This window comes from Dendropsophus ebraccatus, chromosome 6 (genome assembly GCF_027789765.1).
Source record: "Dendropsophus ebraccatus isolate aDenEbr1 chromosome 6, aDenEbr1.pat, whole genome shotgun sequence".
Taxonomy (NCBI): Eukaryota; Metazoa; Chordata; class Amphibia; order Anura; family Hylidae; genus Dendropsophus; species Dendropsophus ebraccatus.
This window is the reverse complement of record NC_091459.1, coordinates 123,632,975-123,705,063: the sequence shown is the minus strand read 5'-3', so window position 1 is coordinate 123,705,063 and position 72,089 is coordinate 123,632,975. Positions and strand designations below refer to the sequence as shown.

The 72,089-nt window shown below is 44.4% G+C and overlaps 2 protein-coding genes across 4 annotated transcripts; one reads left to right on the top strand and one right to left on the bottom strand.

Annotated features, from left to right (window-relative positions):
- Positions 1 to 23,069: 23,069 nt before the first annotated feature.
- MRPL19 (mitochondrial ribosomal protein L19) lies at positions 23,070 to 32,259 on the top strand. Its single transcript, XM_069974003.1, has 6 exons — positions 23,070 to 23,220; positions 26,190 to 26,298; positions 27,994 to 28,112; positions 28,876 to 29,010; positions 30,204 to 30,382; positions 31,950 to 32,259. Exons 1-6 carry the CDS (start codon positions 23,175 to 23,177, stop codon positions 32,190 to 32,192), a joined length of 831 nt encoding a protein of 276 aa, XP_069830104.1. The 5' UTR covers positions 23,070 to 23,174; the 3' UTR covers positions 32,193 to 32,259.
- A 2,263-nt stretch (positions 32,260 to 34,522) lies between these two features.
- GCFC2 (GC-rich sequence DNA-binding factor 2) lies at positions 34,523 to 53,995 on the bottom strand. Of its 3 annotated transcripts, none has more exons than XM_069975825.1 (18): positions 53,705 to 53,995; positions 52,113 to 52,220; positions 51,864 to 51,983; positions 49,593 to 49,802; positions 49,331 to 49,428; positions 48,957 to 49,075; positions 47,849 to 48,032; positions 43,700 to 43,823; positions 43,536 to 43,608; positions 41,545 to 41,657; positions 41,142 to 41,341; positions 40,876 to 41,026; positions 40,151 to 40,257; positions 39,919 to 39,995; positions 39,312 to 39,378; positions 36,029 to 36,175; positions 35,788 to 35,912; positions 34,523 to 35,672 (listed from the first exon to the last, which is right to left on the bottom strand). In XM_069975825.1, the coding sequence occupies exons 1-18, from the start codon at positions 53,952 to 53,954 to the stop codon at positions 35,564 to 35,566; spliced, it is 2,382 nt and encodes a 793-aa protein (XP_069831926.1). In that variant the 5' UTR covers positions 53,955 to 53,995; the 3' UTR covers positions 34,523 to 35,563. The 3 variants fall into 3 exon arrangements, with proteins under 3 accessions (XP_069831926.1, XP_069831928.1, XP_069831927.1); XM_069975827.1 differs by lacking the exon at positions 53,705 to 53,995 and adding an exon at positions 53,208 to 53,287; XM_069975826.1 differs by lacking the exon at positions 53,705 to 53,995 and adding an exon at positions 53,180 to 53,216.
- Positions 53,996 to 72,089: the final 18,094 nt, after the last annotated feature.

The window sequence follows — 72,089 nt, the reverse complement described above, 5'->3', positions numbered from 1 at the left end:
GGGGCCAGGTTGGGTGGACAGCCCGGGGCCCAGGGTACATTTAATCCGCCACTGAAAAAGGACCATAAATTTGGAAGTGGTGTATTCTGTCCAGTATGAGTGTTCTCTGCTGCCACCTCTGTCCTTGTCAGGAACTGTCCAGAGCTGCAGCAGAAAACCTTCTCCAGACTGGAAATACACCACTTCCTGCAGGACATAGAAGGGGGGGGGGGGGGGGGTACAACCTGCAGCCCTTCAAGTGTAGCAAAACTACAATTCCCATTATGTCCAATAGAGTGGTTGCCAAGGCACGATGAGGTTCGTTTAGGAACAGCTGGGAGGGCTACAGGTTGCCCACCTCTGACATCGGGAAATAAGCCACTCCGGTAAATGTACATGTTTGCCCAGTCACAGCTTCTAGCATCTTACACACATCCATTGTGTATGCCGCCTTAAGATGTCACATTTCCTCAGCTTGTGGTATACAGATAACATACTGACACATACAAGATTAATGTGTGACATGAGCAAACATGTTAGGAAGGTTGCAGGCGGTTAACTAATAAACCAACATCCCCGATCCATCACCGATGTGTGACAGGCGAGGAGCTGCCCAAGATCCAGACTGGAATTCACTTCCCTGCCATGTTCTGCAAGATTACACTGGGATACTGAGTATATAAAAACTGCAATACACAAGTCTATAGGTGCAAAAAATAAAAAAATAATATATATAAATTATATAATATATATATATTTACACACATCCCCATTTACGATATTTGTTGGCAGATAAAGAGAAAGTCTATGGGATTAAAGGGGTACTCCAGCAAGATTTTTTTTTTCTCAAGTCAGCTGTTGTCAGAAGGTTATCCAGATTAGCAAATTACTTCCATATTAAGAAAAAAAATAAATCTCCAGTCTTCCAGTACTTAGCTGCTGTATGTCCTGCAGGAATGGTGTATTCTCTCCAGTCTTGACAGTGCTCTGTGCGGCCACCTCTGTCCACGTCAGGAACTGTCAAGAGCAGTATCAAATCTCGAATAAAGCCTCTTCTGCTCTGGACAGAGGTGGCAGCAAAGCGCAGAGTGTCAGACTGGAAAGAATAGATCACTTTCTGTAGGACATCAGCAGCTGATAAGTACTGGAAGACTTGTGATAGTTATATATTTGTGATAGTTATATATTTGTAAGTTATATGTTTGTAAATTCTAACAGACACCAGTTGATTTGAAATTGAGTACTTACAACTCCTACTGGTCAGTCCATTTTGGTAGGACAAACCCAGACCCCCTTTTTGTTTTGAGGGACGTTTGGGTTTACCAGTTTGTTTAGCGCACGCTGGCAAGTTAGGTTAACCCTAAAGCTGCCCAAACCCATTACTTCTGGAGACAGCCAGTGTATGGGACCTCCAGATTCTCCTCGGATGGCAGATGTTGGAAAATGTAGGATTTCCTTTTGCGCTCCAGTGGTGAAGTCACCACTTGGGGTGAACATGAGTACATGTGTATGGTGGGAATAGGCCAACTGTTGCACAAACATTTGTATATTCCGACAGCCATCTAAACTATACGGCCATCTTAGCCCATACCTTATACATACAAGTATCTGCTGGTCAATATAATGCCATAAGCAGAACTATACCTAGACACCCTCATGGGTTTTCTGAAACTAGCAAGAAAATGGGATTAAAAAAAAAAAAAAAAAAAAACACACACACACACACACACACACACACACACACACACACACACACCACAAGTGTGACTGATCTCAGACCGCCATCGCACCAGACCTTTTTGAAGTGTCCAAACAAGTTGGCTTAGAGGGGAATGTGGGCGCTTGTCTTTGCCTCAATAGAGGTGGGATGCAGGTTCCCTTTGATGGGAGAAAACAAAGACCCTTAATCAAGAGGACCATCTTGGAGGTACATACCATCCAGTGGCGAGTGCAAGGGTCTTAGAGCGATTTCGTTTGCACCAAGAAACCATTGTAAATAGGCATTTTTTTGGCGACGTTCTCAAAACATTCACCATAATACACAGAACGTTAGTCGCGTGTTACGATTGTCATTATGATTGTTTACAGACTAGTGTATATGAATGTTCATAATTACTAACTGTACTTACACCGAAAGATTAGCGATTTTATGGTCCGCTCAAAAGATGCGATCAACAAATTTTTCTTAGTCATTCAATCATTGCCTGCTTAGGGCCAGTTCACACAGTAAAACTACCGGAATTCCAAATCCCGCCAGCCAGTGGGATGCTCCAGCGGAGAGGTGATTAGAGGTCCCGCGCGAGCCTCCCAGACTGCCTGTAGGATACGGAGGCTGGCGAGATTCTGCGGCAGAGAACGCCGCCAGTTTTACGCACAGAAAGATCACTTAAATTTGAATGATATTTATGCACAATCTTTCCATGTAATAGGGCTCTAAGAGTTGAAAAAAAAAATACAATTCCCATCATGCATGGACAGCCAAAGTTTATGGGAATCAGATTTGCAGCAGCTGGAGGGCCAATGGTTTTCACTAGCGCCCAAGATTAAACAGGAAACCATCTTAGATTTCCCAGTCACTTACTGGTAATATATTTTAACAGGTAATATATTTTAACAGATCAAGGACTTTCATTGTGTCTTTATGATCAGTAATAACCAAGTTTAAGCGATTAGAATATTGATCATATCGAAGAGCAATTGGCCCATTTATGGCCAGCCCTACAGACTATAGGCCCCATTACAAGTATTGATCATAGTTTAAAGATTCGCTATAACGATCGCTTGTGAAAACTAGCGACTTTGTAGCAAACGATTCAGAGACTACTACATTCACAGATCACGTTATGAACACTCTTAAAGGGAACCTGTCACCCCCCGTGCCGGGGTGACAGGCTCCCGACCCCCCGTTAGAGCCCCATATACTTACCTAATCCAGCTTCTGGATCCGGTCGGGTGACGAAGATCTCAGCCGTTGCAGCCCGGCGCGCGCTGAGAGACAGAGTCCAACGCTCATAGAGAATGACGGAGCGCTGGACTCTCCTGTCATTCTCTATGGGTGTTCGGCACGCGCTGATCTCTCAGCGCGCGCCGGGCTGCAGCGGCTGAGATCTGTCACCCGACCGGATCCAGAAGCGGGACCGGCGAGATTAGGTAAGTATATGGGGCTCTAACGGGGGGTCGGGAGCCTGTCACCCCGGCACAGGGGGGGGTGACAGGTTCCCTTTAAGTTGTTTTATGGTCGCCAATTGTTACTCAGGACAACCCACACCATGTTTTATCGGCAAATGACTTATTACACAAGCAGATATGCGAACAACCAGCAAACCACCAACGATCATTTTGGTCTTTCAACAGGTTGAAAAATTACAATTTTTCGTTTGTTGTTTCATCATTGGGTGTTATTACATGGACAGATATTTAAAAATTGCTATATCAAAAAATAACGGCTCCATGTAATAGGGCCTTGTGCCTCTCCCCTACATTCACTAGTCTCCCTTTCCCCCTGCAGCCACTGTCTATAATAGACCTCCGTCCTCTCATTACCAAGCCCATTACCACATCCCACCTCGACATTAAAGTCTATTTAAGCTTCATTCAGGAGGTGTTCGCATATAGATGTCCTCGATAAGCCTGTGAATGGACTTGTCAAACTAATTGCCTTCATAAAAGGTCTGAAAGGAGTTTACCTACAAGGGAAAGGTCCCCACTCCCAGAGCGGTCCCTATCAGCTCAGATAAACAGAAAACCAATTAGCACCCGAGGGGACAATGAACGTCGCCTATTAGGACACAGAATGGGTCCACACCGCATGAGGCGAGGAAATAACTGGGCTGGAGGCTGTTTGAAGCTCCCTGGCTATTTAACTAGTATTACTAAAGGCCAAGCGGGGAAATCGGAAACTCTTTACATTTGTATATAGATCTGAAATTCTTAGTCATCCAATGGTCCAGATATCCTGCAGTCCTACTCAGACGGGTCTTGTTCTCTTAGGGTTTATCAATGAAGAGAACACACAGGCTGTTCTCTTCCAGAAACAGCACCACCCTTGACCTCAGGTTGGGTCCAGGATTACAACTCTGCTCTATTCACTTCAATAGAACTTAGCTAGAATACCACATGCAAATGGACGACAAGACTGGTGCCGTTTCTTTAGAGTTGTTCAGCAATGAACTGAGGGTGTGTGGTGCGTAGAGATGATCAAACAGCGCTGATCAGGTTTGTACGAACCCCAACCATCGGTATTTGACTCCTGCAGTCTTCCCGTTCCGTGGGGAAGGTGGAGACAGCCCGAGTCCCACCTGGAAAACAGGAATAAAACCTATGGCCCAGGCTGGATTTCTGTTTTCCAGGCGGGACTCGTGCCGTCTCCACCTTCCCCATGGAACGGGAAGACTGCGGAAGTCAAATACTGATGGTTCGACTTTGTACAAACCTGAACATTAGCGCTGTTCGATCATCTCTACTGGTGTTGGCTGAATAATCCTCTGGCTGACAGGTCTCTCCCATCCTCTGAAACTATAATCGTTAATTTTCGTTTCTAGCCTTTTTTTTAAACAATTGGTCTGTGTAATAGGCATTGATGCTGGCTAATTGGGCGATCACATCTTTTGTCCAACCAACAGTCAGCTTTGTCGCCCAAGGAAGTGGTATAGTAGAAGTATATCACTTAGGCACCCCTTAAAAAGGTGTTATCGGGGGGGGGGGGGGGGGGAGAATCTCTAAATCTCTATATAAACTTTTCTGGTGTCCAAAAGTTATATAGATTTGTAATTTGCTTCTAATTAAAAATCCTAAGTCTTCCCATACTTAGCTGCTGTATGTCCTGGTGGAAAGGTTTTCTGTCAGACTAGAAAGTAGGGGGGGGCAAAAAAAAAAAAAAAAAAAAAACACACACTTTCTGCAGAACACAGCTGATATGTATGGAAGATTTGAGCTTTTTTAATAAGGAAATTACAAATCTATAAAACCAATTAAGATTTTTTAAACACAGCAAAATAGAGGTACCAAAATGCCAAGTCACCCTATTTTTATCTATGATACAAGACACTGGTTCCAGCCAATGCTTTGCCATGGTACAACCTCTGAATGGGTTTTGCAAAACATATCCTTTGTAGAGGGTATCTGCAGACCTACTTCAGTTGTCTCCATTTAGGAACCCTAACTAATATAGCTCGTGCCTACATCGCCAAGTTCCACATATTAAGGTCTGCTATGGTGGTGGTGGTGGGGGGGGGGTTGGGGAACTGTAGCACCAGGATGCTATAGCCCTCCAAAATCTGTAAGGTGCTGCAGAAGAAGGAGTTTGCACTATGTAAAATCACTAAAAATAGATGGCGCTTTTGCCATAGTTATGTAGCAGGGAACATGAGGACCACAAAATCTAAAGTCTTCTCTCCTATACCCCAGGAGGAGGCAGGGTGTCATTTCCTCTAGAGTGGGTGAGGGTCCATTCACCATGGCAGGACTGTTTACAGACCGCCTGGTTAGGGCGTATTCTCCGGCTTCTTTCAAGAGTCTCACTGTGTGGATATGTTCTCCTGTCTCACAGATCAAAGGCGACCCCTGACAGCACAGCCCACAGTTCACTGGTCATCTGCATGGCATCCAGAACAATGCAGGTCATCCAGTCTTGTGATACATTGTAGCAGCTCCCATCCAGAATCCTAAACATTCCATACAACAAGAGCAGAGCACAACATCCCGCTACGCAACCTTACCAAGGATCAAAGAACCATTCCTGACATTCTGAACAATCAAAAATAAGTCAATTTAATGGGGATGTCCATAGGAGAGGATGTTTGACTCTTCTTAGGGGGGGGCAGGAGATCTCTACATTCATTAGGCTTATTTAAGTTAACCCTAGAAGACCATTAAAACTAATCCTAAGCCTGTGCACACTTTTTGCCTACAGAACATGTGAATGAGGCCTATGAAATGTCCGCAATGCTTGGGCCCAGTCCCTGAAGTATACTTATCTGTGTGCCAATTGTAGGTCTGTACTAGGACCTGTGGCGTGGATCACGGTCTGACGCGTGAACGGGACTAGTCAAAAATGTATGGGTCTATAGCGCTGCCTGCAAATGTCTACAGAAGTGATGAGACCTTAGGCTGGGTTCAGGGTTTACATTTTATATACATATTTCCTAGCAGCCTCCTCCACCTTGTAGCACCATAGACAGGTCAGAGTAAGGACTGCAGGCTGTATAGATGCATAACCCCTTGCTAGTGATCAGACCCTCCCTGTAGACCCCCGGGGTGCTCTCCTTACCCACAGCCAACATCCTCCAATCCTTTACAAATCCTGGATCCTAAGCCCTTAGGCTTTATAGAATAGCTAGTGATGGAGACCCATGTCCCTCATACAAATGCAGCATCACATATAAAGGCCTAGTCAGTGGGGTCATTGTGTGGAGCAGGTTGTTGTGATGCCTGGGAACTGCTAATTCCCTCACAAACAACCTCCTTTATTGGGAGGGGGGTGGGGGAGAATAATAAGCCTGGTCTGCTACGAGGGTCTTCGCTGGGAAATTAGGCGCTAGGATATAACCCACTGTAAGAGGACACCTTGGATTTCTACCTCAGATCCACAATGGATTTTAGTAAAATAAAGATTTGTAAGCGGTGGAGTGCTGTATTGCAAGTAGACTCCATTCACTTTAATGGTGCTGCAATGCCACACAACCTGAAGACAGGGGGTGGCCATAATTTTTTTTTTTCCCTAATACTCTTTGAAAAGTCAGTAGAATTTTTAGTTTTGCAAACCATCTTGTCAGTTACATCCTTATAAGAGTGGTCCCCCAGCTTTCAAGACGCTTAAATGGCAGATACCATCCACAATACAAGCCGCGAGAAGACTGTGCTAAGCGATATCCTCTCCTGGCCAGGAGTCACGCGACGAGTCAGGCTCCTAATGCAAGTCTACAGAGCCCAACTAGTCACTGACTGGACGGGAAGCGGACCACACTGCAATGCCTCTGTATAGGTAGTAGGGAAAGTCACTTGGGTGGTGCAACCATCTTCAACAAGTATGCAAAAAACAGATGTCCAAAACGCACAAAACAGCCGCTACCTGTAAATGTGTTTCCAGTGTCCTTGTCTGCACAGCGACATGCTGGTTGAATGCTGCACATTACCAAATAAAGGGGCACTCTGAAGAGTTGAGTGTCCTCCATTGTGTCAATGGAAATTTTCGGACAGGTACACTAACTATCTCCTGGGCCAGTCCACTGCCATCTTCTCTACCTCCAAGAGTACACCTTCTGCAAGGGGGGGGGGGGGGATGCTACACTACCCCTGTGCCAGACCATCGCCAGGAATCAGACAGATGCAGCCCATCTGGCATTTACTAGAAATCCCAGATGGCCAGTCCAGCCCTGGTCAGGTAGAAATTGAAGCTTGATATATTGTCCTAGCCCATCACGTGCCATAGTTACCTATATAACCTGGGCAGTGCTCACAGTGCAGTTTTGCATTACAAAGTATACACTACAGCAGCGCTTCGCAAACTTTCTACTGGAGCCTCACCCAACAGACCAAGGCAATGCCTGGGCCTCACCAGACTGACCAAGAGGGTGCCTGGGCCTCACCATCTGTGGTGGAAATCCATTTAAAAGCTGAATATAATGCTAGGACTACCTTTCACCCGTCTTGCAAGCTCTAGATAATAAAGCAAGCATAAAATAAAGTTGCTAAAATAGAGATTTTTGCAAATAGCAAAAGGACTGTGCAGATCAGTTACTTTTGTGAAAACTGGCTCCCCGGCTGGGCCTCACTAACAACTAGGGGGCGCCTCACTGATGAGGCCAGCCTCAGTTTGAGAAGCACTGCACTAGAGTGTCTCCCCTTTAAGGCTACATGGATAAGACTGACAGTCTAGGGATTTGTCTGGCCCCAAGAGAATGACACCAGACTAATCATTTAGATACACTGTAATCCACTTCAGAGGATGTATAAATGTAGAGAAATGAGGGGGTTTCGCAATAAACTGTCTGGTGACATCACTACAGTAACCATGTGCCTGCCAGAAAATAGTAAACCTACTTACATAATGCTGCGTTTACACGAAACGATAATTGGCCCGATCGTACGATTAACAAATGTCGGAGTAACGTTTTTTCTTCATAACGATCAGTGTTTAGACGGAACGATACATCGTACGGAAAGTTCATTTTCCGATCGCTTAAGCCTATCTCACACATGGTTAAATCTGCGAACGACTGTTTACACGGAACGATCTGCGAATTTTTTGCGAACGACGATTTGAGAACATGTTGGAAGGTCAAAATGAACGATTTCTCGTTTGTCGTTCGATGTTTGCTGCGTTTACACGTTCGATTATCGTTTGAATTCAATTGTTATCACGCAAATTTGCACGATAAATCGTTACGTATAAACGCAGCATTAGGGATTAGAACTTACAGTAATAATGAAGCGAATCGCTTCATTCTCTGCCATCTGCTGCCTTATAACTAATGCTCATCCCCGGGTGCCTGGAAAAGCTGGATCCAGTTCTGGGAAACTTCTCCCAGTTTCCCAGGACCCAGAGTGGCACTGAATTAAGAGGCAGCAGGCTGATAAGCAGATTGCAGAGATAACCAGGCGATTCACTTCATTATTACTGTAAATTTGCTTATGTCTGCCAGTCAGGACAGAGCCCCCTGCTGCCTACATACATCAATTGTATCTGGTCATTGTATCCCATCATCTAATGCAGTCACTGCCCAGTTATATGCTAAGAGGCGGATGGTCCTGGGACTGGTGGCCAGTATGTCATCTGAGGTCATGACCGGAGGAGCATCAATAGCTCCACAATACTGACAGCTCAGGCAGGGGGTCCATTGCTGGCCATGCCATATGCCAGGGAGGAAGAAAGGCTTATGATCTGGTCCCTGGTTAGGCCTGGGGTAAACTACAACTCTCAGCATGCAGTGACAGCCAGAGGCATGATGGGAGTTGTTCACAACAGCTGAAGACACATTGGGGGAAACCAATGCAGATTGAGCAGAAAACTTAGCGGGAAACTGCTCGAACAGGAAAGAACACTTCCCAGATCTCCTTTCTTTCAAGTGATTGAGAAAAGTGGAAACAGACATAACTCAGAATTGTGATCAGTACATCATGGTACTGGCCCAAAGTCTATCAACTACTTTGTACCCCAAGCAGAATGAGGAGGGCTCAGAAGAAGTCACTGGGAACTGTAATTCTATCTATTCTGAAGGAGCTGCTGATGGACATTTCCTCGCCCAGCATCTCAACTTTAAGGATAGTCATACAGTACTTTTCTACAATTGAAAACCCTTCCCGTACATCCGAGTTGGTGACTGGCTTGAGTTTCTACACCAAGTCTGCCCCATGTTAATTCACACTTAAGAGCCCGATTCCATGGGATGATTATCGTTAACAATTTTGCAAACAAACGATCCAAACGACCTGAAATTGTTTACCCATTTACATGAAACGGTAATAGTTACTTATGATCGTTCTGCGGTAGTCTTGTAGTCACTATTGTGTTAGTCACTACTGCGAACAACGTCCTATTCAATGTGAATGGGCAGCGATAATAGGTCCAGGTCTTAAACTATCAACGATCTCTCGTTTGGTTGTTAACTGTTATTCAATTAAACGGTTAAACGGTTATCGCTTAGATTCGAACGACTTTATAACCGTCCCGTGGAATAGGGCCCTTAGGCTGTGCATTTCAAGACTTTCAACAAAATGAGCCTTAAAAGTTTCCTTTACGGGACAATTTCCATAGTGTAATGCTGCGATAATTCGCCCAATCGATCGTTTAACAATTTTGAAGCAAAGATTTGGTTTCTATATCAGAGTTTAGACAAAAAACAAAAATTAAAAAAATTTGTTAGAAAATTCATAAGAAAAATAGTTATTGCGATCGTTTGAAGATCACTTTAGCTCATCACACACATAGGCAAATCAGTGAAAGACTTTACACGAAGCAATCTGCGAATTTTTAGCAAACGACCATTTGAGAACACGTTGAAAGAATAAAGTGAACGATTTATCATTCGTCGCTTGATCGTTTGCCGTGTTTACACAAGCCGATTATCACTCAAATGCGATAGTTATCGTGAAAATGCGACCGATAATTGTTCCGTGTAAAGGTGTAGGTGCAAGAGATGAGACGGTTATGTCAAACTGCACAGTTTTCTGCAAGTAAAGTGTTCCATTCAATAGAAGTAAAACAAAGTTGTGCGCACAGAGCAGAGAGGGGGGAGAAGATTCCTGGGAGGAATCCCTGCACATTCCCATTAGTTTCTCCTACCTGAAAACTCTGATGAAGTCGCCACCAGGTCACCGAAAGCTACAAAATAAAATATTCCCAATACACCGATGTGAGCAGCAGCGCTAAACCCCATCCTGAGACGTCCCAACATCCAGCAGATCCTTAGAGAGATCCTTTCCTCCTGGAAGAGCGTGCCATGCTCCGGGCAGAGGAACACTCAATATCCTCCCTGCACAGGCAATGAATGGATGAGACAGGGAGAAGGCTGAAACTGTAGCAGGCTCCCATCTACCTGTGGACACCGACACTCCCCTGGGTCCTAGCTCCTGCCGCCTGGAATTTGCAGGGGATGCATCACAGTAGTGTATTAGAGTTTGCAAGAGGTTTGGCATGAGGATCCATCATGGCAAAGATATGGTGTAAAGATAGGAAGGGACAACGAATTGCATCTTGCAAAACATTTTCCATAAGTGATTAACAGTTTGTGCATAACTGAGGTGGTTGAATGGGAGACTGAAAAGGGATTTAAATCCAGTGACCCGGCCGCATGACTGATAAGGCTCATTAAAAGGGGAACTCAGGCAAAAATTTCTTGCAAGTCAACTGGTGTCAGAAAGTTACAGAATTGTAATTTACTTACATTTTAAAATTTTCAGTCTTCCAATACAGCTGCTGTTATGTCCTGCAGGAAGTGGTGTATTCTTTCCAGTCTGACACTGCTCTGCTGCCACCTCTGAGCAGGAAAGGTTTTCTATGGGGATTTGCTACTGCTCTGGACAGTTCCCGACATGCAAGCGCCTGTGGAGCCTCAAAGTCTTAAAACACAGGACTAGCCAGATATCCCTCCGGGAAGGACCCAGCCAAGGGGTGGCTCCTGTAAGGAAACCACCATATTAAGTGGCCCTATAAGTCAATGTAATGACAAGGGGTCCTTCCCGGAGGGATATCTGGCTAGTCCTGTGTTTTGTGACTCTTCGATGAGGCTCCATGGGCTCTTTTACATGTTCGAGTTTCCCAGGGGGCAACGTGCCTAGGATTTCACTGCATTGAGCACTTTCACTAGCAGCCAGCAGTGTTATCGTTTGGCTGTTCTCCCTGAGATCAGTGATCTGTTTCTCTTCTAGTTCCTGACAGAGAGACGTGGCAGCAGAGGGCACCGTGTCAGACTGAAAAGAATATACCACTTCCTACATGACACAGCAGCTGATAAGTACTGGAGATTTCGTTAAAATAGAAGTTATAAACCTATATAAAACTTTCTAACCAGTTCATTTAAAAGTTTCTTCAGAGTTCCACTTAATTCCAGCACTGATCTGAGCGCAGCACTTGTTTGCAGATGGCCTTAGGCCATGTTCACACAGTGTTTAATTTGTGCCAATTTTGAAGTAATGGTGGCAAGAACACTATTTTACCACAATATTGTTTATTTAGCTTTACTGTGCAATGTGTGAACATAGCTGCAGGCCAGCCAATAGAGGCCCCATTATATGGGTTGAGCATCAGCTGAAGATCCTGCATAATGGGACAACGTTGGCTCAATCCTGCCCTACAATGAGAGATCTAATGCCGAGCGACTCAAGTCATGCTCATCTCTACCAAGCTAAATATGCAATTCTTCATCATTATTAGTATTTCTATTGTATTTAGAGGGTGAAATCAAACTTGTTGATAATTATAACATGACTATCACCAGTCTGTTTGATGACTCCTGTGACCCGGGCTGCTCATGCGGCAGCAGGTGTGGGGATGTCCAGGCTGCGACTTGTATAGACGAGTTGTATATACACAGAGGTCAAAGGTCATCATGTCATACCCATTTAGGAAGATATATAAGTGAACTATGAGCAAACAATCACTCCTCCTGCCAGTATATCAGACTATAGGTGCAGGTCGGAGTTCTAGCAGACCGAAAGATCTATCAAGACCATTACAGGACGGGTTGTGACACCTTTGGGGAAATCAAACATGGTGTAAAGTGAAACTGGCTCAGTTGCCCCTAGCATCAGATTCCACCTTTCATCCCATACACTCTAGAAAATGAAGGGTGGAATCTGATTGGTTGCTAGGGGCAACTGAGCCAATGTTGCCAATGTGTAGAGCCATTGTAGATGTATTAGGGTTAATGCTACAGATGTGGCCCTTTCTAAACTGGATGAAAGCTTAGGGCTTTACCATTAGGGAATTCAGAGTTGCTGGACCCCATTCGATTAGATGGATCAGAACATCTTCAGGAGCATATATTATATAGACGACCCATTAATATCTATAAAACTGCAATACTTAAGTCTTCCTTGTGGTGGCGCTGCAGGGAAACTAAATACTTTAGCTTCAGGTTCCTACACTAAGTTTTCCAAAAATCATATTGTGATCAATCAAGGTTTGAAAGATGAGCAACAAGTCCAACTTAGACATGTTTTGACTAACACAAACTGCTCATGTACACCATAGACAATAGTGCTATACCATTACTATATTGCTTGGGTGGGGTTATACAATGGATCATGAACCAATCACTGGATAAAGTTACAGAACAGGTCCACAACACATGGCAGATCTGACCAGGGGTCTTTAACACCATGGCTAGCATTTACTGCAGAATAGTAAGAGTTAATTGCATAGATACAGCAGGTGTGTGGGGTGGGGGTTAGACACTTAGCTGGTTCCCTACGCTCCTCCGTGACATGGACAGTCTATGGTACGTTTGTACATGAATAGTTGACTTGAGCCCCTTCCCCCATTTAACCTCACTCAGAGGGGGGGGGGGGGGGGGTCCAACTGGAGTGTACACACACCCGTTATGAAGACAAGAAAATAATAAGGGGCTTGATAATATATGAACAATGGCATCTAGTGGCTTCATGTGGTCTCTTTCCCAGTGTTGATGTGGAGCATCTATGGTTGTCCACTTGACAGTCACAGGTGATCTCAGGTCTTGCTGACCCTCTAGTGTTAAAGCAGGGGTGGGGAACCTTTTCCCATGTCGAGGGCCAGTCGGGCACTAATAAAATTATTTGAGGGCTGCATACTGTATGCAGCAGTTAGTATCGTGGGTTTGCAGCACCCGAGACAAGGCAAAGTATTATTCCCCTAGTGCCCCTGCTATTGTAGTTAACCCTCTGATGCCACTTGAACCTGATGTGAATCCTTACTTATGTCCCTGGTAGCCTAGTTAACCCCCAAGTCATACCCCTTGTAGTCTAGTTAACCCCCCCCCCCCCCCCCAGTCATGTCCCTGGTAGCCTAGTTAGCCCCCAGTGCCTGTCCCAAATAAAATTCCACTCACCTTTCCTCCGCTCCTATGCTGCCCAAGTCCTCTCCTCTCCCCTCTAGCCCATGCCTGTCTTCTCCTGCAAGCAGCGCGCGATGAAAGGATGTCACTGTGCGCGGCCCGCAGGAGAAAGAAGACGTGCGCCGTTCTGGTGGGGGCCGGCAAAGACAGCATCCTCCTATGTCTGGCAGCCATTAAAGACACAGGAGGATGTGTATGTAGGCTCCTGTCCTACCGGAGCGGCGCACATCACAGTGGGGGCGCAGTGGAAGGTCCAGGGGCCAAATGCAGCCCAAAAGGTTCCCCACCCCTGCGTGAAAGTGTGGGAGAACCTGATGGAAAGTGTTCCAAGGTTCAGAAACAACGGTAGTTGTATATTTATTGTAACGGAGGTAACTAGTAGCAACAGTCTCTCCGGATGCAACCGGGAATAAGGCAGACTTGAATAAAGCAGAATAATGGGTGATGCTGCAATAGGCTGTGAGAGTAGCGTGCTGAATGATGGGAGTAGTAGTGAAACTGAAGATGAGATGCTGGGTGGAATGAGACTTGAATGAAATACTTGCTGTTGATGATTAGAGAAGATGATGATGAGAGGAACTGAAGAAGCGACACCCAGATGAGAATCTTGAGACTTGAGACAGGAACACAGCCAGTGGACTGGAGCAGCAGAGCACGCGCAGGCCTCTCTTAGCAGGGAGAGAGGACAAACACACAACCTATTCCCTATGGGGCAGGAGATAGACTCACACTTGTCTCCTGAAGGTGGAGAACAAGACTGGGGTAGAACAGGAAGTCACATGGTAACCCCAGCCAAAAGCTCGATGACCATTGGAGTTACCATGGAAGCAGGGCACATCCAGCCATTGCATCACCACACCATTAGGCATATACAGAGAAATATACATGAGAAGTACCATACTTGAGAACACTAGGAGGCGACATAATAACCATTAGGCACCGATACCTGAATATACATGCAATAAATGAATGAAATAGCAGACCTGAATACAGCAGGGGTGACAATACATGCAGTTTGCAGTGGACCATAGCTTTCCAGAACAGAACTGGTTATAATAAAAGTATGAGCATAAGGAGGGCTGTTCTGGGACACTGCACCTGTAATATAGATGTCAGCCATAGTAATAGAGAGGGGTCACACAGTGATATAGGGAAGTCACACATAGTGACAGAGGGGTCACAGTGGTGTGGAGGCACGCCATAGCGCACACACACAGCCTGCTGCAGCCATAACACACACACAGCTGCAGCCATACAACACTGAAGAAAACCACCACATTGAGGCCAAAGGTTACTGCTACACTAATTATGGCTTCTCCTCCTCATTACACAATCATCCAGAACGAACAGCACAGATCTGCCCCCACACAATTGACTCTTCCAGCTCAGAAACAAACTGCCAAATAGTGACCGACAACTTTTCCTCGACCCCCCCTTATGTAATAGGGCCAGTATCCCATTACTGACATATTCCCCAACCCCCTTATGTAATAGGGCCAGTGTCCTATTAGAATGTTGCTCATAATATATTGATGAGCAAAACTTATACCAAAACTCAATTCTAAGTTGTTCTAAAAATTTTTTTAAAGCTGTAGTCTGTAAATTTTTTCCCCGACTCCAGCCAAAACTAGCTCCGACTCCACAGCCCTGCTCGTACCCCAAACAGACGTCACATGGTCATCAGGTTGCCATTCTACATCTTGTCTATAGGGGCCTCATTATACACCAGCATTGCCGATAAGGTGAAGAGGTTGTTCTTACATCCTTGGGGGCAATAGCAAATAACTATTCTGGGACATACAGCACATTTTCTCACTTTCAAATGTTGCATTGTGGTCCAGGAGCTCTGCACTAGCCCAAGACTCAACACTAGTCAAGGTAACAGCTTGGGGACCTTTTAGTGCCCCATTACACAGATTTATCTGACAGATCATTGAAGCCAAAGCCAGGAGCAGACTAAACCGGACAGCTCATAAGGGAAAGACCGAGATTTCTCCTCAAATACATTCCTGCCAGATTTGTGTGTAAAAGGCCCTTAGACAGCCCAATATGGGTCAGGAAGCAAACAAGCAGCAGCCTTTACATGGCTCAACTTATTGAGCCGCAGGAACGATCTGTCTCACATCCTACATATCCCCCGCTTGGCCAACAAGGGGCATTTCCCCGCTCCTTGACACCACTTTTACAAGGGCCGATTAAGCGGTAATCAGACCATGTAAGAGGGCCCTTAGAGGTCACCCGCCTAAACCCCAGACCGGGGGGAGATGCACCGCTCCTCAGCCTCACGTCTCCTTTGATAGTAATTCACCTTCATGTAATTATAGGGTTGTCTTATTTTAATGCAGAAAATGAGCTCAGCTCGAAGTTTATGGGAACCGCAGGTTACTGGTAAATAGTCATTACTATAAAACCGCAGAGACCCATCTGCAGACACAATACCAGGGGTTCAGCCTCTTAACCCTTTCAGTGCCAACAAAGAAAGTCTGAATGTTATGAATAAAAGGTAATCTACAAGTTTTACATTTAGCAGTTCAAGAACTTCTGTCTATGTAACAGTATGTGCGAAGTCAGAGTAAGGGGGAGACTATGTGCACGTCTCCACATCATCCATATGCATATTATATTTACACAGATCTTGTACATCTTTCTGCTCTAAAATGACTTCAATTCAGTGGACAGTATCACCCTAACAATCTTTTGGGGTTTCTCATGCTACAGGGCTGCATTATCCACATTTATCTCTTTCCATGCAAAGAAGCTAAAGATGCTATCACAATTATTAGATCTTGTACTGGAAAATGTTGCCCGCTTCCAGCCCTTGACAGTAAGCCCATGAGCAGATAGAGAGTGTTTCATTTCCCTACAGCACCCCCACAGGAGAAATGAAATACTACACACCTTGTTAATTCAAATTAACAGGTTGCGTCAGGTCCTCCACTCCTGCCAATAGATTGTGTCTGAATAAAGGATTTCCTTAACACAGCTGGTTAAGGTGAGAAATTATGTACACTGCATCACCCCTGTTAGGATATGTGATGGATAAGAGAGGGGGGGGGGGGGGGGGGGAGGATATATATTTCTTTTACATATAATCATCAGTTCAGTGTACAACAATCCAGACTGAAGCTAAAGGGTTAATAATTCTCTCTCTCCCTGCCCAGAGGTGACTGGCCTGGGCCTTGCCTGCACCTGGCGCATGTGATCCCCAGGATTAATCCCCTCTGACTTCCTTTCACTCTTAAAGACAAAGATGTTAAAGACCCTGATTCAAGAACACCCACACAGCGAGGAGGGGCCACAAGTGGACAGGGAGGGAGGGGGCTTAGATGTCACAGCATCCAGTGTCTATTCTAATAAGAGGGTTAATAGCTAGCTACATTCTTTTTAAGGTTAATATACTTATTTTCAGCCTTTTATCCCATTAAGAGGAGGGCAACACTGTTTTTGCAGTCCATTTAACAGTGGGAAAAAAAAATGCAGTTGTGTGCATCTATTTTTCCATTATATATATTTTTTTTATTAAAGTGTTTGTCTATGGAGGGCACCTTGGTGCTTGTTCTATAGGAGTGAACGGAGGCAAGCTGTAATGCCCAGGGACATGCATGGCACCATTTCTTGACAGGAAATATCCTACTTCCGTAAAATGAAGGGGTACTCTAGTTTAAATCAATTTGTCAGAAAAGTTCTATAGATTTGTAATTTACTTCTATTAAATATTCTCCAGTACTTAGCTGCTGTATGTCCTGCAGGAAGTGGTGTATTCTATCCAGTCTGACAGTGCTCTCTGCTGCCACCTCTGTCCATGTCAGGAACTGTCCAGAGCAGGAGAGGTTTTCTATGGGGATTTGTTTCTGCTCTGGACAGTTCCCCATCATTAGGTGGCAGCAGAGCACTGTCAATCTAGAAAATACACCACTTCCTGCAGGACATACAGCAGCTGATATGTACTTGAAGGCTTCCATTTTTTAAATACATAGGAGGACATCAAGGGGTTTGCGCCTAACTTTTGGTGAATAACTGCATTTTGCACCCATTTTTAGTCTAAGTTCTATTTATGAACCAGTATTCGACAGGTGAATATTTTTAGATGCAACTGCCCGTTTTGAGTATTCACCCAAAAGTTTGCATAATCCAGGATTAGCGCCCAATCATTTGCGACTGTTTAAAAAGTCGCATAAACAGGCGCAAGCTTACGTCTGGTCAGAACCAGGTCAATAAAACTGCGCATTTTTTTCATAGTCGCGCCTTTTTATTTAGGTACATTCACTATGGCAGTGCTACATGTGAATCAGTCACAAGATATTAGAACAAAATACACACCAATCCCCATTAGAATAGTTGCACTTTGTAGACTCCTTAGTAAATGTCCCACATAGATTTGTAATTTTACTTATAACTTTCTGACCACAGCCGATTTGAAATGAAGCTATACTCCAGTGGGTATAAAGAGTTAAGGTGCCCATACACATAGTAAAGTCATGTGAACCTGCCATCACTAGAGGCTTCTGCCAACAGTAAGGTTATGGTGTCAGCCTGACTCCAACTATAGAATTGCAAACAATTTTGTTCAGAATCTGGTGCTGTATCATTACCTAGACTGGTGGACAGGATATATGATATATACAGTAATGTGAATCATACAGTGAGAATGCCAGGAACAGAGCCACCATGGGAATGAAGTCTACCAAGCGGCCGGTCTGGCATGCTGAGGGTGCTGCTTCAATGTCCCCATTCTAGTGTTTGTATAGTAGGACACAGGGAAGCTAGAACAGCCTGATATTCTGGCATCAGCTCATTCTATACAGATGACAGCACAGCTGTAAGTGATATAAAGTGGCCTATTATACAAATGAGCATAGACGCCACAATAGCAACACCAGTCATATAGATTAAAGCATTGAGGCCGATCAAAGTAACTGCACCCAGAGACTATTACACTACCTGCAATGATCAGAGGTATAAATTATATATAACACAAGCCATTAGGCGATGTCTCTATTGTATTAGACTGCTCATAAAGGCAACTGCTTATACCCACCATGAAACTATACACCGCTTGAGGTACAGTTAAAGATCACTGGATTTCCAGTCCCAGTCCAATGTTTTATGAGTACCAGTTGCTGTTAAAGGGGTAGTGCGGCGCTTAATTAATCACTAAACACACATTACAAAGTTACACAACTTTGTAATGTATGTTATGTTAGTGAATAGCCCCCTTCCCATTGTTTCCCCCCACCCACGGAAGTATAGTGCTCTATACTCACATGATCTATACAACCCCCATCCACCATCTTGTGACAATGATGTAATCTTCGGGCGGCCGAACCGCTCCGACCGTCCCTCGTGCCAGCCGCGTCATTAGCTGCGATTGGCTGAGCATAACTGCTCAGCCACTTGCGGCTGAGCAGCTAATAATGGCAGAGGGCAGCCGGCATGAGGGACGGTCGAAGCGGTTCGGCCGGCCGAAGCGGTTCGGCCGGCCGGCGATTACATCATTGTCACAAGATGGCGGACAGGGGTCGACCATCTCGATCAGGTGAGTATAGAGCACTGCACTTCCGGGTGTGGCGTGGGGAAACACGGGGAAGGGGGCTATTCACTAACATAACATACATTACAAAGTTGTATAACTTTGAATGTGTGTTATTTAGTGAATAATTGTTTAGTGCCGCACTACCCCTTTAAGGGTTACATCACTAGACCATTCTTCTCCATGGATCTAATCACTTCCTGGTTTCCTCTGTGCTGTTGCATGGCAACAGCAGGGTCACAGTTCAGACACTTTCCTATAATCCCAGTTGCTGCATGTAAAGTATAACCCAACTGCCAGTACTAAGACCCAGTTCACACCGAGCAAAAACCGTGGAATCCCACCGTGCTCAGTGTCCTGCAGTGTGTGAATGGGAGGGCGCACGCGTCCACTACCTCCCCTCACCGCTCAAAGTAGTGACATGTGAATGAGCGGGTGCTCAAAGAATTGACATGTCTACTTTGAGCGGAGAAGGGAGGAAGGGGATGTGTGCACCCTCCCATTCACACACTGCAGGACACTGAGCACGGTGGGATTCAACGGTTTTTGCTCAGTGTGAACTAGGCCTAATGGGATAGATCATATACACAGAAAGTAGTATACCTACAGAGGCGGCACTCCTAGATAAAGTCCTTACACACAAACAGCCAAAATACAGATGGATTAAAAATAACAACAAAATATACCAAAAAGGGTAAAGCTCAATATACTGAACCCCCTAACCTATCCTCACTATAAGAGCAATACAATGTAAATACCAATACAATGCTACTGAAGTTAGGTGCAGTAAGGAAAGGTGAGATGTCATCCAAATGGAGAGTGACCACCATGGTAATGGAGCCCCTGAAACCCACACATCTTTCACGCTCAGCGAACTTCAGGCATTGATCATTGCTAGTATACCTTGAAGATTCTTTGCTTGCACCATTTGCTCGCTTTTGTATTAGTTTACCCATCAGATCACGTGACTGGGATTGAACTGAGCGTTCCAAAAAAGTGTGAGCCTCAAAGGCTGTTACCAAGGGCAACAGGTGATGGAACAGAACAGCACCTCCCTTTTCATGAATAATCTCGTCTGCCCGGCCTACCGCTATCTCAGCAGTCAGCCAATGTCCGAGTGCTGATTTCAGACAAACTGCCTACAGAGGACTGATCTGCAATCAGTTATAGTTGAAGCCACAAGCCCAACTGTGTTGGAGCCGTGGAATAGGGATAACTAGAGACAAACAGTTTCTTCCTTTGGTTCAATTCCCCAAATGAAAATGAATTGTTACAGTAGAAAGCAATATATAGAAAAGTATTTTAAAAGTGCAAAGAATTCTCATTTAAGACCAAATAAGTTTTAAAATAGTCATGATTAAGTGAAAAATAGCCATCAGGCCACAAGAGGAATTGTAGTTTTGCAACAGCTGGACGACATCTGTTTTACAGATCAGTGCTGCTCTTGTCCTCAGTTTGTGTGGTGTTGCAGATCAGCTCAACTGAAGTGAATGGAGCCAAGTTGTAATACCACATGCAACACGAGTCAGGTGTGGCGCTGTTTTGGAAGAAAATTTTTCCCAATTATAAGAAGTACTTAACAGTGGCATCTACACCTGGTTCTTTTACTAGACCCTGCGCAGTCACACACCAGAAATAATCAAGATACTAAGGATCCTACACATATCGGATGTTTACACATGGCGGAGCGGCTATGGATCCCATGGAATGTGTACAGCCTCAGGCAGGAGTAATATGGATGAGGACATCCGCAGAAGTGATACACATGATCGCCATTAATAAAATGTTATAGATGTACAGTAGCGGCTAATTCATCACAATTACTGATCCGTCATGTCTGGAGAAGTGATGTCATCCGGACTACAATGCCTGCCCCAACCTGCACATAAGAGAGGCAGGGACCGAACACTACACCATGTGCATGCTTTAACTCTTTAGGGGAAGTTACATTCTAGCAGAAATCCAGGAGGAAGTCAGACTGGGAAAACTATTAGTAACAAAGTACTTTCTGTAGGGTAAATCTGGGTTCAGACTACGCAATCCGGATAAATCCCAGCGGATTCTGTCACCTGCACCTGCTTGCGGCGGCGCACATCTCTGCCAGTCCCATATACTCAGTTCTATGGGCAGGCAAATTCCGCCAGAAGTAGTGACATGGCAATTCTTTCAGCGGAATCCATCCGGCCATAGAATGGTGTCTATGGCATGGGTAGAGAGACACGCGAGCATGTACTAGCAACGGAATCCTCTGGAATTTATCCTCACAGATTCTGTAGTGTGAACCCACCCTGTCACTGGAAAGCAGTTTAGCGCCCCCTATCATCTAAAACATGAACAGTTTGGTAAAAGTTAAAGTGTTACTCCACATTACCTGTTAAAGGGGTACTAGATTAAGTGTTTATCCAGAATTACAGGGAAAAAAAAAAGTTGCTCACTGTCCACCTTCCTCAGAACGTGTGTGGTATCACAACTCTGATTAACCCCAATGGGACTGAGCAGCAATACAGTACACAAACTGAAGACAGGGGTGGTGCCATTTCTGGAAGAAACCAGCCACTGCTTTCTAATTCTGGACAACCTCACTATGTAAGGGATGGAGGCAGAATAAAGATGTATTACTGATACTATTACAACTGCACATCTTGGCCTGCTGGTAGCGCAGTCCGTGCCAGACTATGCAGGTACTAGGAAATGAGCACAATACACCACAGGTCTCCATCATTCCCCCTGTAAATGACTGATCAATGCTGGAAGATCCTCTGAGAGGAGCCAAACATTGTCACTGCCTGTAATTTATACACATCAGCAAATTGTAAGGACAAAGACGCCACCTGCTGGTGATGTGTGTGCAGCTCACCCAAGCTGGATGCTACCTAGAACACATTGGGATATACTCACACTACAAGTGGTGCGGATTTCCCTAATTTGTTATTTTCTGGAGAAGATACTGCCAGAATTATGACATGAAGCCATTAGTATTGGCTGAGAGATGCCGCAAAATGTAATAAGATTATATTAACTTAAAGTGACTGTACCACCAGGCCCAGGCTGAAGCACTGGAGGTGGGCTGACCCACCCTTAGTGGGAAGAAACCCCAGCCCCTCTATGACGTGACTCCATTAGAATCAATGGAACCCTATCATAGAGTGGCTAGGGTTTTCTCCCACTAAGGGTGGGTCGGCCTGCCTCCAGTGCTTCAGCCGGGGCCTGGTGGTACAGTCACTTTAAGGGTTATTCAACTAATAGTTATACTTGTAGGACTTAAAGTTAATTTTTTTGCCAATACATTCATTTAGCAAATTTGCCTTCTAAGCTGTTCTTTCCCTCCCATTGTTGACAGTTAATTTTCTAGGTTATCAACCACAGCTCTGCTCTAAAAGCAGTGGTCTAGGTGGTGTGTATATAGCAAGCGCATATTATACATACACGACCACTGCTATATTAGTTTAGATGGAATATCCCTTTAAGTGTTTATTTTAAGCCTTGGTAACCCCCTTTAATTTGTTGCATATGACAGTCTTTGCCCTCAGCTATAGATTAGATTACTTCTCAGTTTCTCCCTGATACATTTTGTTTAGTTCAACACAATTATACTGCGGCACAAGTTATCATTCAACCCTCCAATACAAAACATAATGGGGGAGATCAAACATGGTGTAAAGTGAAACTGGCTCAGTTGCCCCTAGTAACCAATCAGATTCCACCTTTCATTTTCCAAAGAGTCTGTGAGGAATGAAAGGTGGAATCTGATTGGTTGCTAGGGGCAACTGGGCCAGTTTCACTTTACACCATGTTTGATAAATATCCCCAATGTGACTAATTAAGATATAACTTGTGCCACTAATAAGCCATGGTAACATTTTGCTAGTTTCATGCATAAGCAGCAATGACTTTCCACCTGCAGAACTACAACTCAAAGCATGTTCCCCGTCACAGTTTTGCCACTGCTGCAGGTTCCCGTGTTATAATATCACCTCCTATAGGCATACAGAGCGCTCGTGAAGTATTTCACAGTTACATTTTAAGCTTCGCTTTTGAGACGCTCTTGACCCCAGGTGGCTCTCCGTAGCGGACGCCGTGGAGGGTTTTAGAGCGCATGCTCAGTGTCTGACAGCCATTGGCGTCGGGCAGACATGGCGGCGTGCAGGAGGTCATTGCTGCTAGCTCGGTACCGGGCAGGTGAGAGGCGGGACGGGAGAGGGACATCACGTGACCGGCCTAGGTCGCTTGTGGGAGGGTTGTATATAGTTTTATATGGAGTTACCGAGCAGTCTGTTATATGTTATGTATACAGCATGATACCCAGGTGGTTACATGGTGGGATGGCGCCCATTCCATGATCCCAGTGTAGACCCCCATCTTTGTACACCCAGAATCTAGTAGAGGGCCATTTCTAGCCATCAAAGTGACACAGTAACTCTCAGTCTGATAACCTGTCCTCTAATAACAAAGTCACATAAATCCTTGTATAACAGTCCCATACAGGGACATGTAATAGCACCCCCCTGACCTCAGGATGTGAGAGGTACTGCAGCCTCTATGGAGCAGAGCAGCAATATACCAGACTCACCCTGTGCAGTGATCACAGGAAGGAAGCCGCCATGTGTTCCTGATACTAAACAACCCAATACAATTCATCATGGAAGATCCAGATCAGACTCACCACAGCCATGTAGGAGGCGTCATGGATCCCAGGAGTGTTCAGAAACCATAGACTGTATACATAATCCTTCCCCCTGCAGGCTCCTCCAGCCATGAGGTGCTGCTAAGTGTACCCACTCACCTGCCATATATATATAGTCCAGGCTCCGCCCTCTTATTAGCCACTCACATGATTAACCCCATAGATGCTTTTCACCATCTGAAATCCATCACACTTTTATTACTTCATCAATGGAGCCCATAGGAGGGCTTCTTGTCTGTAGGACCAGCTACCATTCTTTATTCAGGGTCTGTTCACACGTACAGACTCGCTGCGCACAGAACTCGCATGAAAGTAGCTGCGTTTTTTGTGGTGGTGCCTGTGAAAATCAAAACTCGCATGTAAAAATCGCACCAAACACGCAGCGAGAATACACATACATTGACTTGATAGCAATCAGTATCGCTGTGGATTTATGTGCGAGAAACTCGCAGCGATAAATGCGCAGCGAGTCTGTACGTGTGAACAGCCCCTTAGGGTGCGTTCAGACATACAGTATCTGCAGCAGATTTGAAGTTGCAGATTCAAAGCAAATCAAACCTGGGCCATCATAACTGCTGCAGATCCTGAATGTGTGAACGCACCCTTAAAGAGAGTTATCCTTAGGGAGCCTTCACACGTACCGTATTGCTGCGTATTTATCGCTGCGTGTTTGGTTCGATTTTTACATTCGAGTTTTGATTTTCAAATGATTTTCATGTGAAAATGAAAACTCGCATGTAAAAATTGCACCAAAAACGCAGCGATAAATACGCAGCGATACGGTACGTGTGAAGCTACCCTTAGGGTGCATGGACACGTACCGGATCCGCAGCTGATTTGATGCTGTGTTGCTGTGTTCATCTATTTAGATCATATCTGCAGCATAAAATCCTACCATAAATCAGAATCCTTCCAAAAATAGTACCACCCCTGTCCTCAGGCTGTGTGTGGTATTACAACTTGGCTCCATTTACTTCGATGGAACTGAGCACAAGTTTGGTGCTGTTTATATATATATATATCTTTAGTGATGTCCGTGCAGCCCTTGCTTTAAAAGTGTAATAATAAACTGTATACATTACCTCTCCACGCTCCCCGATGTCTTCCTGTCTTCTCCCAGCTCCCCGCATCCCCGGTGCAACTTCTGAGCGGTCTCCGAAGTGACACGCGAATCAGCCAATCACTGGCTGCAGCGGTCCTATCACGGCCAGTGATTGGCTGAGCAGCCTGTTACTTCAGAGACCAGCTCAGAAGTTGCATCAGTGGTTGCGGGGAGCTGGGAGAAGACAGGAAGACATCAGGGAGTGTGGAGAGGTAATGTATGAACTTATCTTTACAGATTTATCAGCCATCGGCTGTGCATCACTATTACAGGTAGCGGCTGATGAATTTAGGTCAGGACCCAAAGACATGATCAGCTAATAATCACTACTGGGGGATATTTATCTAACCTACTGTAAAGTGAAACTGGCTCAGTTGCCCCTAGCAACCAATCAGATTCCACCTCTCATTACTCACAGACTCGTTGGAAAATGAAAGGTGGAATCTGATTGGTTGCTAGGGGCAACTGAGCCAGTTTCACTTTACACCATGTTTGATAAATCTCCCCCACATGAGCGATGATCTCCTGCATCGGCCTGATTCAGCAGATTACTTCTCCGTGTAATAGCACCCTAACTCTTGACTAGGACTTGAGGGAAGTCATCATTGTTAGACTGGGTTCACACTGTGTTTTGTGTATTTTAACTGTTAATGTTTTGATGTTTTTGTTGTTTGTTTGTTTTTTTAAACAATATATTGCCTACTGCGTATGTTTTCCCATTGGGAAACTGATGCTGCTATATGAAGTGCAGCAGTAGCATTATCCATTTTTGGTCCCTGTCTAAAGAGGCACTCTAGCGAACATTTTCTTCTTTCAAATCAACTGGTGTCAGAAAGTTATATAGATTTGTAAATTAGTTCTATTTAAAAATCTCCAGTCTTCCGGTACTTATCAGCTGCTGTATGTCCTACAGGAAGTGGTGTATTCTTACCAGTCTGACACAGTGCCAAGTCAGGAACTGTCCAGAGCAGGAGCGGTTTTCTATGGGGATTTGTTACTGCTCCGGACAGTTCTTGACATGGACAGAGGTGGCAGTAGAGAGCACTGTGTCAGACTGGGAAGGATACACCACTTCCTGTAGGAAATATAGCAGCTGATAAGTACTAGAAGATTGGAGATTTTTAAAAATAAGTAATTTACTGATCTGAATAGCTTTTCTGACACCAGTTGATGTGAAGGAAATAAAATTTTACCAGAGTTCCCCTTTAAACAGCTGGGATTGGAGCTGTCATTGATGACTGTGACTGATAGAGAAGATCACATTTTTTTTAATCAATGTTCTAATGTAATGGTTTTTCATTCTCAGCTATAGGAGGCCATCATCACCCTTAGTCATTCACACTCACACTTATCTTGTTGCAGGAATTTTGACCCCCGCCAGACTCCTTAGTGATGGAGAACCTACAGGCTTCAAGCCGCCCGTCAAGCCGTTAATAATAGATAAGACAGCATTACAGGAATCTCAGCAGAGGTGAGGGCCTGTTCTCTATAGCAATTCTGTACTACAACTCCCAGCCTGGCTGTCATGGTATGCTGGGTGTTGTAGTTTTGCAGTGTTTGGAGAACACTGTGTTATTTGTGCTAGGACTCTGTTCTCATCCGCATCACCAGATGTAGCATTGCACGCAGCTCTGTTTTATCTGTCACTTCACCAGAAACCGACAAAACCCATTATAGTCTGATAGAAATATTGGGCCACTGGATATGACATTGCTGTGTGCATGGGGCCTGTATGGCTCATAGGATCCCCTCTGTATTACAGGACCTCAGACTCTTCTGTGCTGCTCCACTGCATTTAGGGTGGAGCTGTGTGTGATAGCGCCTAGTGGAATCTCTATAGACCAGGGATGGGGAACCTGCAGCCTTCCACCTGTTGCAAAACTACAATTCCCATTATGCCTAGACATCCAGAATCAAAGTTTTGGCTGTCCAGGCATGATGGGAAATTTTGGGTAGTTTTGCAACAGCTGAAGAACTAAAGGTTCCTCATTCTGGTATAGATTGTCTGATATGGCATCTGGTGGAACCTGTATACACTATACCAGCTGTGTGACATAGCATCTGGTGGAACCTGTATACACTATACCAGCTGTGTGACATAGCATCTGGTGGAACCTGTATACACTATACCAGCTGTGTGACATAGCATCTGGTGGAACCTGTATACACTATACCAGCTGTGTGACATAGCATCTGGTGGAACCTGTATACACTATACCAGCTGTGTGACATAGCATCTGGTGGAACCTGTATACACTATAACAGCTGTGACAGGGTAATTTTGACGTAAACTCTGTTGCAGAATTCTCAGCTTGCGCCCGCTCGCGGACTGCGCGTCTCCGTCCGTGTCATAGACTCCATTCTATTCACGGGCGGATTCCACCCTCCGTCCAAACAAGGAACTTGATCATTCTTTGGACGGATGAAAGAATCCGCCCGTGCATAGAATGGAGTCTATGACACGGGCGGAGACGTGCAGTCCGCGAGCGGGCGCAAGCTGAGAATTCTGCAACGGAGTTTACGTCAAAATTACTCAGTGTGCACATACCCTGACATAGCATTTGGTGGAACCTCTATACTGTACTCTATAAGAGCTCTGTAACATAGAATCTGGTGGAACCTGTATACTCTATAAGAGCTCTGTGACATAGCATCTGGTGGAACCTGTATACACTGTAGCAGCTGTGTGACAACATCTGGTGGAACCTGTATACACTATAAGAGCTCTGTGACATAGCATCTGGTGGGAACCTGTATACACTATAACATCTGGTGGAACCTGTATACTCTATAAGAGCTCTGTGACATAGCATCTGGTGGAACCTGTATACACTGTAGCAGCTGTGTGACAACATCTGGTGGAACCTGTATACACTATAAGAGCTCTGTGACATAGCATCTGGTGGGAACCTGTATACACTATAACATCTGGTGGAACCTGTATACTCTATAAGAGCTCTGTGACATAGCATCTGGTGGAACCTGTATACACTGTAGCAGCTGTGTGACAACATCTGGTGGAACCTGTATACACTATAAGAGCTCTGTGACATAGCATCTGGTGGGAACCTGTATACACTATAACATCTGGTGGAACCTGTATACTCTATAAGAGCTCTGTGCACATTTAATATTTTTCCATTTTCCCCCTTTATGGTATATGCAGGTTCCTGAGCCCGGAGTTCATCCCTCCGCGATGCAGGAAAATTCCCCTGAAATTCTACATGGAAAGACAAGACATGATTGAGAGGAGGAAAGTCCTCAACATTCCCGAGTTCTACGTAGGTGCGGAAGATGATCTCTGCTGAGATGTGGTGTACATAGCATATATATAAAATCATTAGCGATGTCTGTGCAGCCTTTGCTTTTTACATGAAAAATAATCTAGTTTATACTTTATACCTATTCTCCTTCCGGTGTCCTGCAGACTTTGTCCGTGTTCCTCGCTCACTGCTGACGCTTCTGTCAGTCACTTCAGTGACAGGCTGCTCAGCCAATCACTGGCAGAGACGGGATGGCAACCAGTGATTGGCTGAGTGGCCTGTCATAGAAGAGAGCTGTGAGCGGCAAGAGGTGACCGCACACTGGGGGAGAATAGGTAAGTATAAACGTGATTATTTTTCCACTATCATCAGTCGTTGGTCGCGCACCACTACACGTAGCGGCCGACAGACGATGATCTTTTAGCATGCTTAAATGGCAACGATCGGCAGATAATCAGCTCTTCTGGTGATCGTTGTCTTTATTACATGGAGCGATAATCGGCCTGATCGGGAAGGTTATCACAGTGCACAATGACTCCTGCACCAGCATTGGTATTAACTTATAGCTGACATATAGTGACTCCTAGAGTGACAGCACTGAGATCCATCCATATCGCTTACATTGTAGACAAGTACTGCTATGGCAGCCATACATGTTGCTGGTAGTCTTGCTCCCAGTTGTGGGAGCATTGTGGAGCAGTCAGAACTGTTCTTTAATACACGTTTCTCGTATATGATCTACATGAGGTTACTAACCCCTTCTGTCTCTCCCCTCTGATCTTTAGGCAGCATCCTTGCAGTGACAGTGGCGGATCCTCATGCCAGCAAAAAGGACAACAGATTTGTAGGCATTTGTATAGAGAGATCCGGACATGGCCTGGGAGCCACGTTTCTGCTGCGAAATGTTATTGACAGACAAGGTTGGTAGTGATCACACTGTTCATGTTTGCAAGTCTACGCAGGATCCACCATTCACAATAAGAGACGGTTGTGGCTCTCCTTATCACTGCGCACTTTTATGCAACACTCCTATAAAAGACACTCAGCCATCTCCAGACCACAAGTTCCTATGGCCTACATCACTACTGTAATGCAGATCCCTGTTCACTCTTAGGGTTCGTTCACACTTACCGGATCCGCAACGTATTTTCTGCTGCAGATCCGCAGCAGATTTCATTTAAATAACTGAACACACCATCAAATCTGCTGCGGATATGCTGCGGATCCTGTAGGTGTGAACGCACCCTTAAAGGAGGTATCCAGGATTAGAAAACATAGCTGCTTGTTTCCAAAAACAGCGCCGTCCCTGTCCTCAGGCTGTGTGTGGTACCCGGGTTACTTAGTGAGAGAAATCTAGTAGATATACTCATATCAGGAAGTAGATATTTATAACATATACCTGAACTAGGGCTGGGCTATTAATCAAATGAATTCAATTAATTCTCCCAGCATTTTAGAATCGATTAGATTTTTTACGAAAATTGTAAATTAAAGCGTAACTGTCATTTAAGGGCCATTTTTTTGAAAACATTAAATATCAATAGTACAAGCAATTTTAAGAAACTCTGTAATAGGTTTTATAAACCAAAATAGTTTCCTTCTGGACTGAAAAAGCAATCTCCCAGCCTCCCCCTCACTGCAGAAGAAGCAGGATTTCTGTCTCCATTATGTGGCTATGGAGAGGGGAGGGGCTGTTAGGAGTGACTGAGCACGGAGGATTTCTGCAAAGCACAACACCCTGCAATCTTCTCTCAGTAAGTTCATAGATAAGCACTGACTTTTCTGACCCCTGAATCCTGCATTTTAGGTGCCCAGACAGTGTACAAACAGCTGACCTTCATGTCACCTCTTCCTGCTCCCTCATCTCCCTCGGCCCCTCCCCCCTCCATAAGGATAGAATGGAGAGAGCAGAGCCCGTCTTCACTGGCTTCTCTGTAATGAAGACGTGTTTGCCTGATAATGCACAGATAAGAAGTCAGGGGGGGAGGCTGGGAAATTGCTTCTCGAGTTCAGAAAGAGGCAACAGCTGTTGCAAACAGTTTTGCAACAGCTGGAGGGCGTAAGGTTCCCCATCCATGCTTTATGTTCTCACATCGGTTCATTCACTTTATAGGTGTAGAAATAAGGTACGAGCTGTATAATCCCCTTATACAAGAAATCCAAGTGCTAAAGCTGGAGAAGAGAGTGGATGACAAGCTGCTGTACCTGCGGGACGCCCTCCCTGAGTACAGCACTTTTGATGTCAATATGAAGCCTGTCCCATGCCTGGACCCAGAAGTCCCTGTGAGCAAGGTGAGCTGCTGGCTGGTGTATAAGTCTGGATACTGAACCGCTAGTCACCACCAGGATGTTACATACCCTGCCTATCATTGCCAATATACTTCAAAGAAACTGTGCCCCTAGTGGTAACATAAAATTCACAGCCGAGTATATTACAAGGAGCGGGGCAGAGGCTAGAGTACATCGGGCACACCTCACTGGCCTGGTACATTACACTGGACACAACCTAAGTGTATACTCCTATAGGACAGTGTGGTTTTGATTCAACAGCCAGTATTGGTGGCAACATTTGTGCATTTTCATCCCCATAATTTTTATATTTCCTTACTGCTATAGTAAATGTGAGGGTTTATATTCTTTTATGGCAATGTTTAAAGGGGTGCTTCCATCACAGCTAGTTTTCAATAAGATGGGAGATAGCAAGCTATTGATTAGGGTCCAACCAACCCCCAAAAACAACACCACTAAGAGACATGATGCAGTAGGAGTGCCTGGGGGGGGAGACATCTGACGGTTGCCATAAAAATCTGTCTGCACCTCTGTTCTCTTCCCAGCCATTGAGATACCACAGGATCAGAATTAGCTTGCACCATGCACCTTCTGTAGCTATCAGCCAGCAGTTATCTCTCCCATTCAGCCTATACACATGAACGTTAAAGGGGTTATCCAGCGCTACAAAAACATGGCCACTTCTCCCCCTACTGTTGTCTCCAGTTCAGGGGCAGTTTGCAATTAAGCTCCATTTACATCAATGGAACTGAGTTTCAAAACCCCACCCAAACTGGAAACAACAGTAGGGGGAGAAGTGGCCATGTTTTTAAAGTCAAGTCTCACTCAGTCAAGGAGCCTTAGAACATTGACTGGAGATTTTATGCCAAGCCAAACCATCTGCAGATGGGAAGGAAAGATTTCCCATCTGCAGATAGCTATTCATTACCCCTTTGACCCACGTCAATAGACCTCTCACTAGCTAGCCAACACCCTGCTCTGCACTGATGAGGGTCAAAAACCCGAAATAGCTATCTGCAGATGGGAAATCTTTCCTTTTGGAGAGATAGTTTGGCTTGGCATAAAATCTCCAGTCAATGTTCTAAGGCTCCTTGACTGAGCGAGACTTGACTTGAAGGGATATCTCTTTGTTTAAGAGGTGTAAGAGCTACTTTGCATATCCTTTCTTCCCAGAATTCCTAGTGGAGCAGCAATGGTCTGTAAGTCTCCACACGTCCTTGAGACGGGCTCTCCTTAAGGAGAGTCATTACCCCTTTGATCCAGGATTATAAAAACACAGCGCCATCCCCGTCCTGAGGTTATGTGTGGTAATAAAATTCAGCTCCATTTACTTCAGTGGAACTGAGCTGCAGATCCAAACTGGAGAGATGCAATTTCTGAAAGAAAGTGGCCATGTTTTTCTACACCTGGATAACCCCTTTAAGCACTAATATGCCTCTGCTAAAATCATTTGGGTTGGCCGATAGTTCACTAATGTGTATAGGACATATATTAGGGATTTGATGTTTAAGCCATTAGCAAATAGAATCTGTTTTTACTGATCATTCTTCACCGTCTTCTCCCCGATAAGATCCAAGTAAAGATGAAGCCGCGGCCGTGGTCCAAGCGTTGGGAACAGATGAAACACAACATTAAAGGGATCAACTTTGATTATTATCTCCTGGACAAGCACAAGGAGAGGGCCAAGAAGTCAGCCAAGCCCTGGGAGAAGTTTGACATGTTAAAGGAATACGACACCAGTAAAATAGAAAAGGAGATATTAGAGGAAGTCAACCAAAAACTGAATAAGACTAATATCAGGGTCAGCCCGTAAAGAGGCGGAGGGAGGTGATGCTGAGCAGATTACTGTATGTATTGTGTGAATAAATGCTTTATACAGACCTGGGTTTTGGTGGCAATGACTGGATGCAGAGTCTTAAGGTGCGTTTATACAGACAAATTTATCTGACAGATTTTTGAAGCCAAAGCCAGGAATGGATTTAAAAAAAAAAAAAAAAAAAAGGAGAAATCCCAATCTTTCCTTTATGACTTGTTCTCTGTTTGTAGTCTGTTCCTGGCTTTGGCTTAAAAAATCTGTCAGATAAATCTGTCTGTGTAAACGCACCCTTAAGGCCCTATTACAAGTGATTATTGGTCGTCTGATCCTTGTCTTTCAACATGTTGAAAAAAATGACAACGATAACGACGGTCTGACGCTTCTTGTATATCAGCAGACCGCCGCTATCTCCTATGGGCTCCCTAGATGACCTAAAGAGCCCCTTCCCGCACCTCCCCACTGTCTGTTCCTGTAATAGCATCGGCAGCGTACAGGGAACGAGGAGCAAGTGAGCGCTGATCTGACAGGTCTGCGCTCGCTTGCTTCTCCAGATCGGCCCGTGTAATAGGACCTTTATTGTCATCATTGTAAAGGGGACACTGCCTCATAGGCAAACGTTCATTATTGCGATTCTCTGCATGACCCACTGTGGGCGCTTATTTCCTATCCACAGGATGAGTGAGAAGTGTTTCATACCAATCACTAGAACAGGAGACCTAAGAGCCAGTTCACATGGAGTAAAACTGGTGCAATCCTGCCAGCCTCCATGTCATACAGGCAGTCTATGGGATGGTTTGCGTGCCTCCTGTCTCCGCTCGTAAGAATTAATATGGCAATTCTTACGACTGGAGGTGCGAGAGTCCTCCCATAGAAAGCCTGTATGACACAGTCTGTCGGGATTCTGCAGCGAAGAGTCCCTTTGCAGAATTCCACCTCTTTTACTCCATGTGAACTGGCCCTAAAGTCTCCTGTTCCTCTTCTATGCATGACTGCAGTGGGGAGAACTTCAAATAGACCAGTAAAGGGGTAGTCCAGCAAAAAAATTTCAATGCAACTTTTGTACTAGAAAGTTAAACAGATTTGTAAATTACTTCTATTTAAAAATCTCAAGTTACAAATCTAACTAACTTTCTGACCAGGGCTGTGGAGTCGGTAAGCCGCAGCTCCGACTACTGAATTTTATCAGGACCGACTCCCAACTCCAACTCCTTCATAAATGGCCAGTCATATACCAGGGGAGTTTTTTATCACACTGGCTCAGCAGTTTCACCCTAATGTATTACATGATCCTGGGGCGACTTCTGAAACATTCAAAGGAAGCTTCTCCTGTGTGTGCAGTGGATGCAGCCAGTCTCCAGCCTCCATGTCCTGAACTACTCAGAACTAGACTAGATGGAAGAGGGTGATCTTTTCCTGCTAACAGTCTTCTATATTTCTAACTAAATATTCACCATACTTAAACACTGCTAACAATGCCAAATACCTGTAATATAGAGGTCAGCCATAGTGATATACAGGCGGTCACACATAGTGATATAGAGAGGAGTCACACATAGTGATATAGAAGGTCACTGTGGGGGCACGCAATAGCACACACACACAGCCTACTGCAGCCATAGCATACACCCACACAGCCTGCTTCAGCCATAGCATACACACACAGCTTGCTGCAGCCATAGCGCACACCACACACACACACACACACAGCCTGCTGCGGCCATAGCACACATACACCCAGCCTGCCGGCCGTACAATAAAAATGACCCCAGCCCGGAGTACCCCTTTAATACTGGTGGCTGACGAAATTAGATGCAGCCCTGGAAAACATGGATAAAGCCATAGGCTCCGAGCCTGGAGTACCTCTTTAATCACTGTATCCATATAACGCTGTCCATCCCTCTGTGTCTCTGCGCATGATGGAGGAGCTTTCCTCTGAAACATCTGTGGGAGCGCAGCATTTCTGGGCATCTCAGGACTATGATACATCAGCTGTAAGGTGTCATATGAAGACCCAGGGAGTGTTCAATTGCCCAAGGTATGTGCGGTCCAATTAGGAAAAGAAGCTCGCCCAATTGATGCCAGTGAGATGGTGAGATAACCATTTATTATACTCCATACCTATTTGTATTCATGAGACTGTTATACTGGTCTTGGTGGAGTCTGGTTGTGTGGAGGTGGTGTAGTATGTGGAGTGCGGACTAATTCTGGCACAAGTTCAGTATTCATATGCCCAACAATTGGTCTTGAGCATGCTTCAGCTCCACTCAAGTCACAACCTATTATAACTCCTTGATGTAAATCAGTAATAAAGATTCAGTCTGACAAGATCCATATATAATGATTTATTAGTTTACAAAAGTAGATTTAAAAAGGTAACAAATAGCAGAAGATTTTCTTTAAAAGACGGAACAATTCACGGTCTAATAAATACACAAGTGGTCTGCCTTATAAATGTCTGAGGAAACCACAGGGCGCCACATACTGTCATGAGGGGCTCAGACACAGGACTGCATATAGAGGAGGACATTAAAGAGACTCTGTCAGTAGTTTTATGGTGTCCTATCTCAGGGTAGCATAAACTAGTGACAGAGCAGCTGAACAGAATGATGTATAAATTACATTGTTCTGTGCAGCTGATCCAGAGATATCCTCCTGAATAACATGGACATTAAGTAGTCCTCTCGAATGTGCATGAGCCCAGTAGTCCTGGATATTCATGAGCTCCAGGCAACTCCGCCCACCAGCTACTGATTTGCAGTTATCCATGCTGTGTATAGGCAGTCAACAGTCAATTAGCAGCTGGAGGGTGGGGTGCAGCAATAATCCTATTCTCCTGCATATTAGGAGAACGGCAGAACAGAATGATGTAAGTAATACACGATCTGATCAGCATTTCTGTCACTAGTTTATGCTGCCCTCATTTAAAGTGTCATAAACCTAGTGACAGATTCACTTTTAACAGTCTTTAATGCACACTAAAAATGTGAAGTATTAATACTTGCTGTGCTGAAGTATGATCAAGGCTCTGGCCTGATTCCTGTCTGCCGCAGATGGGACCAAAACCAATGGGGATGAAATAATATAAGAAAACAAAGCTTCCTCTCTTCTTCCCTCTGCAGACACACCTCAAAGTATAGATGGGAATAAGAACCATAATATGACTGTATGATGGTGCCTAAAAGCTGATACTGATGGATAAGGCCGGGTGGTTTCATTTGGCAGGTTTTCATTTTTAATTATTTTTGTCCATTTTCAAGACACAGACACTGCAGTAGTTACATTTTTTAGATTGGGTAAAGACTGTGCCATGTGACCACCGATTGATCATGGCGGTGTTGGATGGATCCATTCTTCAGGATCGCTGGTGGTCATACAGTGATGTTACATCCCTCCAGGCCGTACCGGGCAACAACCTCCTCTGCCAGATTCTGAGCTTTTATCTTTATCAGCAGAGATACAAGGACCACCATGCCTTTCCTAGAAGTAAGTGCAGATTAGGTCTAATAGTGTAAATGCAGGGGACTGCTTAAAGGTTAGTGGTTAACCCCTCGAGAAAGAAGGGATCCTAAATCTACATGGATGAGACACTGACCTGTCATTCAGCTTGTGCAGAGCGTGGATGCAGTTAACCAAGTGCTTACTGAAATTCCCCAGTCGTGTTAGTGTCTCCCCACTGCCGAGCCCCCTAAACCAGCTCGGAGGTAGACACTCGACTATCTGTGGAGAAACAAAGCTGAGTAACACACCTGAACAGTTTTTTTTCTGATCAGTGCAGCCACAACATGGCTGCAGGACCAGGATGCCGATACTGGCAGGTCTGTGACAGGCGTTACCTTGTGACATTTGTTCACCAGCTCAGAGTCCGGCTCTGCATTCAGAAGAACCAGGAGGAGGTAGCGGTTGAGCAGCTTATCCAGGCTCAGCTCCAGCAGGATTTCTTCCTGAAGGAAACCATCCCATAGGAGAATATTCCCAAACAACTGCAGTGAAAAGCAAAGTATTTTAGAGTATTCACACTAGTGATGGGAAATCTAGTTCGTTTTGGTGATTAGTTCACTATGAACTAGTTCACTGAAAAGATTAGTTCAAAAGATTAGTTCATTTAGTTCAGTATTTCTCTGGATTCTGCTGAGAAGATATTGAACAGTTCTAGTTCATTACACAGAAGCTGTGGCTCCTAGGAGGAGTTATAGTCTTGTTAAAATGATCAGATATAGTTAATACATCTGATCATTATATAACAAACTTTTGTTAAAGGGGTACTCTGGAGAAAATAAATTCAAAAGTTATTTATTCAAGTTAGTAATTTCCTTTTTTTAATTTTTTAAATATTCAAGCCTCCCAGTACTTATCAGCTGCTGTATGTCCCACAGAATGTCATGTTGCAAGGAGCTCTGTGTCAGACTGGGAAGATTACATGACTTCATGTGGAGCATACAGCAACTGATAAGTACTGGAAAGCTTACTTTAAAAAAAAAAAAAAAGTTTAACTTTCATCATTCTCCAATTCTCTCACTTGCCAGAGCAATATCAGAAAGCTGAGCTGTGATTGGTTGCTATGGGAGCAAAGAAAATTATCCTCTAAAACAGCCTGCTGATTCTCCAGCCATATCCTATGAGGAGCTGATAGAGAGAGGCATCATGTGACCTGTGAACTAAATGAACTAGATGAACTGCACGAAATGGTTTGAGAGTGAATCAGGAATCAGGTCTAGTTCAATGTGATGCATATCACTGAGCCCAGCACTGCCCCCTGTGGTAGTGTAGAGGACTGACTCATAATGAATGTGTATGAGGGAGCTGAGAAGCAGATCAGCAGCCACCATTGTGAGTACAGAACAGGAGCCAGGGGGTAAAGATTTTAGCAAGACTGATCTTCTAGGCTCCAGGAGGCTGATCTAATCCCAAAGACAGGTGAGGGACATGAACCACACATAGAAAATCAATCTCTCTCTCTCTTTCTCACATATGGGCTGTGTCTGTCTACTGTGCAATTTCAATGTCATTAATATTATTACTATTATATTTGTATGTGATGTGTGCGGAATAGTGTTTTACTACCTTATTTTACAGCATCAGGAGCTATAGAGCAAGTGTGAGAGCAGGGAGCTTGTTTCCTGGAGCTGGATGAGGGATCACTGGCTCCTCCCACTTTCTGTTTAGTTCATAATGAACTAATCTCTGTCAGGATGGTGAACTAGATGAACTAGTTCACTCTGAAGATTAGTTCATTTTGAACTAATCACTCACGAACTACCCATCACTAATTCACACAGACCAATCACAAATGATTGACAGCGACTGTGCCACCAAGTTACTGATCTAAGTATTAGCCTGGATTAAAAGGATATTCCGGTTAAAAAAAAAATTGTGTTCAGATCAGATTTGTAAATTATTCTATTTAAAAATCTCAAATCTTCCAGTACTTATGAGCTGCTGTATGTCCTGCAGGGAGTGGTGTATCCTTTCCAGTCTGACACAGTGCTCTCTGCTGCCACATCTGTCCATGTCAGGAACTGTCCAGAGCAGTAGCAAATCCCCATTGAAAACCTCTTCTGCTCTGGACAGTTCCTGACATGGACAGAGGCGGCAGCAGAGAGCACTGTGTCAGATTGGAAAGAATACGCCACTTCCTGCAGGACATACAGCAAATCTATAACTTTCTGACACCAGTTAATTTATTTTATCCCCTTTAAAGGGAACCTGTCACCCCCGGTGTCGGAGTGACAGGCTCTCGACCCCCCGCTAGAGCACCTTATACGTACCTGATCGCGCCGGGTCCCGCTTCTTGAGATGGTCGGGTAACAGAGATTTCATTGCCCGAAGCCCGGCGCACACGCTCCTGCGATAAGTCCAACGCTCATAGAGAATGACGGAGCGTCGGACTCACCAGTCATTCTCTATGAGAGTTGTACTCATCTCAGGAGCGTGTGCGCCGGGCTTCGGGCGCTGAAATCTCCGTCACCCAACCGTCTCAAGAAGCGGGACCCGGCGCGATCAGGTACGTATAAGGTGCTCTAGCGGGGGGTCGTGAGCCTGTCACTCCGGCACAGGGGGTGACAGGTCCTCTTTAAAGTGACACTGTCACCCCCTTTGTGCATTCTGACATCTCTACACAGGTGTAAAGGGTAAATTTAGCGTTTTTCATACCTTATTTCATATCATACGTCATGGTGCTTGTTCAAGTAAAAAGTGTCCTTTTATCAACTGCAGATTGTATTAAGTGGGCGTGGCCTTGCGGCATTAGCGCCACTTAGCCCCGCCCACAACGGCACCGTTGGCCCCGACGCCCATTGGTTGGCCAATCTAAAAAGAGTGGGGTCTAGACCTTTCGGCCAGCCTGTTCCAATGGCCAGCGAGGGGGGGGGAATCAACTGTGGCGTTGTGGGCGGGGCTAAGTGGCGCTAATGCCGCAAGGCCACGCTCACTTAACTCAATCTGCAGTTGATAAAAGATGACTTTTTACTTGAACAAGCACCATGACATATGATATAAAATAAGGTATGAAAACCGCTAAATTTACCCTTTACACCTGTGTAGAGATGTCAAAATGCACAAAGGAGGTGACAGTGTCACTTTAAGCTCTGTTCACACTGCCATCATTGTTTCTATTATAACAGAAGCCAAAACGTTTCTCAGTGTCTGTCAAACAGAGCCCATTAAAAGAGAAGTCCGTCGATTTCTAAAATGACTTAAGCGGTGTCCCTCCCTAGTCACTGACTGGCTGAGCAGCTAGTCCATCAGCTGGGTCGTGACGTGTCAGTGCCTGAGATCCCGGAGTCTGGCAGGGGTCCAGAGGCCGGTTCTGCCCCTCATCGGGGGCACGGGGAGAGGTAAGTTAGTAATTGTAATCAATCCCCCCCTGCCGCATTTTAGAAATTTCCAGACTTCTCCTTCAAGTTATAACAGGGCCCTGTTAGGTTTTGTCATGGTGTACCTCATTCTGATGGGGAGGATAATGCTTTACTATTCTTCCCATCAAATCTTATGGAGATATCAATGTAAACTCCAAACCCTTTGAGGTTAACATAGCCTTTGCAAATCTGAGCCAGTCACTTGTGTCTACAAGAACAGACTCCTTGTAACGTGCAGAAGAACCATAGTCACATGACTTACTTTTACAGCGGACCAGAACTGTCTCTCCTGAAATTTTGAATGAGGAGAATTCCTGTCCTCTAAAAATCTGCAACAATAAAAGGACACAGCGGCTCAGTCTTCTGTGGTTACATCACAGATCAGGACCCTAAAATCTAGGATCACACAACCTGATCCTGAGTATTTCTAGTCCTCATCTAATAAACTGTCACTGCCACGTTTTGGTATTCAATGTCAGTAATGCTTAAAGTGGAAGTCCGGGTTTATGTAGCTGAAGACATTTACATATGCATTTGCAAGACATCTCACAGTCCAGGGGTTCTTATAAGTGTATACTGAAAGCCAAATACTTCAGCAGCACAAATCTTCCTTCTTTCATGACACTGAGGTTTGGTAACGCCCCTTTGACACTTGAGCTCTACGCATGATGACAGATTCCCTTTAAAGTGCATAGGAATGGACTGTAATACCAGGCACAACCACTACTATAAGAATGGCACTGTGACTGGTAAACAGTGGCGATCCCTGGAGTGGGGTTGTCAATCTGATGGTGATTACCTAAGGATGAACCTCACCACATTATACAGGAAAAGCTGTTTCAATACATGTAGAAACCAGATGATCATACCTCCTAGGGTAGAGAGGAATAAATACATCATCTTCTATGGATTTCTTTAGTCTTGAAACCAGACAAGTGATGAGACCCTGAAAAATACAAGAACTGAAATTCTCAATGCAAAGTAAACCATTACAGGTATCATTTATCCTATCATCGTCATCAACAGTGAATGAGGTGATCCCCTGTATAGAATATAGACATAGGAGCCATGGTCATCACATGGGCATATCCATCACCTCACCTGCACAGCTTTGCTTTTCTCATCTCCTAGTACATGTGTTTTGCAGAAATGCACCAGTCTGCCAGTCTGAACAGATGACAAGGGATCCCACACATTCTCTACAATCCCTAAAACAGAAGATTACAAACAGTTTAGATTGTTTAACCTGTATTCATATATAGGAAACAAGTTCTGATGTATTGTTCATCTAGGGCTCAGTTCACATTACTGTACATACACAGTGACCCCACCAGCAGAACAGTCAGTGCAGCTCTGGGTATAATACAGGATGTAACTCAGGATCAGTGCAGGATAAGTAATGTAATATATGTACATATGGACCCCACCAGCAGAATAGTAAGTGCAGCTCTGGAGTATAATACAAGATGTAACTCAGGATCAGTACAGGATAAGTGATGTAATGTATGTACACAGTGACCCCACCAGCAAAATAGTGAGTGCAGCTCTGGAGTATAATACAGGATGTAACTCAGGATCAGTACAGGATAAGTAATGTAATGTATGTACACAGTGACCCCACCAGCAGAATAGTGAGTGCAGCTCTGGAGAAAAATACAGGATAAGTAATGTAATGTATGTACACAGTGACCCCACCAGCAGAATAGTGAGTGCAGCTCTGGAGTATAATACAGGATGTAACTCAGGATCAGTACAGGATAAGTGATGTAATGTATATACACAACAGACAAAAAATCTCCTATACATCCATGTACTGTAATTCTCACCTGATACTTTGGGAATCACAGTTTTCTCAATGACTGCACTCAGCACTTTATGATCTGGGTCGTCCTCCATGTTGTTTTCTTGGTCAGCTTTGCTAAAGCAGAAATCATCCAGGTCACGATACCACGACATCTGCTCAAGGTCCTCGGTTTCCTAAACAAAGAAGAACAAAGATCAACTACGACGATACACAGAAGAGGTGAAGTAAAGATTACATATATAATCCAATTCAGGCAACCTGTGACATAACATAGTACTATGGCTGCACCTGCAGAGGATTCCAGTTTATTATCTGCACCCGGACCAGAGGGCTCAGCAGTTTGGGAATACACAGGCTAATGTAAGCATCGTAATACGTCTCCGGGAACCGCTCCCTCCACTCATCAAACTTGCTCAGGATATTTTTAACTTGGCAGAAATCCTCATGGACGTCTTCAAAGATGGGTTTACATAGGAGGAGGACGTCATCTGTAGGTGGGAAGCATAAATCATTATAAAATGATAGGTCCTACTGATTGCTGATTGCTAATACATTGTATGATTTGATTCATCCACATTTTCAAGATCTCTTGGTGCGGTCAGTGAATGGAAGCATTCTCGTCTATATAAGATGTGTTGTCAGTGGCGTTCTAACCACACACAGTGAGGCATCTCTCCTGCTCCACCATTACCTCGATTCTGTTTGTATTCCCTTTCTTGTTCGGGAGGCAGCTCATCATCACTGGACAAGCCTTCATGGTGATCTATCTGACCAGAATCCTCACGCTTCTGCCGTCTTCTCCTCCTGCAAAAGAAAACTAAATCCACTTAGCCCATAAGCCTGATAACTCATGTATTTGCTGCCCTCTACAGGCGAATTACTGGAATGACACCCAAGTAATAGGAAGTGATTGTGCCTCTAAAGCAGGGATGGGGAACCTTTGGCCCTCCAGCTGTAGCAAAACTACAATTCCCATCATGCTTGGACAGCCAAAGCTTTAGCTTTGGCTGACCAGGCATGATGGGAATTGTAGTTTTGCCCGCTGTAGCTTCAGACCCCTGCCTCCTCCATTATGATTGGCAGTCAGAGGATGTGGGGCCTGAAGACACAGTGGCTGAACAGGAAAAACAGAGAAGAGCATGTCCGATGACAGGAGCAGTAAGTATGTACTGCAGTGTGATCTGAAAACTGACAGCACGGATATATGTATATCCGTGCTGTCAGTTTCCATGGCTACACAAATGATACAAGGATTGTTCGTGTAGCCCAGCCACTCAACTTGTTGTGCTGTGTAAAGGCACTGCAAACAAGAGCCCATCTTGCCCACAGCTGACAAATCTGTTAGTGTAAAAGGACCTTAAAGTTTCCACATCCCACTTGTCTCCTCTGTCAGTTACCTGGGGCGTCCTTTATAAAATGCCTATCATCAAAAAAAGAAACTCTGCTCATTGGTAAACCAAAGGGGCAGCGGTGCTCAGCTGGGTACAATGCCCCTTAGTTGCTGATTTATGAATACACAAGTGTGCAGTGTACAGATCCATAAGTCTAAAGTCTTTCTATTGCTCACCATGTAGCTATTCTTAAAGTAGTTGGACTCTGCTATATTTCCTTGCGTAGCGGGACAGCAGCACTGAATCAGCACCGGGTCTTCTTCTTTCTCAGGAAGGTTGGACCCCTCAATTATAAAGTGAATCCAAATAATGAAGGCAAGTCCCCTTCCTCTATGTAACCACTTAGATGCAATGTTCGCTATAGACTGGTGCATCTGAGCCAATAAATGTTTGGGATCAAAGTCAACTCCAATCCCAGCTGTTATAGAAAAGTGTCGGCAGTACCATCCCCATGCCCTATATGTATGACCAGTGCAGGAAATACCAACTCCATACATGTACAGTACATGCACCAAGGATTTAGGTCAAGGAAGGGCGACCTGCTGCCCTCCAGCTGTTGCAGAACTACAATTCTCTGCCAAAGCTGTCTGGGCATGATAGGAATTGTAGTTGTACAACAGCTGGAGGGCCAAGGGTTCCCTTTTCTGATTTAGAGCTTTATTGAGTATAGAGAACAAGACAAGGAATCTTATACAATGTGTATATGCAGATACACAAATAAAGAGTACATCTGTGTGTGTATATGTATATATTATATATATATATATATATATATATATATATATATATATATATATATATATATATATATATATATATATATATATATATATATACAAAAAAGAAGAAGGTTGAGGACAGCATTATCTTCCAAAAGCGTGCTAATTCTGTACTGGCACAATAAAGAATTAGCACGCGTTTGGAAGATGATGCTGTCCTCAACCTTCTTTTTTGCATAAATTTTGGGGGATAGAGCCGTACCCCGGGAGGACTGTGCATCCAGTGGTGTAGTTTCCGCGGACCCAGACCAAATTCGTTGCATATATATATATATATATATATATATATATATATATATATATATATATATATATATACTGTATATATATATATATATATATACTGTATATATATATATATATATATATATATATATATATATATATACACATATATATATATATTTGGGTGGATTCACTGTACATCATAAAGGGCCATTAAAGTAGGGAGGCCTCCTCCAGAAATCTTGGCATTGAGCCCATCACCCACCAATCCAATGTAACATAGTCACCTTCGCAGCTCCATGTCCTGCAGACGGCTCTTTGTTTCCTCATCTGCTTCTATATCACTCACATTTCCAGTTCCTGAAAGTAACAGACAAAATCATTGAAAACCTTTAAGAACACGAGGAGAACAAAGACATGACAGACAGCACCCACAGGTATATATACTCACCGGCAAACTTTTGTATTGTAGCAGACTGGAGCTGGAGATCCTCCTGCCTGCGCTTTAGCAGATCTCTGCTGTGACCCTCCAGGATCTGGGACATCTCACACTCCGACTGATTAATCTCCTGAATCTAAGAAGAACAGGGCACAGTTTTTACACCAGTTTTGTATATACAACTGTCATAAACATCGTCTAGATCAGTGATTTTCAACCTTTTTTGAGCCGCGGCACACTTTTTATACTTAAAAAATCCCGGGGCACACCACCAACCAAAATGGCACAAAATGACACTAAAACAGTACATATTATACATATAGTTCACGGAGTTCACTCTTGGGGGTTTTAAATCAGCTTCTTATCACCACAAGAGCTGCTTTTTAAGCCCTCAAGAGTGACATATGCCGGGCAGAGATCCTTTCAATAAATTATTCATTTTAAAAAAAGTGAAATAAAAAAGGATAACCCCCTCATATATACAATCCCATGTAACCTCATACATACAGTGCCATGTATTCCCATATATATATATATATATATAACAGTCCCATGAAAACTCATACATACAGTCCCACGTATATGAGCACATAATTATCAGCACCATATACTGTGGTGATGTGCACTGTATAGCCACAGTATATGGTGCTGATAATTATGTGGCTCATATAACTGCAGTATAAAGGGGTACAATGAGACGTACTATGGCCATGAGGCCAGAGTACAAGTGCCCCCTGCTTTGCCCTCATACAGTAATAATGCCCCCTGCAGTATGCCCCCATATAATAATAATGCCCCCTGCAGTATGCCCCCATATAATAATAATAATAATGCCCCCTGCAGTATGCCCCATATAATAATAATGCCCCCTGCAGTATGCCCCCATATAATAATAATGCCCCCTGCAGTATGCCCCCATATAATAATAATAATGCCCCCTGCAGTATGCCCCATATAATAATAATGCCCCCTGCAGTATGCCCCCATATAATAATAATGCCCCCTGCAGTATGCCCCCATATATTAATAATGCCCTCTGCAGTATGCCCCCATATATTAATAATGCCCTCTGCAGTATGCCCCCATATATTAATAATGCCCTCTGCAGTATGCCCCCATATATTAATGCCCCCTGCAGTATGCCCCCTATAATGCCCCCTGCAGTATGCCCCCATATAATGCCCCCTGCAGTATGCCCCCATATATTAATGCCCCCTGCAGTATGCCCCCATATAATGCCCCCTGCAGTATGCCCCCATATAATGCCCCCTGCAGTATGCCCCCATATATTAATGCCCCCTGCAGTATGCCCCCATATATTAATAATGCCCTCTGCAGTATGCCCCCATATATTAATAATGCCCTCTGCAGTATGCCCCCATATATTAATAATGCCCTCTGCAGTATGCCCCCATATATTAATGCCCCCTGCAGTATGCCCCATATAATGCCCCCTGCAGTATGCCCCCATATAATGCCCCCTGCAGTATGCCCCCATATAATGCCCCCTGCAGTATGCCCCCATATAATGCCCCCTGCAATATGCCCCCATATATTAATGCCCCCTGCAGTATGCCCCCATATAATGCCCCCTGCAGTATGCCCCCATATAATGCCCCTTGCAGTATGCCCCCATATAATGCCCACTGCAGTATGCCCCCATATATTAATGCCCCCTGCAGTATGCCCCCATATAATGCCCCTTGCAGTATGCCCCCATATAATGCCCCCTGCAGTATGCCCCCATATAATGCCCCCTGCAGTATGCCCCCATATAATGCCCCCTGCAGTATGAGAATATGCACCAATAGTTTTAAAAAAAACAAAACAACAAACCATCATACTCACCTAATCGGCGCTGTGTGTTCTCCCTCCTCTTCAGGCTCCGTCCTGTGAGCCGCGGCGACTGAACCTCCGGCAGGCGTGATGACGTCACATCATCACGCCTGCCGGAGAGGTCACGTCCCGGCCTCCCATAGGCTGCTGGCATGAAGTGCCGCGGCCTATGGGAGTCAATGTCAGAGCAGGACGCTGACAGGTCCTGCTCTGACATTGTGCGCGATTGAATGTTTCGCCCGCTCACTGTGTGAGCGGGCGGAACATCAATCCATCGGCATATCCCTAGAAGCTGCGCGACCGCAGCTTCTAGGGATATTAAAGGGACAGTTTCTAATTTCCGACCGGGATCCCGCGGCACAGCTGGCGGGTTCTCACGGCACACCAGTGTGCCGCGGCACCCCGGTTGGGAAACGCTGGTCTAGATCTATAGCTATAACTTCTAAAAACGGTAATTTCACCCCCTAAAAACATTTTTAATTGAGTCAAGCTGATATAAAAAGAAGTCATACTTACCTGCCCCGATTCCATGCAGCCGCTCCCACTTCTTTCTGATTTCTGTGAGGTGTCTTCCCCATAGGAACTACCTGCTCGGCCAGTCACTGACTGAGGTGGGTCATCACAGCGGCTGAGTGAGTAGTTCCTGCAGTCTATAGGCACTATTACACGAAACAATTATCGTCTGTACTTGGGCGATTACCGGCCGTACCGGATGATAAACGATTTGTGTAATAGTTCATGCTGAAAGACAGCACGATGTCAGCTGATCATGGTCTTTCAGCATGTTGAACAAAAGCGATGACAGGAACGGTCTGCTGGCCTGTGCTATGTGAAAAAGCAGCAGCGGCAGCAGACCGCCACCTTCGTCTATGGGCGACTATAGATCTTCCGGGCCGCCCCTCCTGCAGCCCCCACCGCTCCTCTCCACTTGCTGTCTGTGCATTTAATAGCAAAGACAGCGAGCGCTGACCTGACAAGTCACCGCTTGCTTGCTCATTAAAGGGGTGGTTCACCTTTTTTTTATTTCTTTCAAATCAACTGGTTCCAGAGATTTGTAATTTAATTCTTTTTAAAAATCTCAAGTCTTCCTGTACTTATCAGCTGCTGTATGCCCCACAGGATGTGGTGTATTATTTCCAGTCTGGAGAGCAGGAGAGGTTTTCTATGGGGGTATGCAACTGTTCTGGACAGTTCCTGAGATGGACAGACAGGTTGCAGCAGAGAGCACTGTGTCAGAATGAAGAGAATAAACAACGACCTGCAGGACATACAGCAGCTAATAAGTACTGGAAGACTTAGGAATTTTTAATAGAAGTAAATTACAAATCTCTGGAACTTTCTGGCAGCAGTTGATTTGAAAGAAAGAAAATTGATGTGAACAACCCCTTTAATATTGGGCCGTCTAATAGAACCCTATTTATTACAGGAATCTGGAATAAGAGGTGACAGGGAGCAGGAGCTGTTGCAGTGGCAGCGGATCAGGGCAGGTGATTATGACAGGTGTTGGTATACACATTTTTCTACTTTTTACGCAGTAAGTAGAAAGCCAGAGAAGAGGATCACAGATCATTTCTAAACATGTTAAGCACTCCTCATTCACATTCATAAAACTGAAGCCTGGTGGAAAACAGCTATAAGTGTGAACGGAGCCTAAATGAAGTGTAGAAATTATTGTCCAGGGCCATAGAGCAGAATTTTGAAAGCAACTCTGAATGTAGAGAAGTAAATCAGCAGTTATTATGGCAGGACTTAAAGTGACACTGTCACCCCCTTTTTGCATTCTGACTTCTCTACACAGGTGTAAAGGGTAAATCTAGCAGTTTTCATACCTTATTTTAGATCATACGTCATGCTGCTTGTTCAAGTAAAAAGTGATCCTTTATCAACTGCAGATTGTGCTAAGTGAGCGGTGCTTCACAGCACAGTGCCACTTATCCCCGCCCCACAGCATCACCATTGGCCCTGTGACATCATCAGCACATAGGCCCCGCCCCCTCAATGCCCATTGGTATGGACCGACCTAGAGGGGGTGGAGCCTAGACCTTTAGGCCAGCCTGTTCCAATGGTCGGTGAGGGGGTGGGGCATATGTGCCTATGACGTTGTGGAGGGGCGGGGTGTTGTGGGCGGGTCTAAGTGGCACTGTTGCAGTGAAGCCCCGCCCACTTAGCACAATCTGCCGTTGATAAAAGATCACTTTTTACTTGAACAAGCACCATGACCTATGATATAAAATAAGGTATGAAAACCTGTGTAGAGATGTCAGAATGCAAAAAGGGGGTGACAGTGTCACTTTAAGTCTCCTCATCCTACTCCCACCTCATTACCTTTTCATTGAGACAGTCGACAAAGTTCTCCACGTAAACTTTCATCTCCTTGAAGAATTTGTAGCTTTTCTCACCCGATGACGTCTCGAGCTTCTGCAGTGTATTCTTCGCATTCTCAAGATCGTGGGTGTATTTTTCACAGTCTAAGACGTGTGCTCTGTGCACCTCTTCTATGGAGGCTATCCTGAAGGATGAAAAAGAAAGGGAAAAATCTAAGTATGAGGACTAGAGGTGAGCGGCTGGAGCATGCTCGAGTCCGAGTGTTCTGCATTTGATAACCGGTGGCTGAAGAAGTTGGATGCTGCCCTTGGGAGTCAAACAGGCCATGGGGTTGAGATTCAAAGTATAGTTAAGAGTGTGAATGATTTTCTGGATCCCGTCTGGGATGAAATGAGTTTCAGGGTCTGGTCAGGGGTTCAAATGAGTTTTGGGGTCCACTCATGGGTGTGCATTAGCATGGCCTGAATAAGTTTAGGGGTCTGAAGTCTTAAAATGTCATTGTCGTATTTTTTTTTTTTTTTAGTCCAGGCGATTTTAAGAAACTTTGTATTTGGGTTTATTAGGCAAATATGCCATTATCTGCATTCAAAAAGACTTTCCCCAGCCCCCCCTCTCTCTCATCCACTGCTCATTATCAGGAAATCATGTTTTGTTGCATCAGACGTGCCCTGTCTGTTCTATGGAGAGGGGAGGAGAAAGGAGGAAGATTAGTCAGCAGCAGAGAGCAGAGAACAAAGGATTACACAGCAGACCTGTGTGAAAGCCAGTATTCAGAGATCAGTGCTGATTTCAGAGGAGATAGCCCAGTGACGTAGCTGTAAATTAACTCTTTGTTGTCCTGTTTTGGTGCCTCATCTCCCTCCACCCCTCCCCTCTCCATAGAGAACAATGAAGACAGGAGGGAGAGCTTCAAACTGCTTTTTCATAATAAAAATGCATTTTTCGGCTAATAAACCCAATTACGAAGTTTCTTAAAATCGCCTGTACTGACTACAGACCTGGGATAGTGAATTTTTCTTAAACCCAGCTGAATCTCCCTGAACTAGCCCTATTAACAGTTAGGGGGGCGGGTCATCACTCAATCACTTAACCCATTTAAAATCTTTACCTTGCAGCCAGCTTCTTTCTGATGTCCTCCACAGTCACTAGGGGGGTAGAAAACTTGGGTTCCGCTTTCTTTTTTGCACGAGGGGGGCTGCGTTCATGTAACATATCGTTGTCCACAGTCTATTGGAGAGAAAAAAAAAAAGACATTATGAATTGTAGATTATTATATTTTCATAGTATATTGGAATCTGACATACTACAGGAGACCAGACATTTCCCCTGCAGCAAAGTATTACATGGTGCCCACTGAAATAAATGGGTAACCATGTGAGAAATAGCTGCACTGGGCTCTCCATAGCGGGACCCCTTTATGATACCCATAATAGGTATACAGAAAATAGGGTCAGCTGATTGGCCATCATACAGTATACAGACCTGCGGACACCTGATCGCTTTCCTTATCTGCTGCTCCTCCCACTTGTCCTGAAAGTCATCCGCTTCTTCATCTTCACTAGCGGATGTGCTACTGGAGGCTATGGAAGAAAAAAATGATAATAAAAAAAATGCAGCCAATATGGCTTCTCTGGAGAGAGGAGTCTTGTCCCAATATGGGATCGACTGCCCCCACCCCTTCCACCTGCCCCATAGCGGCTGCCCCTATGTGGAGAAGGAGATAAAACCAGAATCAGAAACTTACACATTTCCTCGGCCATTTGCTCTTTAATGGTTTTCACCCCAGGAGCAAATTTAATCCTCTTCTGGTGATCGTCCAGCTCATCGTCACTCTCTGATTGGCTGGAATCCGAGCGTTCATGGGAGACATCCAGCGATATGTAATCTCCCTGAGCCCGGGCCAATCTCCTCTGTGTGCGAGCCGCTCGGATCTGCCGGGCACCCGGGATCTCATCTGTGCTGAACAAGAGGTCAAGAAGAATCGGTCACAAAGTTGCATGAAATGTAAACCCTCAGACAAACCTTAAAGGGATTTTATGGCCTATCCACAGCTGTATCAGCCTAAATCTCAGGCTAGAGCACAGGGAATTTCTTCCACCAGACACAACTAACAGTATTTGCTGTGTACAGGGGCTTAGAGAAGGGATTGCTATCCACAACCTATTCGCCAACAGGAAGCTGATTGAAAAGAAAAGTTTATTATAAAGTTACAGAACTTTCCAATATATTCTGGTTCCCCTCTTACACCTTACAGCCTATCCGCAGGACGCTTACACATACAGCCTATCCACAGGACACACATTACAGCCTATCCGCAGGACGCTTACACATTACAGCCTATCCACAGGAGGCTTACACATACAGCCTATCCACAGGAGGCTTACACATCACAGCCTATCCACAGGAGGCTTACACATCACAGCCTATCCACAGGAGGCTTACACATCACAGCCTATCCACAGGACGCTTTCACATACAGCCTATCCGCAGGACGCTTACACATCACAGCCTATCCACAGGACGCTTTCACATACAGCCTATCCACAGGAGGCTTACACATACAGCCTATCCGCAGGACGCTTACACATCACAGCCTATCCACAGGAGGCTTACACATCACAGCCTATCCACAGGACGCTTTCACATACAGCCTATCCACAGGACGCTTACACATACAGCCTATCCACAGGACGCTTACACATACAGCCTATCCACAGGACGCTTACACATCACAGCCTATCCACAGGACGCTTACACATCACAGCCTATCCACAGGACGCTTACACATACAGGCTGGGTTCACACTACATATATTTGAGGCTGTAAAGAAACCAAAACCAGGAGTGGATTGAAAACACAGAAAGGATCTGTTCACATAATGTTGAAATTGAGTGGATGGCCGTCATTTAATGGCAAATATTTTCTGTTATTTTAAAACAACGGCTGTTATATTGAAATAATGGCTGTTATTTACTGTTATATGACGGCCATCCACTCAGTTTCAACATTGTGTGAACAGATCCTTTCTGTGTTTTCAATCCACTCCTGGTTTTGGTTGCTATGAGGACCTGACATGAGGACCAAATACAGCCTAAAATATACTGTGTGTGAACCCAGCCACAGCCTATCCACAGGACGCTTCCACATACAGCCTATCCACAGGACGCTTCCACATACAGCCTATCCACAGGACGCTTCCACATACAGCCTATCCACAGGACGCTTCCACATACAGCCTATCCACAGGACGCTTACACATACAGCCTATCCACAGGATGCTGACACATACAGCCTATCCACAGGACGCTTACACATACAGCCTATCCACATGACGCTTACACATTACAGCCTATCCACAGGACGCTTACACATTACAGCCTATCCACAGGACGCTTACACATTACAGCCTATCCGCAGGACGCTTACACATCACAGCCTATACGCAGGACGCTTACACATCACAGCCTATCCACAGGACGCTTACACATCACCGCCTACCCACAGGACACTTACACATACAGCCTATTTGCAGGACGCTGACACATACAGCCTATCCACATGACGCTTACACATTACAGCCTATCCACAGGACGCTTACACATTACAGCCTATCCACAGGACGCTTACACATTACAGCCTATCCGCAGGACGCTTACACATCACAGCCTATACGCAGGACGCTTACACATCACAGCCTATCCACAGGACGCTTACACATCACCGCCTACCCACAGGACACTTACACATACAGCCTATTTGCAGGACGCTGACACATACAGCCTATCCACATGACGCTTACACATTACAGCCTATCCACAGGACACACATACAGCCTATCCAAAGGATGCTTTCCCTACAGAATTGTCTATTGGCTATATCTTCTTAAACTAAACATGGACAAAACAGAAGGTATGTGTATATATCTCATGTGCTGTCCTGCCTGTATGCAGTAATGGGTTGCGTAGCAGAATAGATGTAGTTCTATAAGATGTATAAGAGAATGATCCCCGCTGACCTGCTGCTGTGTGATGCGGAGGAGATGGCGCTGGACTGACATTCGCAGGGCTGGAATATTCTTCCTTCTCGGACATATCCTCATCTTCAGGCTCCTTCTCGTCTGACTCGCTGTCCACACCTAAGTATTAATAAACACAATCATTCGGAATGATCTGATAGTCTGGCACTATATGGGACATAATATATGCGCACTGTAACCGGCTGATTCATTGCTTCCATTATTTTCGCCTTTCAGGACTTTTCTCACCTTTTTCCCGAGCCCTGCTTCCTTCCCCGCCACTGTCCATCTTCTTCTGGGCTGTAAATACGATGGCGCTTACTGTCGGCTTCCTGATCTTAAAGGAGCCATCCTCACCTGCAATAACAGAGGAACATCTGAGAGCAGATCCAACTGCGAGCCCCTCAAGCCGATGACCATATGGGGGGGCCTCCCGACTCTCCCCGATGGCAGACGTCAGGGGAAGGCAGGATGAAGCAAGCTGGGTATCAACTTTTGTTCTTAGGGGGATATGATGCCGCAGCAGTTTTGAATAAGGGTGCGCTTTACACAGGGATTTATCTGACAGATTTTTGAAGCCAAAGCCAGGAATGGATCTGAAGAAGAGAAATCTCAGTCTTTCCTTTATGACCTGTTGCCGGCTTTGGCTTTAAAGATCTGTCAGATAAATCTCTCTGTGTAAGGCTAGGTTCACACTGCGTTTTCAGCATCCGTTTAACGGATCCGTTTTTTTTAACGTCCAGAAAAATAGGGTCAGCAACGTTTTTTGGTCCGCCAAAAAAAACGGATCCGTTTTTTTTATAATGGAAGTCAATGGAAAAACGGATGCACACAAATGAATCCGTTTTTTGCAATCCGTTTTTCATGCGTTTTTTGCAAAAAATGGATGCGTTAAACGGATGCTGAAAACGCAGTGTGAACCTAGCCTAAACGCACCCTTAGTGCACGCTCTGCCAACCTGAGAGAGCATGTGCATGAGCGCATTAGGAAAAACAGTCCCCGGCTTGACTGCCGAGAGCAATGTCAAATTTATGGCAGCTTTATGGTTAATCCCTGTGAGTGGGGGGGTTATACGGCTGCATCGCTCCCCCTTTCTGCCCTACAGCCCCCCACTAGACCCGTATACAAATATCGAGCTCCAGTATAAGTTTATTGCCCTTGTTATTGCCAGGTCCCAGAAACTAAAAATGGCTTCTGCATAGGACTGGGTGGCTATTCATGTCTGCGACATTTAAAGGGTTAATCTCATCATGACTTGTTAGCGTGCAACATCCTCTCCATGCCAGGCGGTAGACAGTAAGGCAATTATACACTACCAGGTATCGCCTTAGCAACCATACGAACCACACATGGATGCCCCCATGGCTTAATACACAGAGAATGCAATACTCCAGTCACTCATTGGTGCATCAGTCATTGTCGCTCATTGCAACCAATCACAGCTCAGCTTTCATCTCTTGATGCCCTGGAAAAATGAAAGCTGCGCTGTGATAGGTGGCAACAAAGATAAATGAGGCGGCAGGTGACCAATGGTCGCTGTTGCTATGACTACCCAGTGCTCAATATCGTCAGACTGGCCAACTGTCCTAGTTTTAGTAGGAAAGAATGTAAACTAGATTATAAAAAGGGCGGGGTCACACAAACTCCGCCCATAATGTGTATACCGTTTCGCGTGAAGGCCCCACTGAGCATGCGCTGTACGCAAATGAGTCGGCCTTCCCAGCGAGCTGATTGGCTGAGAGATATTCTATAGCCATAACGTCACTGGCCGTAGTATCCTACAAAGCGGCGTCGCACAAACGCAGCAGTGTGATCGCTGCCGGAGTGTCGTGGTCTCTTACCTTCCTTCTCCACACTGAAGCTGAGGGCGCTGTGCGGGCCGGCAGCCCGGGGAGGATCGGAGTCCTCCTCACACCCATGCTCGTCACTGTCCTCCGCCGCCTCCTGCCTCTTCTTGGTCCCGCACGTCAGTCCCCGGCCCTCCGCTCGCTTGGGCCGCTCCACCTTCCCACGGTCCCGCTCTTCCTCCTCCTCTTCCTCGCTGGACGCGGCTTTCCGCACCCGCAGATTACGATTCGGTTTCCTAAACATGGTAGAGGCTGAACTGTAGAAGCTGAAGGACCTGCGGTGACGTCACGATCACGTGACATGCGTGGGTGGGGCTAGCCTTGTGCCTTAGTGAAGTTTCATGTCAGTGGAGGAGATTACCCATAGCAACCAATCACGGCTCAGCTTTCACTTTTTCTAAATGAAAGCAGAGCTCTGGTTGCTATGGGCAACACAGAGAATGTTGCAGGGTTGCCCTTGAAAACACACTCCTGTGTAGATGAGGATGTCATGGTGAAGCTAGTTTCCCATGGTATTTCTGCTCATGTAATGTCATAAGAAGGATGTAGACGTACAATACCACATATCCGTTCACTGTACTCTGCTTTCTCCGGTGGCTCCATAAAGAATGAATAGAGCCGCAGGTCATGTGCCATACCCACAGCTCTAGTAAAAACAAAGGAGCCATGGGCCGATCTGGAGATCGCCGGGGGGAACAGAGTTCCGAACCCCTGTGATGCCTTGTAGGGGACAACTTAGTCTTTCTTGGAATACCCCTTTAAGGCCCCCTTCACACGTCAGGAATCTATCTGGATTTCATATCAGGAAATCCAGCTAGATTTTCTGACCCATAGTCTTTTATTGGGCACAGATACCCTTCAGGATTTTTCCTGAATGATGTCCGCACTGGAAAATAGGCCCGGAAATTATAGGACGTCCTATAATTGTGTGAAATTCCAACAAGGATGCCCCCATGGAACCCTATGGTAGTATTCAAAAACTGTCTGGAATTTTCAATGCAGCCATTTGTAATTTACTTCTATTAAGTCTTCTAATGCTGCGTTTACACAGAGCCATAATTCGCCCGATCGTACGATTAACGATTTCGAAGTAACAATTTTTTTCCAACGATCAGCGTTTAGACTGAACGATATATCGTACGGAAAATTCGTTTTGCGATCGCTTAAGCCTATCTCGCACATAGGAAAAATCAGTGAATGACTGTTTACATGGAACGATCTGCAATTTTTTTGCAAACGATGAACGACGATTTTAGAACATGTAAGATCAAAATGAACGATTTCTCGCTCGTCGCTTGATCGTTCGCTGCGTTTACACGTACAATTGTTCAAATTCGATCGTTATCGTGCAAATTTGCATGATCGTTCCGTGTAAACGCAGCATAATACTTATCAACTGCTGTATGTTCTGCAGCAATTGGTGTATTCTTTCCAGTCTGACACAGTGCTCTCTGCTGCCACCTCTGTCCGTGTCAGGAACTGTCCAGGGCAGGAGTGGTTTTCTGTTTCAATATATTTATTGAGTTTTAACAGAGTTTTTCAATTAAGAACAATTGTTCAATTTTAAACAGTACAACATACAAATCCAACAGAAGGAAAGAAAAGTATAACAATGGACAAAAATCTAGTTACAAGTTAGATAATCGCCTATAAACCTAGATCCTTATTTAACAAAATAGTAAAGTGTCAGGGTGTGATATAAGAGCTCGTTGTCGAAGGTGCCCAGTTTTCTCAAAATCTTTTAATAGAGTTGTTACCAAAGGCTATAGCCTCCTCATATTTGTATGTAGTGTTAATTTCTTGGATTGTGTCCTCTATTTTAGGAATAGAAGAAGATTTCCATCTTCTTGTTTGGGAGAGTTTCGCAATTATTACTATTTAATCCGTATTTATGTTGCAAGTCTAAATAGGAACACAAAACACCCTCCTGGAATAACTGGTTTAGCTCTACTAAGCCCTTTGAAACCCAATCAGAAATAACAATTTTGGGTAATGCGACATGTAACATATCTAGTGGAGTGTTTGGTAATATAATATTATGTTGTGAAGTGTGACGTAATCCATATTTTAAAGCCAGCAAATCAATGTGGGAGAGAACATTTTTGGAATCAGTAAGTGACAAAAATAGGCATAAAGAAGGGATCTAAATGAGTGAGGTTTTATTAAAGGGGTTATCCAGCGCTACAAAAACATGGCCACTTTCCCCCCTACTGTTGTCTCCAGTTCAGGTGTGGTTTGCAATTAAGCTCCATTTACTTCAATGGAACTGAGTTTCAAAACCCCACCCAAACTGGAGACAACAGTAGGGGGAAAGTGGCCATGTTTCTGTAGCACTGGATTCCACCTGCTAGTTTATCTTTATAAAGTAATGTATAAGATACTCTCGGCTTTTTAGAACCCCACAGGTATGATAGGAGTATAGATCTGATGGAAGAGAAAAAATTCTGGGGAACACAAATAGGCACGGTGCGAAATACATACATTAATTTAGGGAGTATGAACATTTTGAACGAATTGAGCCTGCCTAGCCAAGATAAATCTGTTAGTTTAAATTGGTTCACATCATTACGTATAGAGGAAATTAGTGGAAGGTAGTTTACCGAGTATAGATTTTTAATCGGGGAAGTAAGTTGAATACCTAGATATGAAATTTGAGAGGACTGCCAATCTAATAAATATGTAGATTTCACACAGGAAACCTCTTCTGGTGGTACATTAATAGGGAGCGCCTGAGTTTTGCCAGTGTTAAGTTTATAATAAGATACTCTCCCAAATCTCTCTAATAATGATAATACATTGGGAAGAGACAATTCCGGTTTAGATAGAGAAAGGATAATATCATCCGCATATAATGATAATGTGTGGGTTTCTTCACCAATATCTAATCCCATCAGATGACCTCAGCAAGACTGCCAGTGGTAAAACAAAAAGTAAAGGGGATAAGGGGCAGCCCTGACGAGTTCCATTATATAATTGGAAGGGTGAGGATAGGGAGCCGTTGGTGAAAACTTGGGCTGAGGGGGCAGAAAAAAAGAGCAGTAATGGCGTTATAAATTAGTCCCGCAAAGCCCATGTGCTAAAGTACCAAGAAGGCGTACGACCAATTTATGCGGTTGAACGCCTTCTCGGAGAGAATCAGGGAGCTTTTCCCTGTTTTTTTCTAAATAATGCATGATATTTAATGAGTCTCCTCGTATGGTCAGTGGCTTGACGGCCTTTTACAAATCCAGTCTGGTCCTCATTAATGAGAACTGATAATATAGGGGCCATTCTTAGTGCTATCAGCTTAGCATAAATTTTGATGGCACTGTTAAGCAGTGATATGGGACGGTAATTTTGAGGTACGTCTGAATTTTTCCCTGCTTTGAGAAGGGTGATAATCAACGCCCAGGAGCCAAGCCTTTATTTGCAATATCACAACAAAAAGCAAGTAAGGGGGGAGAACGAATATCAATAAAAGATTTATAATAAAGATTAGTCAGGCCATCAGAGCCGGGTGATTTCCCTACTGGGAGTTGGCGTATGACAGAATGGATCTCTGATAGTGTAAATGGAGTATTCAGAGTATTTATTTGTTCATGAGACAGTTTTGGCAGATTTATCTTTTCAAGAAATAAATTAATCTCTTGTTTAGAGGGGTGATGTAACGATTTGTCCGATTTAGGATCATACAACTTCATATAATAATCCTTAATTAGATTACATATATCCTGGGGGTCAGTTAATTTGCCTTTACCAAAGTTGTCTACCATGTAGGGAATTTTTGTTTTAAGGTGTTTTGTTTTTAACTTTAACTCTGTGAATAATATTTTATCTTTAATTTTTTCATTAGTTTTTCAAAATCCATCAGTAAGCATTCGTTTAATTGCTGTTTGAGTGCTACAAGATGACTGAGATGTTGTTGTGTCTGTGCTTTCTTATTTAAGGATTCTATTTGTTTGATTTCTGCGAGGATAGATTCTAGTTTTTGTGCTTTTTCCTTTTTAACCTGAGGCTTTGTGTGCGTTCCAAAGGGGTGAACTACTAATGTTTCCAGAAGAATTAAATAAAAAATAGTCTTTCAGGTCGGATTCAATTTGTCTTTTATACTGAGGATGAGATAAAAATGGATTGCATCTCCACAAATACGTGGATGGGGAATTGGAGAGCTCATTTATAGCAATGGTAACAGGTGCATGGTCCAACCATGTGATGTCGCCAATAGTCGAGTTTTTGATCTGAGGAAGTGTAAATCTATCAGTCAGGATTAGGTCAATTCAAGTGTAGCTATTGTGAGTACGGGAAAAAAATGTATAATCACGCTCACTACAATGTCTAGCCCTCCATGAGTCAAATAGATCTACCTTCCACAGAAATTTACCAAAGTCAGATGATGAGTGTCTGGTTATATGGGTGGTGTCTAATTTCGGGTCGGGAGGGAGATTTAAATCTCCACAATATACTATACCCTGCTGAATTTTTGTTACACGTCTATGAATTTTTTGAATGAATTTGAGTTGGTGTTGATTAGGTGCATATAGGTTTACTAGTGTATAAACGATATTATTAATGCGGCAAATAAGGATAAAAAATCTTACTTCCAAATCATTTTCCACCTTTATAGGCTCAAACGCCACAGTGTTTTGAATTGCTATACACACTCCTCGCCTTTTAGATGTGAAATGAGAGTGGTATATATGGGGAAATTGGTCATTACATAGTCTGAATGCATCTTCCTTTAATAGATGGGATTCTTGCACGCAGAGCACGTCTCCCTATTTAAAACTCTGGTGTTTAATGAGATTATGTTAAAGGAAACCTGTCACCCCCCGTGCCGGGGTGACAGGCTCCCGACCCCCCGTTAGAACCCCCTATACTTACCTCATCCCGCCGGGTCCCGCTTCTGGATTCGGTCGGGTCCCGGAGATCTCAGCCGCTGCAGCCCGGCGCGCGCGCTGACAGATGAGTCCAACGCTCATAGAGAATGACGGAGCGCTGGACTCTCCTGTCATTCTCTATGGGTGTTGGACTCATCTCTCAGCGCGCGCGCCGGGCTGCAGCGGCTGAGATCTCCGGGACCCGACCGAATCCAGAAGCGGGACCCGGCGGGATGAGGTAAGTATAGGGGTCTCTAACGGGGGGTCGGGAGCCTGTCACCCCGGCACGGGGGGTGACAGGTTCCCTTTAAGTTCCATTGTAACAATACCTCATGATTTTCGTAGCATTTCTTGAAGAGAGAAGAGGTCCTAAGAAATTATGTAAGTGGGTGACCATGACAAGCGAGGATAAACTACAAGAACAAATACATAACAAATAGTCAACCAAAAAACATAAACCTGAAAAGCCTATATAAGGCAATAGAGAGAAAGACAAGTTGCATATAAGCAAACTAGCAACGTTAATGGGGTTACTAAAGTCATTGTGAAGCCGAGACAATATCAGCATTCTATTTTACTTGCAATCTCCACATAAGATCGCTCCAGCATATCTTCAGTTGGGACCTTTTCGGGATCCATACTTGTTCCAGGGTCCTCCCACCCTAGTAGCATTTGCGAGCAGTTTCTTTGCGTTGTCTGTCGGAATGTCCATTTTTTCAAAGAACTCCAGACCTTCCTTTACATTCCTTATAACATGCATGACGCTGTCTTTCTGAACCATGAGGCGGACAGAGAAGCCCCATCTGTATTGGATATGTTGTGTGGTTGTGATAGGAATTAGTTGCCTCCTAAGCTGTAGGGTGGCCGCAGATAGGTCTGTGTAGACACCGATCTTTTTGAATTTTTCTGGTAGTTTCGGATTGTTTCTCATGACTTGCATCACACTTTCCTTGATATGAAAAAAGTGTAGTCTCGCTAGAACATCTCTGGGCACTTCTGCAGGTAGGAAGTTTGGCTTGGGTAGTCTATGTGCCCTGTCTATTATTATATCTCTGTTAGAGCATGAAGGTATCAGGGTTTTTATGAAGTCTTGTATGAATTTAGTTAGATCGTTTGGTGCTATATTCTCTGGTATCCCCCTGAATTTAATATTGTTACGACAAGACCTATCCTCTAGGTCCGCCACTTTTGACTTAAGGGATGCAATTTCTTCCTCCATTGCTGTATGTGAGTCTATGAGGTCGTTGTGGGAAGCTGCGAATTCCCCCATTTTGTTTTCGACCCTATCAACTCTTTCTCCGAGCTCATCTACAGAAGATTGTATTGGGTTAACCTTTCAGCCATATCTTGTTGCAATGACTGTCTGAATGCCAATAACATAGTTTTCATTAAGCTAACTGTGAGTGGAACCTCTAATGAGGGAATGTCCTCCAGACAATCCTGTGGTATGGTTTTATCGGGTTTGCAGAGTCCAGGTGTAGTCTAGGGCGTTGCTTTTGGGGGCTTTTGGAGTTGGAGGAAGTGAATAAAGATGCCGTATTGTCGGGGTTATGACACCGAGTATCTGGCACAACTTCACTGTCGCTATATATTTCGTCATTTTGCAAAGTAGGATTATCATTGTTTGTTTGATCGGCAGATGTAGAGGGGAGAACCGATTGACTCCTCCTGTCTGTTTGTGACGGGGAGCCACAGTGACATGAAACGTCCGTGATATCGGATCTTGGAGAGGCAGGGTCCCCTGAATCCGTTTTACCTTGTTTCTTAGAGCTAATGGGTGGAAAGTGAAAGTCAGTCAGTTTACTCAGCCTGGAGGCTGTTCTGGTTCTTTTGCGCATCATGAGGAACTGTATATGGTTCGCAGGAGATGGTACGGTTGGTAAAATAAATGTCAGTATATTCTTTAGAGTATGGAACAGTTGATAAAGCCTGAAACGTTGTATTGAGTAGATTGATAGTAAAGTGGTTCAACACTACAGTTTGGGGCTGGGTTCACACTACGTATATTTCAGGCAGTATTTGGTCCTCTTGTCAGGTCCTAATAGCAACCAAAACCAGGAGTGGATTGAAAAGGATCTGTTCACACAATGTTGAAACTGAGTGGATGGCCGCCATATAACGGTAAATAACTGCCATTATTTCAATATAACGGCCGTTGTTTTAAAATAACAGCAAATATTTGCCATTAAATGGTGGCCATCCACTCAATTACAACATTATGTAAACAGATCCACTCCTGGTTTTGGTTGCTATACAGCCTCAAATATACAGCCTCAAATATACGTAGTGTGAACCCAGCCTGACAGTAGATGGCGGTATTTTATCACATATAACCAAGCAGCAAGTATTCCATGAAGGAAGAAAGAAAAAAGAAAAATTTGTGTTATAGTTGTTGTAGGGATATCCTCCTCACAGTATTGGTGATAAGATATGAAAACGAAGAACTTTCCAGCAGTTCATCTCTATTATGCAGGGATATGCATCAGATATGATAATGCTTTGCACCTACAGGATATTGGATAGGACTTATAGGTGCTAGTGGTATACTTCAGGTATGCAGTTATTAGACAGTTAAATAATTCTTTCCACCGAATTCACTGGTTCATATGTAGGTGTCTTTTGTGTAAATCGGTTATTATTGGGTTGTATTGCAAGTCACATACGCCATTCATATGTACTGTCCCTTTAAGGCAGTGCTTCTCAAACTTTTTCTTATAGAGCCTCACCCAACAGACAAAATGATGCCTGGGCCTCACCAGATTGACCAAGAGGGTGCTAGAGCCTCACCATCTGTGATATAAAAACTATTGCTCAGTCTACCCTCCATTTGTCTCCTAATCTCTGTATATTATAAAATAAGTACAAAATGAGTCAGTAATGTTCCTAAAGTAGAAATTGTTGGAGTCCGGGAAAGGATTGTGCAGCTTGTGGTCACTTTTGTCAGAACTGCCTCCTCAGCTGGGCCTCACCAGCAACTAGGGAGCGCCTCACTGGTGAGGCCCGCCTCACAGTTTGAGAAGCACTGCTTTAAGGAGCTATGAGGCACTGGCCGGACAGCTCAAATACAATATGTTGCTGGGTAATTATACATACAGACGTTGGAGCCTTTATTAATATGAGTGCAGCGGTCCCCTGGTATAGTGTGAGGCCGTCGCTTACCCCCTCAGGAAGGTGGTGATCCTTTAACTGAGTCCGGGCGGGTAAGTCAGCAGATTCTGAGACCCGGTGTAGGCCGCGACTGAGCCCCGCACTCCGGACCGGAAGTGCGTCGGAGCTCCGGTATAGCAGGCTCACTCCGGCAGGCGAGGGATCTCTCTGTCACCCGGAGCAGCCAAGTAGATTATCCGGGCCTGCTACGTGCGCTGTGGTGAGTATTCAGCTAGTTTCCTCACCCAATCCGGACCAAAAGTTCGGCGGTGTTCCGATGCTGCGACACACTCCGGCGGCTTGTTAGATACCACGGGGTCTTTTTCTTCAGCTATCCGCTAGGCAGTATAATTGGTCCAACGGTGTTTATTTGCAGTGGGAGCTTAGGTTGCACGGTCCCCGGCTCCGGACCGGAAGTGTGGTGTCCCTGGTCAGCGTCCGCAACTCAAGGCCGTGGATGTGGTGGCGCCAGAAGGCCTCAATATAAAAATATGGGGATCAGGGAGAAAATGGTCTTCCCGTGTCCCCCTTCTGTAAGGAAGTGCAGTAAGGTGCCCTAGAGCAAAAAAAGTGCTTATTTTAGGGGTCCCAGGTCGCTTTTGAGTTGCTGTGGCGCTGGAGCAACTTCTCTATGCAGCCATATTGCTCGGCAGCCAGGCCACTTCCCCGCAGAAGTGGTTTTCTATGTGGATTTGCTCCTGCTCTGGACAGTTCCTAACATGGACAGAGGGGGCAGCAGAGAACGCTGTGTCAGATTGGAGAGGATATACCACTTCCTGCAGGACATACAGCAGCTGATAAGCACTTGAAGACCTGAGATTTTTAAATAGAAGTAATTTACAAATCTGTATAACTTTCTGGTACCATAGATTTGAAAAACAAATTCCCTTTAAATTACACTTAAAATTATGTATTCATTCCAAGAGCCACTGGATAAACTTCCAAGGTGCCCAAACTATTGCAAATGTTTAATTGGGCACTGTCATTAAATATCACTGCTGGTACCCCCCACTGATCAGAAGAAGCCAGGGGAAGTGCAAGGTGGTGAATATCAATTCCCAGCTCACAGTGATCTTCATCTAGACCAGGGGGATCAAACAGCCCTCCAACTCTTGCAAACCTACAACTCTCATCCTGTCTGGGCAGTCAAAGTTTTAGCTTTAGCTGGCCAGGCATGATGGGAATAGTAGTTTTGCAACAGCTGGAGGACAGTTTGACACCCCTGGAATAGGCAGTCCCGTTATAAGTGTATGGACAGAAGTGTCTGACAGCTTGGAAGTGCAGCACATTCTACTGATTGCTGGGGGTGTCAGCAGTGAGACCCCCCAACCATCAACAATTTTTAACATATCCCAGTTACTTGTCAAAAATGTCTTTTCTGATAACAGGTAGGCTTTAACCCGCGTGTCATTATGATGAACAGCAAACTCGCAGCGTGAAATCCGGTACATGTGAAGCTACCCTAAGGGTCCATTTACACAGATTATCTGCCAAAGATTTGAAGCCAAAGCCAGGAATGGATTTGAAAAGAGGAGAAATTTCAGGCTTTCCTTTATAACATGATTTGTTTATAGACTGTTTCTGGCTTTGGCTTCAAATCTTTGGCAGATAATCTGTCAGATAATCTTTCTGTGTAAATAGACCCTTAGGCTAAATTCACACAATGTAAAAAATTATCATATAATCACAGCCGTTGTAGCAATTTGCAACAACGGCCGTGATTAATTGATAATTTACATTGGGCTGCAGACAATGGAATCCCGAACGGAGTGTATACACATAGTATATGCTCCAGCCGGGATTGCAAGCGGCCGCAACAACTCGACATGTTAGTTTTGTACAGCCGCACAACTCTCAAAGTACACACAATGGAGAGTGCAGCTCCAGCCACACTATTCCATTGTGTGCAATGGTGAATTGGGATGCAGGCACACATGGATGCATCTGCATCCTAGTTCAATAAAAATTAAGTTTGTTTGACCGGCCGGGATAAACTTCACTGACACCGGCCATTCTGTGACACAAACAGTGTTATACGCTGAGTTAACCCGGCCTTAAAAGTGCATGGCTGCAAAAGATCAGGAGAAGTGGTTGCTGCTCTGCGGTCTCTAGGTGTTATAGGAACAGAATAGACCCTAAAGACCCTTATAATATGGTGCCACATTTGAGCATTGATCGGAGCCCCCCACACAGACACACATTTACAATATATACAAGCCCAAATATATCGCCATATATGAGGGTTGATAGGTGTCTCCCCCCCCACTCACATTTGTAATATAGTGCCGCATATGAGCATAGATCGGCGACCTCCCTACATTTATAATGAACTTGTCACTTGCTGCCATCTGCAGCCACAGAACATATGAGGCAGCTGCAGGTCGGTTCTGCTATGTGTAAGATCTCCTTTATCTTGTGTTTTAATTCCATTTTTGTTGTGTTTTTGATCCATTTTTGCCACAATTTTCCTGCAATTTGTAATAACATTGTGCTATTTTCGGCCAAAAGTTGCGCAATTTGCAGCAAAATAGCCAGAAAATTGCAAAAATGCAACAAAAACAGCAAGTGTGAAAGCAACTTTTTACTAAGAATGGGGGTTATTTGTTAAAGAGGGTTGTCCAACATTTTTTTCTCATTGGAAATGTGAATAATTTGTAATCTGTCCCTTTCCCTGAATAGTTTTCTCTAACCATTTTTCGCCTCTGTGTCCCTGGGCCGCCTCCTCTGTTGCTGATTTTTGGATTTGTGTTTGTTTACATAAAGAACTTCCAGGTCACAGGGGTCAGCAGTGACATCACAGCTCTGCAAGCTTGTAGCTCCACCCACTTTACCCATAGGCAAGAAATGTCTATTACTTCAAGTGTCTTTTGAGCAGCATGGTGGCTCAGTGTCTGCCAATTACTTATGTTATCAAATCAACCAGTTTTTTCACACTTTTATCTGTTGTAGGACTACAAACCCCAGCACACATGTACATGATAGGAGTTGTAGTCCTGGATTACATATACACTACAGTAGCCATCCTACTGGTGGGCGGGGTCTTAATGAGGCGGGATTATGTTACAAGTTTACCTCAGCAATAGATTGATAGGTGACATGGTGACTGCCATGAGGTGAAGTATCCTCTCTCCTCTCCATATTACACACAGCAGCAACTCTGCCCTAACACTGTACTTCTTTACACTACAATAGTAACAATATAGGGGAAGATTTAGCAAAGCCTGTGCAGGGGAGCAGTTACCCATAGCAACCAATCAGATTGCTTCTTTCAGTTTTAAAAATGAAACCTAGAATCTGACTGGTTGCTATGGGCGACTGCTCCCCTGTTCCTCTGCACAAGTTTTGATAAATCACCCCCATAGTTCCTTTAGTTACTGTTTATAGCTCCAACCTATGATGCAGTGCTGTACAAAGATTGTAATCTGTCATGCTGTCCTTACTGCTGCAGTTTCTTCTGGGCTCAGATGTTAGTTACATGTTAGGGGTGTGGCTAAAGAAATATTTGTATAACCGCACCCACCTGATGACTCACTGTTCCCTCACTGGCAGGAACAGGAAACAAAGGGAACAGAATTTCACAGGAAGTAAAGAAAACACAGGCAGAGTGGTCATGTGACTAAGCTTAAGAACACAGTAAGCGCTCTAAATAAAAAATAGAAGTGTATGTAGAATATGCAACACCCACAGAGGTCAATGCAATGCTAGTTTATTGAAAAATCCCGGACAACCCCTTTAAGCTTTCTAATGGTAAGGTTCTCTAATTCATCCAAACAGGTAGATGGGCGTCATGACGTGTTGACGCACTGCTCTCGCCCCGCCCCCTCCTCCGCCGCCGCTACCGCTGAAGCATGAGCCGAATCATGGGCTCCCTAAGCTGGCCGGCCAGGTTTGGAAGATGTTCCCTGGCAAGAGTAGGCTAGCAAGTTGAAAGAGACCCGCTCGTCTTCCCAGTGCACCGGGCAAAGAGATTAAACATGCCAGGACGTTGCTGAAGAGTCACGTGTCCAGGAGCCGGTCACGTGATATGCTGATACCCTCGCGAGACTCCAGTGAACGGAGGACAGTTTGGACGCTGAGCCGTCCCGTCGCAGGTCCGGAGAGTCCGTGGGACACGGGTGAGGGTCTGAGGGGATGATGGGGTTGTTTTTAGGCCATGCCGATGCTCTGGGCCACGCTGATGCGAATGTATACTGGGGGGTCTGGTTGTGCCCGGCCCCGGCCCTCCTGGCGGCGGGTCGCGGGCCGCAGCTGCCCGCGGCCCGGGGGGCGGGTGGGCGGACGGGGCTCGGGATGCCGCCTCCCTGTTCTAGGGGGGGGTTGTGAAGCCTGGAAGCTTGGACACGGAAAATGTTATTGCAGGTTGCCCTTGGGTAAATCTCTTCCTGGTTCGTTGGCCTATATTAGAGCAGAAAAATAAAATGGGCATGGCTAGTGGTCATGGACTTGTTTCTTGCTATACAACCTAAAGGCCCCTTTATGATCCTTGCTATTGGCTCATTGGACTATTCAAGTAGATCTGAGTTCGGAAAGAATGAAAGGAATGTGGTGTAATATTTAAGATTCCCTCCTTTGTTTTTATAGAGCGCACTCTCGGAGGACAGCACTTGTAGTGCCTCGGTAAATAGAAGTTTGGGTGCAGAAACAGCTAAGGTTGGACTGGCTGTATGTTTCTAAAGCCTTCTTTAAGTGAATCGCAAAACTGTCACTAAGCAAAGGAATGCCGCCTAAATCTCAGCAAAGACGCTCTGGGGGAATATCTCCCCAAAAAGACAATAACAAAAATGCTAAAATAGAGAAATACTGGAAATCGCCAGCAGCTACCACTAAAACACGAGGTGGTAAAACTGGGATGGTAGCGTGCGGTGGAGAGGAGAGTGGGAGTGCAAGACCTGAGACCCTGCAGGATCTGGAGGATAATGAGGAGGGAGTGGGACCTACAGAAATAACAAACAAAGTGCTGGACTCAATTCTTAAAGAATTACAAGTTTGTAACAAATCTATCTTGGTTCTCTCTGGTCAGATGGGTTCACTGTCCTCTGATTTTATGCTCCTACGGGCAGATGTGAACGGTATCCGAGACAGAATGACTGAGGTTGAGAAAGCATTGCCTCGTCTGGAAAGTACGTTGACCTCCTTTAATAACAGCAATGAGGACCTCCGGAAGGATGTTAATGATGTGCGCAATAGACTGTGCGAGATGGAGGATAGATCGAGAAGATCAAATATAAGAATGATTGGCTTCCCTGAGGGTTCGGAAGCTGGAGATCCGATTAAATTCTGTACTACTTGGATAAAAGAGAATTTTGAGACAACAGTTTTTTCCCCCTTTTTCTCTCTGGAACGCGCGCATCGAGTTCCTTTTAGGGCTCCCCCTCCAGGGAGTCCCCCTAGGACTTTGATCATAAAAACTCTATGTTCCGGCGATCGTGACTTGATTCTTAAACAGGCAAGACAAAAAGATTCTCTCAGCTATAATGGATCTAAAATCTCGGTGTATCCAGACTACTCTAGGGAGACGCAAAGGAGGAGAAGTTCTTTTAGAGAAATTAAGAGGAGATTGTTTGCTGCTGGCATCTCTTTTTCACTTTTGTTCCCCTCTAAATTAAGAGTTATATATAAGGATAGAACCTTTTTTTTCACTGAGGCGAAAGAAGCTTTGACATGGCTTGAATCAGAAGGACTGTAAGCCCCTCTGGGGGTTAAATGGCTCTGTACTGGTAGATGATATTGGTAGAAAACCTAGGTGCTGGCGGGCTGCGGCGGGTGGGTGGAGGGGTAGGGGTTTGAGAAGTTAAGACCAAGAGATAGAGGTCCTATGGAGTTGTCTGGGATCATGGAGGGGGTTGGGGGTGGGGGGAGGAGGTTGGAGGGTTGGGTGGGGGGGTGGGAGATGGAAGAAATTTGTGGGGTTCCTTTGTTTGTTTGTTTGTTTTTTTTCTCTCTTTTGAGGTAACATGAGTTTTAGGGTTTTTTGTTGGAACCTGAGGGGAATGGCGGACAGGAATAAGAGAGTCGCGGCCTTTGATCTTGTTAGTCGTCACCTCCCTGCCTTGGTTGCCCTGTTGGAGACGCACGGAACGGAGGAGACGAGGGATAGGATGAGACGCAGATGGGCATGTGTGGAGTATCACTCGGTTGTGTCTGCCTATTCGGCAGGAGTATCGGTGTATATACATCATAAGATTCCATACCAAGCTATTTCAAGTAAAATAGACAACAGAGGCAGATATGTTCTGCTCCATTGTAAGATCTTTTCTAGCGAAGCTCTTTTTGCTTTTGTATATATTCCTCCGCCCTTCTCTTCTCAGGTCCCTCGGGAAATAATCAATTGGTTTGATGATAAGATTGATTTACCAATTTTTTTGTTTGGGGACCTTAACTGTATACTGGATAGAGAATTAGACAGAAATGGCCCCCAATTGAAGAATAGTAAATGGTCCTCCCCTTTAAGAAAAATTATGGATGAGATTGGATGGCATGATGTATGGAGGTGGCTGTATGGGAACCGGAGAGGGTTTTCTTGTTTTAGCCCGACCTATGGCACTGCCTCCCGCATTGATCTGGCGTTATGTAATAATATCGCCATACACCGCATTAAAAAAAATGGTGTACGAAGTTAGGGCCTTGTCGGACCACTCCCCAATGGTTGTTGAAATCCTCTTTGAGCCTAAAGTGCAAACCACTAACAGGGGGTTTAGGTTCAACTCCCATTGGTTGGCGTTATTCGACAATAAAGACAAGATTCGTAAAGAACTGAAGGAATTCTGGGAGACTAACCTTGGGTCAGCAGACATTCATATTGTCTGGGATGCTCTCAAGGCGTTCCTCAGAGGCATTCTTACTAGGGAAATCATTATAAAGAAAAAGCTGTTCAACAAACAAGAATCACAGTTAACTGAAGCTTTGCGGGTAGCGGAAAGCCACCACGCACAGAACAGTTCAATAGCCTCAGTAGATAACTTAAAGAAAGCCCAAGAGAGCTATAGAGACTATCTTATTCAAAAAGCACAACAAAAATTTTTTTTTAGAGGGGGTCGAAGATTTGCAGAGGCAGGGAAGCCGGGTAAGCTTCTTGGTGAGGTTCTAAAGGCCCAAGGTGGAAATAATTATATAGCAGCTCTGCGGGACGAATCAGGAAAGATTATATATAAACAGGAGGAAATATCTGGGAGGCTCCGGAGCTTCTTTCAACAATTATATAGATCGGAAGTGGACCCGTTAGGGTCAGAGTATGATAGTTTTTTGTCCAGGATACAATTGCCTAAGGTAAATGAGGAACAAAATGTGCACTTAGAGAGACCAGTTGATTTGAGAGATCTGTGGGGCGCTCTTAATAGCTTTTCGGGATCTTCAGCCCCGGGGTTGGACGGATTACCCTTTGAAATTTATCGGGAATTTGGGGATGTCCTATTGCCTTGCTTTTTAGTTGTTTAGAATGAATCCTGTAGAAAGGGCATCCTTCCCGAATCAATGAGAAAGGCTAATATTGTGTTAATTCCTAAGAAAAATAAAGATCTGTTGGAGCCGGAGGCCTACCGTCCAATCTCCCTGCTGAACACTGATTGCAAGATTTTTGCCAAGGTGTTGGCACGGAGATTGGCGGAGGTCCTGCCGGTCTTGGTGGGCCCTGAGCAGGTGGGGTTTGTTCCTAGAAGGTCAATCTTTGAGAACATATCCAGAACTTATATGAATATTCAGGTGGGAAACGGGGGGCCCTGCTCCATCCTGTCGTTGGATGCCTTGAAGGCCTTCGACAGGGTGGAGTGGGGATTCCTCTGGAGGGTGTTGGAGAAGTTCGGTTTTGGCTCCGATTATATTTCTTGTGTAAAACTTCTCTATTCATTACCAAAAGCCCAATTATTAGTAAATGGCGCTCATACTCAGGAATTTGACTTAAGGAGAGGGACACGCCAGGGCTGTCCACTCTCTCCACTTTTGTTTGATTTATATATGGAGCCCCTGGCGGAATATGTAAGAAAGATCGAGGGCATTGAGGGTTTTGGCATTGGTAGAGATGGTAGCCCTGACAGAATCCTATTATATGCGGACGATGTACTGATTTTTATTAAAGATCCAGTGGAGAATTTCCCTAAGCTTATGTCAATCATAGATGAATATGGGTGTATCTCTGGTTTCAAGGTTAACTGGGGGAAGTCCTCCCTCCTCCCAGTGGGGAAGGGTGGGGGGGACGGAATAGATCTGCATCTCCCAGTTAAGATTGTTAATAAAATGGAGTACTTAGGCGTGCAGATTAGTGCTGATGTTAAAAAATATCTGGATTTGAATCTTAGTCCATTACTACTAAGAATTAAGAAAAAAATAGATACCTGGCTTAAACTTCCCCTTTCGATTGTTGAGAGGATGGCCATCCTAAAAATGGTTATCCTGCCTCAAGTTTTATATTATTTAAATGCTGCCCCTGTATGGATCCCTGATTTTTGGTTCAAAAGATTGACATCTGTTCTCAACCAGTTGCTATGGGGCCGTAAGAAGGTGAGAATGAAATATGAAGGTATGACGATGGTTGAAGGAGAGGGAGGTCTGGGTCTGCCTGATTTCCGATTATATTTTCTGGCTGGAGTTGCCCATAAGATGGGTCGTTGGAAGGACTCCCCAATTATTTCTTTTTTATTGAATAAACACTATAATTATGTAGATGATTTTTTTGTTTGGTTGGAGGCAGGTCACTGTAATATTAGGAATTTGGGACGTTACACATTCGTAGGATTATTTGAGAAATCATGGAAGGCCCTTAAAAATATCTGTGGAATTAAGGGCAGTTTAGACTTTACAACTATTTGGGATAATGAGAATTTTAGGGATGTATCAGTTAACAAAGGAATGGCACAATTTTGGGTAAAGAAAAAGATAACAAGGGTAGCGCAAATTTATAAAGAAGGGGAAATGGTGTCCTTTGAGGAACTACAAGGGAAATATAATTTGTTAGATGCACATAGGTTTTTTTATGTACAGTTTCAATATGCTGTACGTAACATTAGGAACACAGATTGGAATAGAGTGGACACACATGAATTAATAGAATTGATTCACAATAGAATAGATGGTAGAAGTAAAGGAGTGCTCCCTAAAATTTATAGATTATTGTTGAAGGAGAGGGTTCATCCACAGTTACAGAAAGTAAGGGGTAGATGGGAATCTGCACTAGGGTGTATCCAGGACACGCATTGGGGAATAATATTAAAAAATCTTAAAAACTGTTTGGGGAGTCCCTCCCACAGATTGATACACTTTAAGTTATTTTATTGGCTTTATATAACTCCGAAAAGGTTGAGAATGTATGGGAAGAATGATGTGAAGTGCAAGAAATGTCAGGAGGTTGGAGTGGATTTATTTCATCTAGTGTGGGGATGCCCTGAGATTATCAAGCTGTGGGATGGAACCTTGGAACATATTGATCAGACACTCCAAAGTAAGATACGATCTGACCTCTCAGTGGCTGAATGTATATTGGGCGGTTTAGTTGATGATGGATCTCGTAATACATTAATCAACAAACTGTTGGGATGCGTGAAAGTCTTAATTGTTAAGAAATGGGTAGAAGAAAGGCCCCCTGATGTTCGAGAGTGGCTGTCTCTGACATTTAGGGTCAAAGAATATGAACGATTGCTGGCCTCTAAATCATACAAGGCAACTAAGAGATGGAATAAGATATGGGGAAAGTGGATTTAAGCTCAGATTTTTTTTTTTTTTTTTTTTTGGATTTTTTATACATGATTTCTTCCAGGGGGGTTGGGGGTGTTTGGGGGGAGGGTTAGGGAGGAGTGGGGGTTGGGATAAAAATGATGCAATATTGTTTTATGATGGATGTTGTACTTTTTGGATATGTGACAATAAAAAATTAGAGATAAAAAAAAAAAAAAAAAGGTTCTCTTAATTGCCCAATTGCCCATAGCAACCAATCACAGCTCAGCTTTCATGTTCCCAGAGCAATGTGAGAAAAAAATGCTGAGCTGTGATTGGTTGCTATGGGTCTCTTGCTATAAGACAGCACAATAACTTTCCCTTAGTGTCCTTAGTAGCCCATAGCAACCAATCAGAGCTCCCCTTTTACTTTACCAGGGCAAATAATATGTGAAAGCTGAGCTGTGATTGGTTACTATCTGGAGAATGGTGTGCAGGTTAAAGGAAGATACAGTGAACTTCCAGCGGAGCTTGATGGTGCAAGGAGATGGCCGTAAACGTCAGAGTAGGGTAAACAATTTTATTATTGTACAAGGCAACACGTTTCAAGGCTACTAAGCCTCCATTTCAAGCCAAAACAATTAATGCATGTAAACTGTATCATACAGGAGACATCTAAACAGAAAAAAGCGCGCCAAAAAGGGGGGTGGTTGGAACCGCCCACTGATGTTATA

Excerpts from the sequence above, each read along its gene's own strand:
- GCFC2 (XM_069975825.1), bottom strand. The coding sequence starts at position 53,954 with ATGTTTAGGAAACCGAATCGTAATCTGCGGGTGCGGAAAGCCGCGTCC. Across the intron at positions 49,076-49,330 it reads AAGCGATCAGGTGTCCGCAG|ACTGTGGACAACGATATGTT; the intron begins GTCTGTATACTG and ends TCTCTCCAATAG. Across the intron at positions 41,658-43,535 it reads CAGGACATGGAGCTGCGAAG|GAGGAGAAGACGGCAGAAGC; the intron begins GTGACTATGTTA and ends TTTCTTTTGCAG.
- MRPL19 (XM_069974003.1), top strand. The coding sequence starts at position 23,175 with ATGGCGGCGTGCAGGAGGTCATTGCTGCTAGCTCGGTACCGGGCAG. Across the intron at positions 28,113-28,875 it reads CATTCCCGAGTTCTACGTAG|GCAGCATCCTTGCAGTGACA; the intron begins GTGCGGAAGATG and ends TCTGATCTTTAG. Across the intron at positions 30,383-31,949 it reads CAGAAGTCCCTGTGAGCAAG|ATCCAAGTAAAGATGAAGCC; the intron begins GTGAGCTGCTGG and ends CTCCCCGATAAG.